The following is a 55,581-nucleotide window of genomic DNA, read 5'->3' as shown; positions in this document are numbered from 1 at the left end:
ATGGAGGTATGAATGAGCGATACTGAGGGTGAAGATGTGGAAGGGGCTGTCACACCTGCGTCTGTCGCAATTCTTGTCTCTCCTACTCGCCCCCCCAGTCCAAACCTTGCGCCCTTGGCTGCAGCCTACTCAGCCTATTAGATAATCAGGCCCTGAATCTGCTATTAGATGATGTTGATAGATCTAATAGTATTAGAGTGCAGGGGACACTGGATCCATCTCAGATTAATCTATCTTTCTAAAGGTCAGGGGGAAGGTAAGAAATATGCACACATTCTTTCCTCTTCACTACAGCCATGGAAGCAATATGGAGAACCTCTACCACAGTGTTGGCTAACCTGTGACACTCCAGGTGTTGTGAAACTACAAGTCGCAGCATACCCTTCAGCAATAAGCTGCTATATATTGGCAAAGCATGCTGGGACTTGTAGTTTCACAACAACTGGAGTGTCACAGGTTAGCCAACACTGCTCTACCATATCTATGAAGCCAGTTTTGCTTTAGATACACTTCTACACAATATATTAAGTGTTGCTTCCAACAGTCCAATACATGAATAAACAAATCTAAAAAATACACAGACCCATTCATACCAAGACTCCACTAGAATCACTATGCATTTTCACACCTCAACCAAAGGGCTGATATCCAGGTTGTACAATAATTTAAATAAAATTTATATTCCTGATAAAACCTTACATGAACTCAAATGGGAACGAGAGATGGGGGACACCTTTGACTCAAACATTTTGTTCACCATCAGAGAAGCTGGAGAAATTGTCTACAAATAGGCTTCAATACATCTGGTGGAGCTGCTCCAAACTCACATCATTTTGAACAGATAACAGGATCATAATTCACTCTACCACTGCTATTCCCAACATTCGTGAATATGTCCTCCTTCTGTTACCCATTGTAGGTACTTCCAAATACTTTTTTATACTATTTTATCATATTCTAAGTGCCAAGTGCTGCTACATGCCAAATAGCCACCTCTTGTAAAACCCTAACCTTCATTTTACACATGGGGAACCAGTGTAACAAAGAAGAAATTCCCACCAGAAATTAGACATGCACCTTTAGTCCCCCACACTGTGCAGTAGCAATGCAGCAAGTATTCCCAAAAATCATTTTCTACTAGGAAAGAAATGGCATAGGCCTACTTGCACTAATACTTATAAGAGGGGGTGAACAAAAATAATGTGTTAAACTTACAAACTGACTTCAGACCAGGTTCTGCATTGTATATAATTATATATAATTTGGTGAAAGGTCCCTTTTGTAATGCAGTCTGTCTTTCTCTCATTTCACCATTTAGGGGAGCTTCACCTTTGGAGTAGGGCTATTAAGTGGAGAGCAAATAAGATACATAAACCCCTTCCCTAGTGGAGAAATACATAGGATTTTTATTGGTATGCATTAAAAATGATCAGTGAGGGTATACTCCCAATTAAAACAAGCAAAATATTAAAAAATAGTGTTGAGAAAAATAGAGATTAAAAATAATTGACCCTGTGGTGGAGCCGATTGGAACCTATATAATACTTCCAAAGGCTCTTGAGATCTGTGAATTAGTCCATATTATACTTGTATTGTAGTATCTCTATTGATACAATGTATCATCTGGGATAGAACTGATTATGTATGTTTGACAATATGGACTCTAGATGACAGTATTGCCCTGTCTATTCTTCCACAACATGTATCCTATAAACAATCTTCTTTCAAAAACCATATGTCATAGTAAACAAAGTAAACAAAGAAGGCAAACAGTTGCCAGTGTATGACATTTGGCTTATAACAATGGATGTAGAGTCACTCTATACTAGCATCCAGCATGAAGTAGGCATAGTTAAGTTCTTCTTACAGGCCAGTGATAATCCCACTCTTAGCCTTTTCTTGATTGAACTCCTGGAATTCATACTAAAGAGGAATTTTTTCGTTTTTCATAATCGTTTCTATTTACAAGTACAAGTGACGGCAATATGGGCAGATTGTGCCCCCACTTTTGCCAATCTCTACCTGGGCAGGTGGGAGAGAGAAACTGTCTCCTGCGATCAGTTGAATATATACACGGATAACATAATTATATGGATGCGTTATATCGACGACATCCTTATTATGTGGAATGGTAAACAAGAAACCTTTGTAGAGTTCGTAGAGACTCTCAATGACAATCCAAACAACTTACATCTAACATACGAGATGCATCAGGAATATGTCAACTTTCTTGATTTGACCATTAGGAAGACGCAAGATGGTAGAATAACTACCGACCTATTTCGCAAGAAAACAGCCACTAACAATATACTCCACAGTGAAAGCTCTCATTTCCCACCCGTAATAAACAATATCCCTAAGGGAGAATTCTTGAGATTAAAACAAAACTGTTCCAACATGTCTGATTTTAAGAAGAGATCTGCAGAGTTGAGCACAAGACTTATACAACGAGGGTATAGTAAAAGACTCATTAAAAAAGCTTTTAAATCAGGCAAACTTTAAAGATAGGAGTGAGCTAATATTTAGCAAGCCTAAACCCACAAATGACAAGAAAATCAGAATTGTGGAAAATTTCTGCCATGAATGGAAAGAGATACAAAATATAGTACAAAGATATTGGCCTATTATTCTATCAGATACGGACCTATCAAAGAATTTGGGACCAAGACCTGATTTTAGCTGGCGTAGATCACCCAACTTAGGTGACAAATTGGTGAGAAGCCATTTTTCTACAGGCAACTCAATTCCACCAGTAAAAGGATCTTATAAATGTGGCCACTGTAAGGCATGTCTACACATGGAAAAAACTGTAGACTTCGACAGATATGGGAATAAACACCAAATTGAATAATTTATTAACTGCTCTACCAAATGTGTAATATAGGCTCTTACATGCCCATGTAATATGGTATATGTAGGCATGACAAGCAGAATGCTAAAGAATAGATTGTTAGAACACATTGGTTCAATTATAAATGCGGCCACAGATGAAAGAAAATTTAAACAACTAACATCAGTGGCACGACACTTCCTCTACAAACATGGAGGAAATTCCTATGACATGAAAGCTTTTGGTATTGAACAAATTAAGATGGGGATTAGAGGAGGCGATGTCACTAAACAACTCCTACAAAGAGAGAGCCGATGGATATTTTTATTGAATTCCATAATACCATTTGGCTTGAATGAGAACATGAGCTATACCAGCTTCTTGTAGGAGAACTAATATAAATAAAAAATAAAAATATCATTGGATTTACTCAATCAGCTTCATATATTCGAATTTTATGAGGCTATAGACCTGCCCTATAAAACAATGGAAAATAATGGAGACTCAATTTATTCTATCAATTGAGTTTGTCTTCAAACCTTTAATAGGGGGCAATAGCTTGCCTACTAGGAAACAGGTCGAACTATTAAAATAATCTAATCTAAGATTATAGCACTACCTATATTGACTTTTAATTGTTGATCATTTGATATCACTGGTCTAAACATAATTGATATGAATATTGCTATTTATACACAATATACAACATTTTGCAACATATTTATCATTGGGGCTTTATTTGTGATAGTCCTTATGCAATTTAATCTACCGTTAATTCACATTGATGAACATTTTAATTATAGATATTCATGTATTACCACGTATATCTCACCCTTATTAAACTTTTCCAATTAATACCATATATACTTTTTCCCATCACTTACCTTCATATTTATTTTGGTTTATGGTCTCTCATGCCTTTATTTACTCACTTTTTCTTTTTACCACTTATACTTTAATGACCAATATAGTTGGTCCATAACTAATTTTTGATCACCTATTTCACACTCTTATGATTTTCCACTACCAATAAAACTGGTTTCCAGTTCTTACGATCTCACCCTTACCATTCAAATGGTACCCTATAAAATTAATCAATACTATATTTACACCCTATAATTGTCATATTAATATTCACAATTTCTATTCTACACATTTAATATGGTCAAGTCCTATGTGAGATTTCAATTTGATACATACATAATGAGACATATAATAGACTGGTTACTAAGCCTGTCTAAATATAATTCAAACAATATCTCTTCTCTCTTTCCATTTCCAATGAATCCAATTTTAGCAGTATTTGGGATTAACAAAATACATACAGCTATGTCATTTATTGTTGACTTTTATCTGTTGTTTTTCACCTTTATACTCTTTATAATATACTTACCTAATTATGTAAATTTTCTATGAGTAACACAATATGCACAGTGATACATACCCAATAAATAAAATAAAATATATAAACAATGTAAAAAATAAGGTAAAAAATATGAAAAAATAAATAAAAAATACAATAAAAAATAAATAACAAAATATAAATAACAAAATAAAAAACAAAACAGATAACCAACAAATTAAACAAATAATAAAATATATATAAGGGTGGAAGAAAACACATATACACTATAAATAATAAATTAAAATATTTAAAAAAAATGAAATAAAATTTAATAATAAAATTCACAAAAATAAACAAACAATTACAATAGAGATAGGATAGAGAACAATAAATAAATAATTCACAAATAAATAATAGTATATAAAAAATAAAATGGAGTGAAAATACATAAGTAATAAAATAATAAAAAATTAACAATAATAGTAAAAAAGTAAAAATAAAACAAAAAAATAGATGACAAGTCAATAATAAATACAAAATAAATAATTAATAAAAAATAAGAAACCAAAACAAACAATACATCATATAAAATTATACTAAAATAAGACAATAACAACAATAACTCATAATATGTGCTAGATAAAGAATCATGGATGTGGCAATGATCAGTAAATGTTATAATCAATAATAGAAATGAGGAATATTTTGTTAAACCCAATGATATATTTACATATCACCTTCCTAATAATGTTATACTCTTTACCCCATAATAATTAACTTATGTGTTTGCTCTGCTCACAATTAGATTCTAACAAACATCCAAATACACATTCTGCCAGAACTAACAACCGGACACAATGACATTGATTAGAATACTGTGAGAGAACTACAAACATGTCATGTATTATCACGATAGATCCGATGGTGGACATTACGTAATTTGTAAACATACCGATTGGTTTACAGCAGTATAAAACTAACCCCTCAGGAGTAGCCATGATTAAGCATCATAGCGAAACGTACGTCGGGCCGACATCAGACCCGGAAGTGGGCGGGGCCGAACGCAGCGTTTAGCCGCTGTAGCAAACAAACTTACCGATAGTTAAATTCTTTCCACTAACATACACCAGCGCTTTAACGCTTACTACCCGAATTTAATGTCTTAGTAAGAGACGGTATGGAGGTATACTGCAAGCGATTTTAGCACTATGCAAGGAGACCAATGTTGCCTAAAGGGATCACGCATCATACAATCCCTGTGATATCTTATACCACAAATACCACGCTAACTACTAGTGCAAACAAATACCAATGAGGTGCAACTACTAGTGTAAACAAATATCGAGGAGATGCAAATTAACAATTGCAGATATCTCTATTTAATATCAATATGCATTATGGCATAATATTTGGAGTCATAATTTACTAGTGCAATCCAGCACATATGTGACAATTAGATACAACTATATGCTTGGCATTTCCTATATATAGCATATAAGACTCCAGACACAGGGAATTTTGTCATACACTGGAAACTGTTTGCCTTATTTGTTTACTATGACATATGGTTTTTGAACGAAGATTGTTTATAGGATACATGTTGTGGAAGAATAGACACACAGGGTCAATTATTTTTAATCTCTTTTTCTCAACACTATTTTTTAATATTTCGCTTGTTTTAATTGGGAGTATACCCTCACTGATCATTTTTAATGTATACCAATAAAAATCCTATGTATTTCTCCACTAGGGAAGGGGTTTATGTATCTTATTTGCTCTCCACTTAATAGCGTGACCTAGCACCCCCTCACTCATACTCTATTAATACAAAATATTAGTGAGGTAGGGTACTATCCTGTGTGGAGCGGTTCCTTTTCCCCTTTTTTGCTAGTGGAGAAATAGCAATTAAGATTCTCTCATTTGTAGAGTATTTTTGCACATGAACAATGTATTTAAATAAACTCACCTCACAGCATTCTTCACTTTAATGAAGTAGATCTGGATTTATGGATGAAACACCTTAGAAACCAAGTTTTATTTTTTACAATACCACAGTTATCTAGAACTGCCACCTTATAAAGGATAAGTGACTGACTCCATAAAGTGCACCGCTCCATCAGAAAATCAAACAGCAAAACAAACAAGCCGAGAAGAACAGACACTCCCTGGCGCAAGTCAAAAGTAATAAACTTAGAATGTTGGAATAGCAACATTCCACAGAAAGCTAAGAGAAACGAATCTGCACTCCTACAATACAGAAGAAGTCACATCTTCTTACCTTTTGGATATAAACTACTTATCTCATATTGCAAGTCACTCCAACACACCCAATTACACCTACATCCATCAGCATCTGTCTGCTTCCCATACCCACAATTACAATCCTTGCATACACAATACGCTTCCTATTCTAACACTAAAGTACATATAAGGAATCAAAAGTGATCATCTTCACTCCATGCTGCATCTTTTATGAAGCGAGGAGGATGATTAGAGATGAAAATATGTACTAGAAGGGATGTCATGCACATCCCTCGCGCAGGGAGTTTGAATCCTCTGAGCCCTCTGCTGTGCAATGACAGTATAACACTTGTGTCCGTATCTGTGGGGAGCTGTGCAGTCAATTCATGGTATGTTGGTAACTGTGACGGGTAAAGTAGCTACCACACCCCTCTGTGTGAAATCAGTACATTCATTTTGATGCCCTACCCCAGTGTTAGAGAACTAGCCCTGGCATCCACCCAAGAGCAGCAGGAGAGACAGGCGGAGTTGGCTGTGCCAGATAAGGCTTGTGTGGAGGACATGCCATATTCAGTGTTATAGAAGGTCTCCAGTTTGATGTAGTACTGCAGCTTGTTTCGGAAGAAGAACTGCTAGCCCACATTCCTTGTCAGAGAGTTCCAGCACACTGACTGCTTCTTGTCCTCATACAGCCCATCTTCCACCCCACTAGGGTGAATGTTCCTATGGTGCCTGGGTCTGCCGTCCCTATCTACATATTACAGCACTCCTCCTGGGGTTGTGCGGGGGTGGACGAGCTATGAACACACTCTCTCCAGATCCTGCAGGTAGTCCATGAGTCGCTGCAGCCTAGTGCACTCCTCTGCCATTTCGCCCAGCATCCTGTTAGCAGCACACATTGTTTTGCCATGACGTTCCACATCCTGCTAGCAGCATGTTATAAATATAATGGAATTTGGATGAATTCAAGTAATAAATATATAGGCGTTTATATTTTAAATAGTTATACAAGTTAATATTCTGCAGGGAAGAATAGTCTGCTCAATTGAGGCCTTACAAAGAGTGAGATCAGACACATTCTTCGTGTTTGTTTGTACCAAGGTACCAGAAGACTAGATTAAACTAGATGTGTAGTGGGCCCCTACAAAGACAAATTCTGTATAAGGGGGTAGTGCTAAACACACCCTGTGTTTCTAAAACTCTGTCCAGCAAAAGTAAAGGTATAAAAGATTGCTCAAATGCATTGTTTCTTGTTTCATGTGCATGGAATAAAGAAAACTAACACTTGGATCTTGTGAAATGTCTGACTTCATATTGATTGCTAAAAACCAAGCTATAAACAAGCACAAATTGCTTTGCTATGACATCACACATCCTGCTAGCAACACACATTGATTTGCCATGACACTCCGCGTCCTGCTAGTAACACACATTGCTTAACAGCCTGGGGTAACCATAATCATCAGCTATTTATATAGCGCCACTAATTCCGCAGCTCTGCACAGAGAGCTAACTCACATCAGTCCCTGCCCCAATAAAGCGTACAGTCTAAATTCCCTAACACATACACAGACAGACTATGGTCAATTTAATAGTAGCCAATTAACCTACTAGTATGTTTTGTATTGTGGAAGGAAACCAGAGTGCCCGGAGGAAACCCACGCAGACTCAGGGAGAACATACAAACTCCACCACAGCAGGCTCCAGCCAGCCGTTGTCCACGTCACTTGCCTGTCACATGTCAGACTGTGGGGTTGGGTCTGGAGCCACTGCTTGTTAGCAGAGAAAGTAGGTGTCGTGGGCGATTACGAGACGGACAGTGACTCAAGTGGATGGTCTTGTGTGTGCCATGGTATGAATCCACGGAGGTAACACTCATTTATTAAACAATATTACCTTTGGGGAAAATTAACTAATGAAAACAAATACCTGCCAACAGAATTTGTTGATAGTTTGTTTCTGCTTTTCCTACTATTTTTCCAATTTGAAATATGTATAGACATGCATGGCATGAGCAAGTTTTATTATGGATAGTAAAAAGTTGCTAATCTGTGAAGATATACCCTAATACAGTGGTTCGCAAAATATTGCAGTTCGCGGCACCCTTAGAGTCTCCAAATTTTTTCAAGGCACCCCTCCAAAATAATTATTGAGCAGTCCTGTTTTAGAAGTAGTTGGGTCAAAAAATTATACTAAGTATTTAGGTCAGGACAGAACTACTTATTTAGTTGTATGCAAAAATGCCCGCTCTGCATCCAGACACTCTGCCCCCTCTGCATCCACACACTCTGCCCCCTCTGCATCCACACACTCTGCCCCCTCTGCATCCACACACTCTGCCCCCTCTGCATCCACACACTCTGCCCCCTCTGCATCCAGACACACTGCCCCGTCACCCTGTCCCCCCTCCTCTGCCCTCTCTCACGATGTCCCCCTCCTCTACCCTCTCTCACGATGTCCCCCTCCTCTGTCCTCTCTCACGATGTCCCCCCTCCTCTGCCGCCTCACGCTGTCCCCTCCTCTGCCCCCTCACGCTGTCCCCTCCTCTGCCCCCTCACGCTGTCCCCTCCTCTGCCCTCTGTCACGCTGTGTCCCCCCTTCACTGCCCCTCTCACGCTGTGTCCCCCCTCCACTGCCCCTCTCACGCTGTGTCCCCCCTCCACTGCCCCTCTCACGCTGTGTCCTCCTCCACTGCCCCTCTCACGCTGTGTCCCCCCTCCACTGCCCCTCTCACGCTGTGTCCCCCCTCCACTGCCCCTCTCACGCTGTGTCCTCCTCCACTGCCCCTCTCACGCTGTGTCCCCCCTCCACTGCCCCTCTCACGCTGTGTCCTCCTCCACTGCCCCCTCTGTCACTCTCCTGTGCCCCTCTGTCACTCTCCTGTGCCCCTCTCTTCTGTCACTCTCCTGTGCCCCTCTCTTCTGTCACTCTCCTGAGCCACTCTCTTCTGTCACTCTCTCCTGTGCCCCGCTGTCACTCTCCTGTGCCCCGCTGTCACTCTCTCCTGTGCCCCGCTGTCACTCTCTCCTGTGCCCCGCTGTCACTCTCTCCTGTGCCCCGCTGTCACTCTCTCCTGTGCCCCGCTGTCACTCTCTCCTGTGCCCCGCGCCAGACATAAAAAAAAAAAACAAAGAACACAAACTTACCAATCCGTCGGGCGCCGGGACCCAGCAGCCTCCTCTCTCCCGCAGCTGTCACTGAATATCGACGTCAGTAACAAGCTGCTGCGGGGGAGAGGAGGCTGCTGGGTCACGGCGCCCGGCGGATTGGTAATTTTATGTGTTCTTTGGTTTGTTTTTTTTTATGTCTGGCTCGCGGCACCCCAGTGACAGCGGTCGCGGCACCCCTGGGAGCCGCGGCGCACAGTTTGGGAACCTAGGGCCCAATATAGTGTATGCATTATCCTCTGAGCAGCGCATTGTTATTACAAATTATTTTGCTTTCTACAGAAACTATATTGTACTCCCCCTTTTCTTACTTGCATAATCTAGCCCATTCCCTGGTCCGATTCTCTACATCCCCAGGATACTGATACTGCTGATCTGGGTCCATGTATTACAGAACTACGAGTGTCTCCTTCCTTACTTACATAGTCTGACCCTTTCCCTAAACCCAGAGTTTCTCCATAGTGATACTGCCGATACGAGTCCAGGTACTACATTACTACCAGTTTCTCCTCCTTCCTTACTTATATAGTCTGCCCTTTATCATGAGCCCAGGGACTTTCCATCTTCATACAAGACATCATAGTGATATTTTTGTCCATGTACTACAGTACAACCTGACTGGTGCACCCACACACCCTGTGCCCTCCCAGGACATGTGCACCCACACTCCTGTGCCTTCCCAGGACATGTGCACCCACACTCCTGTGCCCTCCCAGGACATGTGCACCCACACTCCTGTGCCCTCCCAGGACATGTGCACCCACACTCCTGTGCCTTCCCAGGACATGTGCACCCACACTCCTGTGCCCTCCCAGGACATGTGCACCCACACTCCTGTGCCCTCCCAGGACATGTGCACCCACACTCCTGTGCCCTCCCAGGACATGTGCACCCACACTCCTGTGCCCTCCCAGGACATGTGCACCCACACTCCTGTGCCCTCCCAGGACTTCTGTAAGAAAATGCAAAGATGTTTCACTTGCATACTTAGCACGGCACACACTCATTTTTTTTAATTTTTTTTCAGGATGACAATCCACAGGGTATTAAAATGTCTTCCACCACCGGCAAGCAGTCACCAGTTGAGTTAATTTCATGTGGAAGAATTTCATTGCATGCCTCCTGCACAATTCCAGACATTCTAACACTATGGTAATATAGAGAAGCAAAACACTGCTATTGAAATGTTCAGTGTTCTACTTGGCTCTTGGAGCAAACCAGAATCCTATTATAATAGAATAAACCATTGTTTCTCCTTTTAGAAAAGGCACTATGGGGCACATTTATCAATATCCGCAAAAAATTTAAAATAGTTTTTAATCCTTATCGCATTGATAAGGATTGAACTATTTCTCAAATTTATTTTAAAAAACCAGCACCAGCACAGGAACAGCAGTTCCAATAAACTGCTGTTTCTGTGATAATAAAAAATACTCACCACGCCTTCTTCGTAATGCGCTCGTCTTCGGATTTCCTCATTTCTTCTTCACCGAGCATGTGCAGAACGAAAATCTCCAGTAGGAATTAGATCATGTGACAGGAAGGGATCACATGATCCCTCCGCACAGACACTGTCCAGCTCTGCTCTTCGGAGCAGAGCTGGACATAAATGAAAAATGAAGTGAAGACTTAATTTACGATGATGTACGCAAGCTGGCTGGTTTCCGAAAAAAATCTCTTTTTCGGAACTTCTTAGATTGTGATAGGGAGCAGTCACCATACTATTTTATAGTGACTGCTCCAAAAAACAAAACAGAATACAAAGCAGTAGATAACATGATAAATTTGCGCAGCACTCCAACTTGCGTCGGAATGATGGTAAGTATACTTCACTTCAATAACACTACTTAATAAATAGGCCCCTATGTGAGTAATACAGCCAGCAGTGTGTGTTAGACCACTGTCTGACCAGTCCTGGCAAGTGTGGGCAATAACCTCCAACATTTTACAATATTATTTCAAAGAATTACAACTGCCCCCACCAGGCTACTTTTCAATGCTACCTGGATGGCAACATTTTCTGGGGAGAACACTGCTTCAGAACATGTACCTCATGACTCTTCGAATTCTAGTGCATAAAGAAACGCAAAAGACGGATGTTAAAAGTTATTTTAACCACTATATTAACAAACACCTAGAGTGTAAATAAGAAAAAATGTTCAGCAAGAAACAGCCACAATAATTTTAAACAACATTTTGTTGCATTTGGAAAAAGCAAGACCATGAACACGACACGAACCAGTTCACTTGGATGCACCTCGGTACTTCCGAAGATATCTAAAATACGATTGGAACTCCTATCCATTCAGAAAGGTAGTAACTAAAGAATACTGCAATACTCTATACAATAACTCAGACTTTATACTATGCTGAGGACTGATCCTGTGACGTTTAATACAACGTTCTGCTGCTACATTTCCACATAGTTGCTAACAAATGCAAGTTTGAATTTTAAGTTTTTCGTGATTCTATCCTCGCAAACTAAATAACTAGCTATGTTACAAATCATATTTTTCTTACTTGGTGACAAAACTGGGGAAAGCTGCGATTCTACCCACGCTGTCTTCAATAGTTTTATATTTAAAAAAAAAAATGTATATTTTTCCACCTTCCCCTTATATCAGCCATTTGCCTAGATAACAAAGGATCATGGTCTCCGACAATATGGCCGACACCCGTAACCCCAGTCGCCTGTGGCGCTAACATACAGACATTTTTATTACAATAAAATAGTCTGGTAAAAAAATCCCTCCCATAACCCTGATTGGACCTTACTTTGTGGTCTCGGAAGTTCAGTGTATGTGATGTAAATTCTAGCGCGCTAAATGTGTTCTCTGTTTACATTATGCGGGAACACATCAGTGACAGTGCACATGTGTGTGTGATACTTATGTGAACACAATGGTGTGTAGCAGGAAGTGCCGCCACTGACAGCTATCATGCCGCTTACTGCTGGGGTGATCCGCCGGCTGGATGACACCGTGGTGAACCGAATCGCAGCTGGGGAAGTGATCCAGAGACCAGCCAATGCCATTAAGGAAATGATGGAGAACTGGTAAGTATTGGTTGTTCATAGTCATATCACGTTATATACACATTTCTATAGAGGCATTGCCGTTTTATTCTAATACATCAACAGTGATAATATACATGTTCATAAAGGTCGTGTCATGACATGTTACATGTACACATTTATATACATGCTGTGAAGTATGCTCTTCTTGATGTATTAGTTTATTGTATATGTACTAATCTACATAAAGCAGTATTTGTTAAACATTGACAGACATAAGATATGTATGACAAATGTTTACAGAAAGAATAAAATGAGACACCTTGGAGATTTGTTTAAAGTAGTGATTGACAAATCATCATCAACATTTATTTATATAGTGCAGGTACATTCTGTAGCTCTCTACAACAAATGCAGGATTATCATATCTGTAAACTGGCTAGGTTATAGTAAGGTTATAGAGCCTATTTATCAAGCTTAAAACCATACAGAAATGACGAGGCTGAAGTTAGCTTCTTATTCGTTTCTATTTCGTGCTCCAGCTTCTTATTCAGAAAAGCTTATTTTTAAGGGATTAAATCAATTTGGATCACTGATTTCACATCAAATTAACACTACAGGGGGTCCCTTATACAAAATGCATTAGTATTTTGCCTGACCCAACATGGTTATGGGCATGAAATCAGGGAGCAAAGTGGGTAAAGTCACCATATTTTATCATTTTGAATAAGTAGCTGCAGATTTGCAAGTGTTAAATGCCGTTGGGCCAGCAATTTGACAGTGGCAATCAACACAGGGTGGTACAAACGCATGATTGTACCCAGTGTTGTAGTGTTTTTGGGGTGATAATTCCAAATAATACATTGTAAGTTTTTAAAGTGGAGGTGTATTTTATTTTTTTATTAGTTCAATGTAGTTATTGAACGTATCTTTAAAATTCAACAGGCAGTGCATGTTGTAAATTTCATGAAATGATGATGATTAAGCACTGACCTGCCAGTAAAAATTGTGGGTGTGCATAATTACATTATTTGGAACGTAAAATGAAATTTTTATACTAAGGGGCAGATTCAGTTCCCCGCTTTGTTCTTTAGAACAACGCGGGCCGTGCACTATTACCGTTACTACGGTAATTTTAACGTAGATCATTGCTTGCGGCTCACAGAGCTGCAAGCAAAAATCAGCATTAAAAAATTGCCATAGTAATGGTAATAATGCGCAGCTCAACGCTGAGGGGCGTATTCAATTGTCAGCGTTAACGCTGAAAAACGAGCGCTCAAAAATATTACAGTTTATACGGTAATATTGCGCGTGAAAACCGTTAATACGGTAGTTTACTCGCTGAAATTCCGCGAGTAATTACCGTATTAACGGTAAGATTTTTTGAGCGCTCGTTTTTCAGCGTTCACGCTGACAATTGAATACGCCCCTGAGAATTTAATCTGCCTCTAAGTACATTGTACCACACTGTTAGTGCTCATGTATTTGTATCTGCGATTTATTACATAGAGCTAATTTATTTTACATTTTTCTTCTATAACAGTTTAGATGCTAAATCAACAAGCATTCAAGTGACCATTAAAGAAGGAGGGATGAAATTAATTCAAATTCAGGACAATGGTTGTGGAATTAGGGTAAGGTTACACAATTTTTTTTAAGGTTTTCCTGGTATTTAGAGCATATCTATGGTAAAGGATGTTGGTTGCAGGAGTATTTTTTTCTCCAATATAACCTATATCTAAATTGTGTGTGTGTGTGTGTGTGTGTGTGTGTATTTTGCGGCTTGTCATTGAATTAACCTGAGTTACATTCCTGTTTTGATCTGTAATACAAGCTTTCTTCTGCGTTCCTGCCAGCGGAAAAAGTAGTAAGATTCATCCAGCCTGATTTTGGTCAGTTTGTATGTTATGCATGTGTTTTGCCTGTAGTGTTTGTTTGTGTGGAAAAAAATTTCGACTGAGCTCCACTGGGACAAGGACTGATGGGAATAATAAAACATTCTCGGCTATCCACTGTAAAACATGTTGAGTATTATAAATAAACGATGATAATATCACATTGCCAGCTACATTATTTATTTTTAACCACACTACAGTTAGAGAAGTGAATTGCTGCTTTAAAAAGTGACCAGCAGCTCCTGATATAGATCTTACCTCAGGGGCAGACCTAGACTTTATGTTTAGGGGGATGATTTTGCATAATCACGCCCCTCCTTTGCCCTGATTGGCTGGCCCGCGTTTAGCCCCGCCTTCCGCTCGCGATTGGCACCACCCCCTCTCGTTTTGATCGGCGGCTGGGTCCTATTTTAAAGGTAAGCTTTCTGCTGCTGGGGGGGGGGGGGGGGGGCGAATGCCCCGCTCGCCTACCCCCACCCCCCTCCCCCCCCTGGATCCGCCACCGTCTTACCTGCACATCTCCCAAACTATCTCCAAAATCTTGCTTTGTCTTATGTCCACTGAACCGGTATAATTTACTGAGCTGCATAGTCATGAGCAAAAATATTTCTACCATTACACTTTTTGTACTAATGGAAGTTATTTACGAGAATATTGGTGATAATATAGAGTCATTGTGGAAATAAACAGCAAAGGGAAAAGTTCAGGGAAGTTGCTGATGGGGATATGCTACCAGATATTAGTATGAGTCAGGAAAACCAACTTATACAGCAAATTGAAAAGGCTACACAACTAGGTCAAGTTTTAATTATGGGGATTTTAATTATCCGGACATTGATTGGAGTACTGAGACCTGTGGTACAGCTAGGGGAAATAGATTTCTGAGCATGCTAAAACACTATTACATGTCCCAATTAGTAGAGGATCCAACTAGGAACCAGACTATACTGGACCTAGTAATAACAGATAATGTATACGTAATATCAAATATTCAAGTAAGGGAACACTTGGGAAACAGTGATCATAATATGTTCTCATTTGAAATTAGTTTCCAGAACCAACAGTATAAGGGATCAACTAGGACTTTAAACTTTAGAAAGGCAAATTGTAATATGCTAAAGGAGTCTATAAAGTGCATAGACTGGGACAACGTTTTTGAAGGAAAAAAATACGGAAGAAAAGTGGGGTGTCTTTAAAAATGTTGTTGGAAACATACACGTATAAGTTCATTCCTATGGTAAATAAATGTAAAAGAATTAAGTTTAAACCAATGTAGCTAAATGAAAAGGTAAGGGAAGAAATGCAAAGAAAGAAGTGTGCATTTAAATTGTTTAAGTCTGAAGTGTCTTAGGAGTCCTTCCGTAGGTACAAGGAATGTAATAAAACATGCGAAAAGGAAATTAGATTGGCTAAATTAGAAAATGAAAAGCAAGTTGCAAAAGAAAGTAAGACAAACCCCAAAAAGTTTTTTAAGTATATAAATGGCAAAAGGATTAAAAAAGATAATATAGGACCCCTAAAAAGTGAGATGGGTGAATTGATAAATGATACTAAGGAAAAAGCAGAGGTATTAAACACTTTCTTTTCTTCAGTATTTTATATTTACTGGAGAGGAACAAATGGTAGGAGTAATACATAAAAATGGAAATTAAACTGTACCATTAATTAATACTTGGCTGACAGAAGAAGTCCAACGGCGACTGAAGAGTATTAAGATAAATAAAGCTTCAGGTCCACATGGCATAGACCCATTTGGAGCTAAACTCAGAAATAGCTAGACCGCTATTCTTAATTTTCATAGATTCACTCTCATCAGGCTCAGTACCAAGGGATTGGCGAACAGCAGATGTGGTGCCGGGTTTAAAAAGGGGACGAGATCACAACCTGGGAATTATAGACCTGTAAGCCTGACATCAATAGTGGGGAAACTACTGGTAGGTATATTAAGGGATAGTATTCAGGATTACTTGGTGCACAATAAGATTATTAGTGGGAATCGGCATGGATTTGTGAGGGATAGGTCATGTCAAACTAATCAAATTAGTTTCTATGAGGAATTTAGTGGGAACTTAGACCAGTGCAGCACAGTAGTGGTCTACTAAGATTTTGCAATAGCCCTTGGTACAGTGCCACACAAGAGGTTGGCTTACAAAATAAGGGAACTGGGTCTAGGAAACAACATTTGTATTGGTTAGAGAATAGGGAACAGATAAATGTGATAAATGGAATATTTTCTAATTGGTCAAAAGGTTTAAGTGGAGTACCTCAAGGTTCCGTGCTGGGGCCACTCCTTTTTAATATATTTATTAATGACTTTGGTGATGTTTTAGAGAGTAAAGTTTCTATTTTTGCTGATGACACTAAACTTTGTAAGGTAATAAAATCAGAGCAAGATGTAGCTTCTCCACAGAGGGACTTAAATAAACTGGAGGATTAGGCAGCCAAATGGAATATGAGGTTTAACATAGATAAATGTAAGGTTATGCATTTAGGGATCAAGAACGCAATCTATAAATTAAATGGAATTAATTTAGGAGAATCTATAATGGGAAAAGGTTTTGGGAGTGCTCGTATATATTAGACTTAGCAATAGTGCTCAATGTCAAGCAGCAGCTGCAAGGGCAAATAAGGTATTGGCATGCTTGAAAAGGGGCATAGATGCAAGGGAAGACAATGTAATTTTGCCATTGTATAAATCGTTGGTAAGACCTCATCTTGAATATGCAGTACAGTTCTGGGCACCACTCTATAAAAAAGATAATTTGGAACTAGAAAGGGTTCAGAGAAGGGCGACAAAATTGATAAAGGGTATGGAGTCACTAAGTTATGAGGAAAGGTTAGCCAGTTTAGGCATGTTTACTTTAGAAAAGAGGCGTCTAAGGGGAGATATGATTACTATGTACAAATACATTAAGGGTCAATACAGAGAACTTTCATGGGAACTTTTTACCCCAAGGACCATACACAGGACATGTGGTCACCCCCTAAGGCTTGAGGAGAGGAAATTTCACAACCAGCAAAGGAAGGGGTTCTTTACAGTAAGGGCTGTCAAGATATGGAATTCATTGCAAGGGAAGGTTGTAATGGCAGATTCAATAGATATGTTTGAGAAAGGGTTAGACAATTTTTTAAGCGGGAAAGGTGTATCCATGGATACGACCGTTAATTAAAATGAAGGATAGTAGTGGATATAGGGTAAAAATAGGACTGCAATATTGGGTCTGCGGGGATTGTCACAATTGAAAAAGATTGGCGGTTGCTTACTCTGGATAAATCTCAAATATAAGAGGGATCGCAGGAGATCCAAAATAGGTTGAACTTGATGGACTGGTGTCTTTTTTTTTTTTTTTTTTTTTTTTTGACCTCATGAACTATGTTCCAATTTCTTGCAGAATCTTCGGTTTGCAGTGGAATAAAACACAAATGGGGGAGTTCTGCCGAAAGTAACGCGGCCTGCATTCTATTATTGTTGATTCAGTAATTTTAACCCGGATTTCTGCTTGCGTCTCCCAGAGTCGCGAGCAGAAATCGGCGTCAAACATTATCATACTAACGGTAATAGTGCGCAGGTCACAATACTTTCGTCAGTGACACAGTCAATGAATTCCCCCAAGGAGAGGAAAAAATTGCTAAGTTGTAGATTATTCCAACAGAAATTCTGAAATGGACCAGACAAAATTATTGGCACATTTTTAGAAATAGTTAGAAGTAAATTGAAGTTGATGATGAGTTTTTGTTTAAAACTGTCTCAACCTTATACCATCCCACAAGGTTTCCTGGAATCTGCTATACGCTGAGGGCTACATAGCTTTAGGCTGTTCACAGACTGTGGCTTGCTGAAATGTCCGATGACTTGGTCTGTGAGCAGTTGGATAGATCCTGTTGTTAAAGGGGGTGAACGTGTAGATGGCAAAGTTACCTTCCAAATTCTTACTTTTTCTGCTTATAACATTACAGATATGCTAGAGTAGGTCACCACCCTATCAAATTTTCTGTTGAATCAAATCCATTTTAATGGGATAAGGTTTTGATTATTCAGAACTGGGTTTTTTTTCGGCCCTAATATTCATACATTTTTTGTTTTTATTTTTTAGTGTAAGAGATTGATTTTCCAATGTTTTAATAGTAAAATATCCCATGCCAATTTCAGAAAGAAGACATGGAGATAGTATGTGAGCGGTTCACCACAAGTAAACTTCAGTCATTCGAGGACTTGTCTAATATTTCTACTTATGGGTTCCGTGGGGAAGTAAGTAATGATAAATTAATACTCATACAGTTCTAAATTTGTTCTAATTTCAGAAATGGTGATAAACTTTCCAAAAACAAATACAAATAAGCACTCCTTAATTGCTTGTAACTTATGTACTTCTTCTGTTCAAGTTTTTAAGTGCAATTGTCTAAGAGTAATAGTTGTAAAGTACTATGCATGTTTTGGTTTTGTTTTTTACCTACAATGTAAATAGCCTTATAATTAATGTATGATTATATAAGGTATAGCAAGTTTATCTTTTTTTTTTGTTTGTTTTTGTTTTGTGGTTAGCATTTTACACATGTCTCATTGTCAATGTTTTCTTACACACCACTTAGTCTAGTCTGCTTGTGGTGTACTGCACTGCAGCGTAAACATTTTCACAAATATCAATTGATCAATGACCAGTGCTGTTATACTATAGTTTAAATAAATACCATATAGATGTTAATGAAGCTTATTAGATTTCTAGTCTGTCTGGCATTTCTTTAAACTCTAAATTTATGAGTATTTAACAGTGTTCATTACAGTGATCTAAATTAAGCAAGCAAACTGACTTTAAGGGGTATATTTACTAAAGTGCCGGTTTGAAGAAGTGGAAATGTTGCCTATAGCATTCAATCAGATTCTAGCTGTCATTTATTTAGTACATTCTACAAAATGACAGCTAGAATCTGATTGGTTGCTATAGGCAAGATCTCCTCATTTTCAAACCCGCAGTTTAGTAAATATAGCCCCATGTCTGTTCAAGCTGCATTTATTTTACCTTGTATGCTGTAAGCAATGCACCACAGTATGTGAGCCTGTCCATTTAAGTAATTTTGTGTTTTAATAGATGCATTGCATTGTGAAATATAAATTTTAATAATTTTCATATGTTGCTTTGCTGAAAAATATTGCCAATTTGCTGGTGTTTATATTAGGTATCTTGGCCTAATTGGGTAAAAAGAGATATAAACAAATATAACCTACTGTACAGAAGACCTGTGCAATCCGATTCCAAAACTATAAAATATAGAAGATACCAACTTTATTTTTTTACCTTGATTATGAGACCTATTTTGTTGAAGTATAAAATATGCATTTCTCATTCATCCAATCTGGGGGACACTGCTACCATGTAGTTGTATGAGGAGTTGGCACTTAACTAGTTAACTTTTGTTAAATGTATCAAGCTGACATATTTCTTTATTTCCTGTTTTTTTTTCTTTTGGGAATGCAGGTAGTGTGCTTTATGAGAAAGGGCACCCTTCCTGGAAATACAGCTGCTCTATAGAGTTTTTTTAAGTGAGAGCCAGATGACTCACTAACAACATCTGCAGGCGTTCAGTGCCGACAGGCGGCTTGAGAAGCTGCTGTGACACTTAGAGTTTTCTGGTATACCGGCGCTGCCATCAGAGCCAGGGAGTGGCGGTAATCGAATCAGTGGTGGCTGACATCTTGGAACATACCAAGTTCCCCCCCAAGAATAGGAGGGGGGAGACTTGCTTAGTCTTATTAACCACCACAAAATCAGAAGCAGAATTATATATATATATATATATATATATATATATATATATATATATATATATATATATATATATATATATATATTCCATTATTATTAAGGGCTACATTAGTGGTTGTGCATTGGCGTATATTATTATATTCTGCTTATACTCGTTTATGTTACTACAAGATACTACTTTTGACTAGGGTCAGAGATTACGTGTATCATTGTATCTATACCTTGACTTGTTTCCTGTGTGACTGTCTGCATTGCATTCTGTTTTCTTTTTGAGGCGACACTATTCCCATTCAGAAACATGTCTGACAAGGGAAAGGCACCTTGTGTAAAATACTTGTTCAAAGTGTAAAGCTAAGTTATCTATTGGTCAACAGGACCCGGGGGTGTTCTGCATTGACTGTGATGCGGGGTCAGCCTGCGAAGGCCCAGGTTGGTGTACCACCTCTGTCGGAGGAACCGCTGTGGGCATCTTCTCTTGTGCAATCTGTTGCAGCATTGGTTCAGCTGCTTGCTACACCAGCGGAAATACCAGCGGTTGCTGGGCTTCTCCCATCTACATCAGTAGCTATTGCCCTCTCCTGTGTGTCATCTTACCAGGGATGGCTGGGGCAGTGGATTTTAGGCGTGCTGACACATCATCTTCACTCACTATCCAAGATCCTCCTCCTGTAGAAGTGGCTTGGTCCTCATCTCTGGTCAGTGGCCTAGATCGGTCAAACCGTTTCTTGGACTCGCCAAGACCTATTCTGTCAAGAAGCAAACGACAACGGTCCACCCATCCTCTTCTGTCCCTCTCGGTTTGAGAAGGATCATCAGAGGAGGAGGGAGAACTCGTGCATGATTCTGATTCCGCACAAGTAACAGACCTGGAGGAGTCCCACAGATATCGGGGTATTGACGACCTGGTGTTGGCAGTACGTCAAGCTCTAGACTTTTTGGATCTAGAAGAACCAAAGGCTTCTGATCATGGTCTTTTTAAAAAGATTAGAAGACATTCAATCCATTTCCCTCCGTCAGCAGAGTTAGCTGAGATCACGGAACCAGCTTGGAAACAGCCGGACCGTATATTTACTATCCCATGGAGATTTCTTTCCCTATTTCCATTACAGGAAGAAGATCTGTTCCATTGGGAACAGATTCAAAGGGTGGATAATCCGGTGGCATGCTTAGCTCGCCACACTGCCTTATCAGTGCCAGGCACAGCCGCGCTGCATGATGCCTTCGACCGCAAAGTAGAGGGTTTTTTTTTTAAATCCCTCTGTAGGGGCAGGCACCTCCTTCAGACCCATATTTTCACCGGCATAGGTCGCTAAGGCCATGGAGGCATGGGCTGACTAGTTGGCTGCTGGACTGCAGGACTCAGAATTGCTCCCTCTTACCCTGCACCTCAAGGAGGCCTCAGGATACTTATGAGGTGGACCTGAACGCAGCCTCCATTTCATCTTTTATATCTGTAGCTTCTAGAAGAACATTCTGGTTGAGGTCCTGAGATGTAGATACTGCGTCAAAGAAGTCATTAGAAACTTTGCCTTACTCAGATACAGTTTTATATTTGGTCCTGAATTGGACAATATTATTTGCCAGGCCACTGGTGGCAATCGCACCTGCCTTCCGGTAAATGTACCTAATTCTAGAACTCCAAGATTTGGTTTAATTTCAGCAGCCCTTTCGGGGGAGCCTCTCTGGGATTGGCCAGGCCTCCAGGGACAGACCGCTCAAAAACGGGTCATTCACATAGAGGTAGGTCTTCCTACTCTGCGAGACGTCCCTCTCCCAAGCTTCCAGAGAAGCTGACAGCCTGACTGTCGTCCATCTCTTCTCGCGGGAGTGGGAGGACGTCTGCTTCTGTTCAAGGACCAGTGCATGGCGTCCTCCAAAGAGGGTTGGATTCGTGGCACCATGACAAGGGGCTACATAATAGATCTTGCAGGTCCAGACCCTCGTCTGTTCTTTTCAACCAACCTGCCCCGTGATCCGGAAAGAAGACAGGCAATGCTTCATTGTGTCGCCTCTTCTTTCTGCCAGAGTCACCACTCCGGAGAGGACATGGGTTTTACTCCAACCTCTTTCTGGTACCAAAGCCGGATGTTTTTTTTCATCCCTTTCTAAGTTTAAAGATGCTAAATCTTCACATGCGGATGGACAGGTTTCGCATGGCGTCCCTCCGATCGGTAATAAATGGGTTGGAAGCAGGCGAATACTTAGCGTTGATAGACATCAAAGACGCCTATCTGTATGTCCCCATCTGGGAGAGACACCAGGCCCTGCTTCGCTTTACTGTAGGTGCTTTACACTACCAATTCAGGGCACTACCCTTTGGCCTCTCATCGGCACCAAGGGTTTTTACAAAAATAATGTTGGTCATGGCAACCTGTATTCACTCCATGAGACTGAGGATGGTTCCATACCGAGACTACCTGCTCATCAAGGCTTCCTCAGCCCAGCTGATACTTCAGCACCTGGCTCTTACCATCAGCACCCTGGAGCGCCACGGCTGGATAATTAACTGCCACAAATCCTAGTTGGTTCCCTGCCAAAGGATGACATTTTTGGGGCCCATAATGGCTACCAGCGTTCAAAAAGTATTTCTCCCAGAGGACAAGATCAAATCAGTTCAGGACACGGCATCACGAGTTCTGGCCTGCAACAGACCATCAGTGCGCCTCCTAGGCAAGATGGTGGTCACCATCTCCGACTTCAGGGTCATTGGTCGCGTCGGGAGACCTCTCTTCCTATCAACATCTTAGATTTGAGGGCCATGTGGATGGCCCTGCAAGGGGCCCAGGCCATCCTTCGGGGTCCCCACTCCGTCTGCAATCCGACAATGCCACGGCAGTGGCTTATGTCCACAGACAGGGCTGGACAAGAAGTTCTGCAGCAAAGAGGGATTCTAGAATTGGCAGAACGTCAGGTTCTCTCAATCTCTGCAGTATTCATACCAGGCATCCAGAACTGGAAGGCAGATTATCTAAACAGTCATGCGATAATGCCGGGGGAATGGTCGCTTCATCTGGAAGTCTTACAGTCGCTGGTCCTGAGGTGGGGTCTTCCAGACCTGGACCTCATGGTGTTGAAACACAACCGGCAGGTCTCCAGAATCTGCTCAAGAGCCAGGGAACCGTTGACGGTGGCCGTCGACATTCTGACCATGCCCTGGAGCTTTGGGTTGTGGTACTTGTCCCATAAAAGGGGTTGGCCAGCTTCAAAACAAACTATTGCCATATGGCTCACCTGGTCCTCAGTCCTTACATTTACAAAATGTTACCATTTCAATGTCTTTGCGTCTTCGGATGCTAATTTTGCCTGTAGTGCTCAACAGGCAGGACTGTCAGAGAGGTCCCTCCCTTAGAATGTCCCCATGGTAGCAGTGTCCCCCAGGTTGGATAAATGAGAAAAGTTGATTTTTATACTTCCGTTTCTCTGATTCCATCTGGGGGACACTGCGTTCCCTCCCTTTATGCTGTTCTGTGTGTTCTCAGATTGTTTGACTTCCCTTCCTTTATAACTAAACTGAGGAGCCAAGTGGTTGCAGAGGGAGGGGTCTGTCAGCTTGATACATTTAACAAAAGTTAACTAATTAAGTGCCAACTCCACGCTCCCCTCATACAACCCCATGGTAACAGTGTCCCCCAGATGGAATCAGAGAAACGGATTTATCGGAAGTATAAAAATCCTCTTTTCATTCACAAGTCTTTTGAGCTTTTAAAGAATCACTGCCAAAAAAATATTGAAGGAGCTTTATCTTATTAGATGAACATCTATTTTAGTAGTGGAGGGACTGTTCAATTGCAATTAATGCATTTAAATGTGACCGTAAAGTTTACAATTATTTAAGATGGCAGATAACTTTTTATGTGTTGTATCGGTATACAGCTTTAGTTGATAAAGGCAAACTGGTTGCTGCAATTTACAATAACACTCCATAACACTCCAGTCTATACATAGCCATATATGACTTTATAAAGCGACTTGTCATTGCTGCTGTGACTAATCCTAACATTAATCAAACAATAATCGTGTCCATAGGGCTCTGCTGTGTGATTGAGCATTTATTTTTCCCAAGGCTAAACAAAGTTCTAATGCTTCAACATTGTCCATCCAAAGATATGTTTTGATGTTTTGTAGGAATACAATTAAGCTAATTTACAATGTCACAATATTGCTTTTTTTTTTGTGCTTTCCAGGCATTGGCAAGTATAAGCCATGTGGCACATGTTACCATAACCACAAAGACGGCAGATGGGAAATGTGCATACAGGTAAGACTAAATGTATGCTGTATGACATCTTTAACAACATTTAAAGACTAATGTCCTTAAAAACAACAAATAAAAAAACCATTAATATGCAGTATAATGGCTGAAATGTGACAGCATGCCAATAATCACAGTGTTGAGGGACTGAACAACAATTCCCTTTCTAACATACACATCTCATAATCATGCCTGTGTGTTCAGGTGTCAGCAGAGGATTTAGGAAATGCTTTCTTTGTGTCATGATCCCACAGTCCACTCAATACTTTTTACCTTTGTATTCTAGCTGGTCCAATATGCAATATGATGTAACACATGCCCTTGTGTTTCAAACTTCCATTGTCCCATAGATTGTAAGCTTGCGAGCAGGGCCCTCTTACCCCTCTGTCTGTATGTATTACCCAGTATTGTCTTATTAATGCTTGTTCCCAATTGTAAAGCGCTACGGAATTTGCTGGCGCTATATAAATTGATGAATTTTAGAATCTCTTTGTGTTGTAATCTCTGAATGTTATATTTCTTGACGCAAAGATGACAGTTTTTGCAAATTGTGCTCCGTAAGCAGAACAAACAGACTGTTTGTCAAGTTTGTGTTACATTTCATTTTGGAAATGCTCGTCTCATACATTAACTCATTTGGGAGGAAATGTATAAATTCCACATCAGATCACTAAAAAAAAAAAATTGAAATGTCCACCACCCATCTCAGATTTGAACTAAAAATTTTTAGTTAAGAAAGCATGTCCAAAAAATTCTTTCTGCCAAATTTCTCGACTGTCTGACCATTGGTTTCCAAAATATTGATTTTTCAATGTATTAAGCTATTTACTAATCGCAGCTTATTTATTCCAGTTTATTTGAAGTATCACGTGTGTTTATTAAGGAATCACCATACAATTTAGACCCCTGAGGTAACTTTTCCTCCCGAATCTAAACTAAATTACTGTATCTGCCTACGATTTCAAGATACAGCAAAAATACAAGCTTTTGAACAGAATTAAAAACGCTAGGTTAGTGTATGTTCTTCTACTGTAGCCTAAGCTCTACTCTCCATTTGGTGGTGGAAAATTGTAATCATTCGTATGTATGGTATGTATGTATGTATGTGAGTTGTACATGTTTCTTTTTGCAGAGCTAGTTATGCAGATGGGAAACTTAAAACTCCATTAAAACCTTGTGCTGGCAATCAGGGGACCCAGATAACGGTATGTACAATACTTACATTTAATACTTATTTTTATGAAATGTAAACTAGTAGTCTGAATTTGGTGCCTGGGGACTTGATGGGCAAAATGTTTGTACTTAGTTTTGGGAATAAAAATGATAAAATTTCATTGCTTTTGTTGAAAGCAATCAGCTGTTTCTCTATTATTCCTATTAACATTTCTTCAGCATAATTTGCAGTGCTTTAAAATTGGGACCAAACACTGTGATAAAACAAGACTAGGTTACCTTACTCCGGAGCGGCTACACAAGTTCTGGCCAAGTCAATAAAAATTTTGCTGGCGCCAATGTGACCAAATAGTCAATATTTTTCATGTCTTTTGGACATGTCCGGTGCTTCGGCCATTGTGGAGCGAGCTATTTGCCTTGATATCTACTGTCTTAAACACCCCTGTTGCCCCAGACCCAGCCCTGGCTCTTCTTCATGGTTACCCAACCTCTATTCCAAAACAAGATTGCTATCTTCTGGGCCATATATTAATAGCCGCTAGAGCGACAATAGCACAAAATTGGAAGTCCCATGCTTCCCCTACCATCACCCGAATCCTTTCTAAGATACAATACAGCTTTGAGATGGAAACAATAGATGTGCCCTATCCCTCATCTGCATCAGCACCTATCATGAGATGGTTTAGATGGCATAGATACATCACAGAGGGTCCTGGGTTCCCCCAGGATACCTTAGATTATCCACTAATTCATTCTCCAGCGGCCCTTATTGAGTCCCCTCAGCCCACTGAACAGCTCTCATCTCCTGGCATCCCTCCCATGTTGGAAGCGTGTCCAGACAATCTAAATATAAGCGAAAATGTTTTGTGGTATTTCTACATTTTTTAATATACACTGTTGATACTGTGTGCCTTATTTCTATTTCAATTTCAACTGAGTGATTCCCTTCCCCCTGCGTGGGGATTCCCTATGTGCTTCCCTTGTATGTCCCTTGCCCCCCCTTTTTTTTCTGTACCCCATATACTTTTGAAAATGTTGAATACAAATATTGATGCAAAAAAACAAAACAAGACTAGGTATTTACAAACTGTCAAAGGTAAAAGATCACTTATTGGTCATGGCAGGTAATATCAGAGTGGGTGCAGCAAGAAAAAGTCCTGTAAACGACAATGGGGGCAAGTAATAAGTGAAGACAGAGGCACAGGTCTTGGGCATTGTAGATGGGTTGAGAGAGATTTCATATTGGATCTTGTCAGTTTTGTCCTTGAAGCAGGATCTTGAGTAGTTATGGCAGCTTGCGTGGTTGGTTTGTGAGGTGTGGAAGCATAAGAAATGAGGGAGCAGGCTTGAGGAGAAATGTTTGACACATAAAGCAGGGAGGTGGAAAATACTGACAGTATGTACTTCAAAAGAAAGTAACATGAGTGAAATACCAGGTGGGAGAACTTTGTGCAACATTGGGTAAGGAGGATTTCAACCCTATCTCCTTGTCTTGTTCCATACCTGGAAGTGCAGTTAAGACCAATGTGTTAAAGGGCTGCAGGTGATGCAGTCTGATTGTGTAAGCCATGTTTCTATAAGAAAGTTGAGGTTGTTTTAGAGGAAGGTGTCGTGGATGGAGGTTAGTGTGTTGCAGACAGAGCATACTTTTCATGGAGCACATTTATAGACTCTTAAGAGTGACGGAAGACAGGAAATATGTTTGAGATTTTCTTAATTCTATAGAGTACCGAATCATAATGACACAGATGGGGGATCACTGGCAGCTTTTCTGCTGACGGGTTAAGGGAAAAAAAATTAATGACGTTCATTAGATAATTAGAGGAGCATGTAATATGGGTGAAATGGGTAGAGGGGATGGCAGCATATTGTCATATTGTGCCATGGAGGGAATGGGATAGTAAGTTTGGTTCAATAATCATTGTGAGATATGATACAGGTGCGAGAATGAGTGGCAAAGAATCGAGTTGCATAAAAAAAAAAAAGGAAGCACTGTGAAATAGTCAGCACGTTACATTATCCAGAGCAGTGAGCGAGTAAATGCAGATTGTGGATTTAGCAGATAAAGATTGTTGCTTGTAGTCATAAGATGCACAATGTGAAATTCGATCACTTTGTAAGTTAATCACTTGCAAAGGGAATCTCAACAGCATCCAGCTTAGAATGACTTTCAAAATATAAGGCCTTTATAAAGAGTACATCCAACTAAAAGCTGTAATTTTTCATATTAACAAAACTATTTTGTGCTGCAGGCTGGTGGTGGGCAAATTTAAAATGTGCAGTCAGGGAGGGGGACACTGTACAAATACAAATAAAGTTGCCCAGTTTTTGTGTACTACTACATGCAAATCGGGCAGAATTTTTAAGAATGCATGGTCACCCTTTGAATTACAACATGGCCAATAGTGCAGCTTATTAAAGGCATACGTGTGCTAAGAGGTAGCATCAATCAAGCTTTGAGTCATTTCCAAGAGTTAACAGAGGAATAAGGAATAATGGCAAGACATACTAGAAATAGCGGTAAGATGGTCTAGGATTGCAGAAAGCAACAGGGATTAATGACAAGACCTACATGAACATGGTGTGCTAATCGATAGCGCAGTTTGTAACTATCAAATTTTATGATGTGTTTTGCAGGTTGAAGATCTGTTTTATAATGTATCCACTAGGCGGAAAGCACTGAAGAGTCCAAGCGAGGAACATGCGAGAATAGTGGAAGTAGTAAGCAGGTAATGGTATTTCATAGTATGTACAAAATGTAGTATAGTTTACCTCCATTTTCCTTTCCCTTTCATACATTTAAAAAAAAAAAAACCCATGTAAAGGACGTGTATTCATCATGATAGTATAGTGATTATCAACAATAAAATTACTCAATTTTTTTTTTTGCTTTGTTTACAAAGGTATGCCATTCACAACTCTGGCATCGGCTTCTCTGTTAAGAAGGTCAGTGGTCACATCCTTCCATAAAATATTTTACGGTCTATGGTAAATCGAGCTTCACTGAGAACATGAACCTGAATGTGACAAATTGATACATGGGTTTTCAGCATTATTAGGCCATAATCACACTTTCAGGTACAATGTTTTGTACATACATTACATGCATTCACCAGTGGATGCACATGTGTAAAATTGTTTCCTTTTGTCTACTGCATCAGATACACATAGTACATTTTATGCAGTTGTTGCTGTATGCACTGCTGGTTAAGCGCACCATTGCCAAGCATATTTTGAGTGTGTGGTGTAACTGCAGCATAGAATGGTACAGGGTATATAGGAACACCATTTAGTGATATGTAGTTCTTGGTACTGAAAGTTGGTTAAGCCTTCTTGCATGTTTCTGTACCTGTTGTTGAGGGCAGAGTGGACGCAATATAACTGCCCCCTACAGGCTTAATGGAAGTCATTTATGAAGTGCAGCATAAAATATAAAGCCTTTACACTGAGCGTCTCGGTGGTCCACCCAGTGCACATCATAGTGCACACTGTCTCTCTAGGAACAGCCTCTACAAAGTGCACCACGTTGTGCACAGAATAGGAAAATCTTAGGAGATACACTGTGCAAAAGTGTAAATGTCCCATCAATATCCAATTTCCAACCCCTTTAGCTCCACTCCTTTTCAAGTCTACAAACCTTTCCACTTTTAATCCTGAAATGCAGCACAGTTTGGCCTTTATATATTCATTAGATCGTGTGTGAGGAGACATTAGGACTGTTTTTTGTTACTTTGTATGTGTGTGAAGCTTTTTATTATATCGGTTGGGGTGAAACTAGAAATAGACTGCACAACTCAGCTGCCCTATGCTTTTAATGGGATCCTTATTTGGAAAAGCACCTTTCTAGGCACATTCACCCCTGTCAATTATTCCAAAAAAGGAGGAGAAAAAAACATGCACAAATTTTTAAACTTATTTGAATAAAATACTACACGGAACCCTTGTTCACTAATTTCATCAAATAAATAAAACAAAATATTCTTTCTTGATCCATTGTAGTACAAATAGAGAAGGAAACAAAAAATGCATACTTCATAGGGGATTTCCTTGTGGACTGCAACAGATCAAGAAAAATTAAATATATGTTTGTTATTTAAGAGGTGAGTGAGGGTTCTGTTTCATCTTTTATTTCATTAAAGTTTATTGTAAAAACAAAATTTAATATCTTGGGATAATGCGCAGCAGGGCACAATCTCGTTAATTACTGTGGCCCCTAAGAGGCTGGGGTAATTAACAAGATTGGGCCTTGCTCAGAGCTGGCGCGGAATACAAATCCTGTTGCAGAGAGGGAATGCGTGTGCATTGCACAAAAAGTCACTTAAAAAAATGCACCCTCTCCACCTCATTATCTTATTACAGTAATCTTGCTCTGCAAAAATAAATCTAGTTTATGCGCTGCTCCACAAAATGAGGTGCACTGATGTGCCTTCTTTACTTCAATTACTTTACATCTTGACTGTGCCCAAATCCTCACTTCTGCAAATTGCTTCTCTGCAAATCCATACATATTGCTCCATTAAGCTATGCATCCTGCTTAAATTTAGGTGCCTTCGTATAAATCAAGGTACACAGCGGGTCAAAGACTGTATATGCTATGGTTTGCGAATTTTATGCTTCATAATTGGCCTTCACTTACTTTAATATTATTAGAATTTTGTAGTTGATTGAAGAAGAATTGATGCAGCATCAGCTAAGCATCTGATTTTGGAGGTGATTTTCCTTTCTTGCTACATATTTTTTTATTTATTGTTTGTTCCCCTTAGTTCCAAATTACATTTGGAATATGAAACACATGGGATGTTCCTATTGAAAATACATAGGACAAATGTGCTTTTGGGTGTATCATCCACAAGATTAGTATGTCCAATTTCTATCGCTTAAAAATGTCACCTACTCCAATAACTTCCTTTTTTTTTCTTTTCCTTTTTTTTTTTTTTTAATTCTCAGCAAGGTGAGACCATGGCTGATGTGAGAACATTGTCAAATGCATCAACAGTAGACAATATACGAACTATATTTGGAAACTCTGTAAGCAGGTACATTGAAATTAGTTTAATTCAACTAAGAATGACTCATTAAACATTTCACCCATTTTATTTAATGATCCTCCAACTCAAAATTGGATTGTAAGTCACAAAGATAAAAACCATAATTGACAGGTACAGGAAATGGCAAAATGAGTCTACCAATCAGGTGACTGAGACCTATGGATATTAACAGTGTTATGTTCATCAAACTATTGGGTGAAACCATGTTGGGACAAAAATGCTACAATATGGGGTGAAAATGATCACTCTGTGTAACGAAGTAGAAATTAGCATTGCTATTGTCTTCTAAGGGATTGATTGCACCGAAAAATAATCCCCACGACCTTATGGAAGCACCAGAACCCTTCACTATTGGAAACAAACCAAGAGGGCTGTGGAATTCTATAGGTTGGTGTGACACATGCACTCATCAGTTTGTTGAAAACATGGTGAAGGAATTCTTTGACCATGTTACTGTCCCCAATTGACTACGCTCTTTGTACCACTCAACTTGTAATTGTACACTTTTAGGTCTTATGATTGGTTAATGTCCTGCAGCCAAACTCAACAGCCACAGTTGGAAAATTGCAGTCAATTAATCTGCAGATGCTAGCCTGTTTTGCACTTCAGATTAATGTACTATTGGCCTTTGTGAAAACTTTTGTTTTCCATGTGTTTGGTGTCCCTCATTTAAGTGTTTCCATTTTTTATTTTTATTTTTGTCATCATGTATCCCTTTCAGTTGTTGAGATTGGATCTACAGTATTTGACCAATGTAGCAACTTAATCATTTCTTATTTTGGAATTTCAAGAACTACCTTTTTATTGGAATTGTTGGTATTTATTTGTTTAGTAATGTTTGCTTGGTGAATATTTATATTTGTACAGAATGTATGCTGTAAAGTCTTTGTGTAGGTATTTATTTATTTTTCTTTTGTTCAAGGGAGTTAATTGAAGTAGGCTGTGAAGATGCCAAGCTAGCATTTAAAATGAAAGGTTATGTCACTAATGCAAACTATTCAATGAAGAAATGCATTTTCCTTCTGTTTATAAATGGCAAGTATAAATTATTGACCTCCTCAAAATAACCATGTTCTGCTAAGTTATTCTTTTCATACTGTACGCTATTTGTATATAATATAATTTGTCTTTCTCTGTGTCACACTTCACCATTAACAAAACATCCACTTTTACAATTTGTCCATGCGAACGTCTATCACATCCCTCCAGTTGGCACTTGTTCAATCTAAGCCAATGTGCACAGATACTATACTTTCATGGTTGACCAGCACTCATTGTTTGCTTTATGTCATTAGTTGCCTGTATTTAAACCTTTCACTTTAATTCTGCATATTTTTTTCTGCAGCAAGACTTGTAGAATCCACTGCTTTGAAGAAAGCCATAGAAACGGTTTATTCTGCCTATTTGCCAAAGAACACTCATCCTTTCTTGTATCTGAGGTGAGCGTTTTAGTTAAGTCTTCCATATAGCAGCCTATAGTATACAGTGTGTGTGTGTGTGTGTGTGTGTGTGTGTGTGTGTATATATATATATATATATATATATATATATATATATATATATATATATATATATATATATATATATATATATAATGTGTGTGTATATGTATCTTTTTACAATACAACTTTTGAAATATCCCAATTGCAGTTTGGGGCTCAATAAGAGTTTTATGTACATCAATCTTTGTGGTGTAAATATACGCATTTCCATATTACGCATGCATACCAGATTGTGTCCATACTTAGATTTTTTTTTTTTGCACATTTAGAATAGCAGAAAAGGGCAGGCAAGCATTGGTTAATTACAGTAAAGTCGTGCACACACCCTGGAGGTAGGACTTAATGAGATTTGGAAGCATCCTCATATACACTTAGTAGGCATATCTTTTGCAGGTAGCAAAGGCCTGGTGTTAAGATATGTGATGATGATACCAGCAGCACTATGTAGCAGCTTCTTTCCAGAAGTACATTCTCCAGCACAGGAGTGGTTTATTTACTGGCAGAAGCATGCTCTGTGTGCGCGCCTGACAAACGTACTGCTACTTAATAAAACTAGAAAGTAATCCAGCTTTTAAGAGAGATTCTTAATTGGCTATTGAGAAACTAATTTAAATAATGTTAAAAGCATTGTAGCCGAAAATACCAGACAAAGGACCAAGAGAACAGTTTTATAGCTTGGTTTTAATGAAATGTGTGATTGATTGTGCCTAGGCTTTTATTTAGTCTGTATTATTATTATTATTATTATGTTTTGTAAACTTAAAACATGTACAATCGAGACACCTTTTTTAATGTAATTAGTTTTTTTTGTGATTTACTGTTACTCATCGCTGCATTGATTATTCTAGCTTGGACATCGCTCCTCAAAATGTTGATGTAAATGTTCATCCGACAAAGCATGAAGTTCATTTCCTGCATGAAGAAAGCATAATTGAAAGAGTCCAGCAACACATAGAGAGCAAACTGCTGGGGTCAAACTGCTCTAGGATGTACTTTACACAGGTGATAGTTATTGGGTCTTTAGTTTTGGGTATATGGATATTATACGTAAATGTATAGCTCTTCTTTTAGTTCAGTTAAAAAGTCTTGAGATTTTGTTTATTCAAATTGTTGCTTAACATAATTTCACACAATTTATGGAAACGTCCTCTGCACACTTGTAAAAGAACACTGATGTCTCATTATACTGTTTATCCCCCTTCCATTTTTAAAACCCCATACTTGCTTATCACAAAGAGGTCTTGCACAGCTAAGACCTCAAACTTTTTTCCATCAATCCCTATTTGTTTTGTTCTTTTACAACTGCCTCCAGTTTTCCATAGGTTGACATTATGGCGTCTTGGCTGAACCAAAAGGTAGATCGATTTTGTTTAAGAACCACATATCCACAGGTGGTTTTAGTGGACTCCACGATTGTACCATGGGATTATCACTTGATTAACATTTTTCCTCCATAGCCATGTTACTTAGCATACTCAAAAGCCAAGAGAAACAGAGCTTTAGTTGCTCTGGATTGGCCAAAAAGATCATAGTAAGCCGACATGCTAAAGATGACAGCAGGTCCAGGATATCGGCTTCAAGTAAAGGCAGACCTTCTAACTCTGGGTTCTTTTCTATAACAGGTTCTATCATGTCCTGCTTTAACTGCAGAAATCTGAGCGCAAAAGGTCTCTTTAAAAAGTTGTCCAGACTATGTTAAAAGCCAGAAACCTGTTTCGGCAAAAAAATTTTTTAAAGAGTATGGGAGACTCGTATACCTTGGTGGTTCCAAACTTTTTCAGGGGATCATGCTTTCTTTTTTTTTTTTTTCTCCCCCTTCTCTCCATTGTACAGAGTGGTCTTGATGGCAATCTAAGACTCCATTCCCTTAAAGTCCACGTCTTGGCCCCTTTTCCCTTTGCTATTAATTCAACCAGGAGAGTGCATTTTCCTGCAAGTTTCTAATATTTCATAACTGGGCAGTGTTAAGCACCAATCCATCCTTCCAGCCCAAGCTGGTGTTGGATTTCCACCTTAACCAGGATACTGCTATACCTTAAGTCAGTCAGGATCATTGGATGGCCAGACCTGTTGTTCTTGTTTCATGTGGTCAAATTGATCTACCCTGACAGGATTTCTGATTTACAGAAGGCATATTGTCTTCTAGTCCTTTATTATATGCAGAAGAGAGTTGGATAGCAGCAAAGCAAAACATTGCCAGATGGATTAGAGCAGTTATTCATCAGGCTTACAGGCAGTTCATACTATTACCAACTTTTATTGGTTTAATGTTTTTGCGTCCAAGAATGCTAGCTTTGGAAGAAAGATTTGCACCTAGCTGTGTCTGAGCGTCCCCTCCCCTAGGAGCTGCTTTGGGACATCCCGATGGTAGCAATGTCCCCTAGATTGGATGAAAGAGAGAGGATGATTTTTGTACTTGTGTCAAAGTCCCTTCTATGGTGTTGCCATCCTTTACGCTCATTATGAAGAATGTGTTTTTTGTTTTTTTTTGTTTTTGTTATTTCATCTTCATATGGTTTCTATGTAGTTAGCTCCTAAGTGTCCGACTTCTGCATCTCCTTCCACACCCATGGTAGCAAGGCCCCCCAAATGGAATCTGAGAAATGGCGCAAATACAAAAATCCTTTTTGTTTTGTGTTTTACTTGGTTTTTAACCGGTCTTCTGTCGTTGAGCTTCACATTGTCAGTTTGTGTTAATTGGTATGCTGCTTGAGGAGAGAGGTTTTATTGGGAATTAAAAGTTCACTTTTAGTCTAATGTACAGCATTATACACCAACCATAATCCTATTTCAATATATTCATTTTTGTTTAGTTTTTCACCATTTTATAATGACACTTTTTTTTAAAAAAAAAAACATTTTTCAAGGAGGTGTGATAGACCGAGGTTGTCAATATCGTGTCACAGGACACAATTATTTACCAGTTTGTCAAGTGATTTAAGTGAGGTCCAACTGAATTTATAATAAATAATATATAGAACTTTATATGTATATTTTTAATTTATTTTTTATAGGAATTATTGCTATCTGACACGTAATTTGTCTCGTCATAGCCTATAATATTTATTAACCTGACATTTCTTGTTTAAAGCAGTATATTGTTATCAGTTTTGTACAAGTGTCTTTAATAGCTCTGTTATGTGTTTTTTTAAATAGACATTGTTGCCAGGTGCATCGATCTGTGCTAGTGAAGTTGTAAAGCCCATGCCAAGTACATCTGCTGCATCTCAGAAGTCAGGTGACAAGGTGTATGCTCATCAAATGGTGCGTACCGACTCCAGGGAGCAAAAGTTGGATGCTTTTCTTCAGCCTTTGTCCAAACAAAGGCTGTCTAGTGTTTCAGAAACCCATATATCCAAAGTTGTTGAAGATCAGAAGGATGATGCAGGACAGTTACAGCATGCCACTATTGAAGAACTGAGTGATCTTGAGATGCTTGATGCTTCTGAGGTCACGGCTAGTATTGGTGAATGTGAAATACCATCAGACAATGCTGTAGCAAGCACTTCTTCAGACATTGTGCCACCCAGGTAATGCGAAAGCTGATGCCACTTGCACTTCACCAGTTCATCTCCTTTTGTAACTCTCCTCACTTGTCACTGGTTATAGACTTGTCAGAGTTGTGCTACTTGTAAATAACTTTTATGTATGGTTTCCATGCACCATGGATCTGTAATGGTTAATGTTTTGTTTTTAATAGATTAGCTGCCATATCTACACACACAGGTGTGTGCTCCACAATTGCCAATAATTTTAAAAAGTTTCATCAGCTAATTACACTAACTTGCTGCACAATGTACAAAACAAAAGTGGAGTTTATTTATATCAAACCTCAAGTTATTTTGGTACAATTAATGTTGGTTTTTCTTAATTAAATAAAACCTATATTTTAGTTAACCGTTCAGTCATGAAGTTGTGCATATGCTCATGTAGGAAGAAGAGGCCACGCACAGAGTCTGATGTTGAAATGGTTGAAGATGAGGCTGATAGGACAATGACAGCAGCCTCCACACCAAGGAGGAGGATTATCAACTTAACCAGTATAATAAGCTTGCAGAAAGAAATTGAGGACAAAGCTCACAAAAGTCAGTATCTCTCTGATTGTTATACTTTTAATTCTTGTACTCCTCAACACCTTCATGCGAACTGCTATTATAATTCCACACCGTGACTAGTGATAACTGCTATTATTTTCAGTGATGGGTCCATGAATGGTTTTGTTCTGTTGCTGGCCCCATGATCTTTACAAAAGTCATTCAAAAATGAGTGCTGTTTAGTGCGATCGCATTGTAGAAAGTATTGTTGCATTGATTTGGTTTTTTGTTTTTTTTTATTTTTGTTTTGTTTTTGAAAGGTCAAACAGGTGTATATAAGGAACATGACAGTGAAGCCATGGTACAAACATGCAGAAACCGTACAATAAGATTATCAGAAAGCCCCTAACGATCAGTGATACCGTCATCACCAGCTTATTACTAAACTACTGAGGCTTTATTTTTATTTTTTTATTATTTTTATTTTTATTATATTCCCCCCCGCCCATCGGGGTCGGCATATTCTAAAGCTGCACCAGTCCTAGGAATCATAAATAAATTCATGCTATGGAGATTCTCTCCAATTTTAGCGACTGGAAAACTGAAAATTCAAGATTTTGTTACGTGTCATTGAGAGACTGATACTACGACACATTGGGTATAGTAGGTGGAATTGGAGCTAGGGCACTTTAAATCTTAAATTTTTGAGGGACAGCTCCTCCCCTTCTTGACCCTCCCATGGTATCCATCTTCAGGTTTTAGTAACGTGCCTTTGAGAATAGAGCACTTTTCTTTAGGGCACTGTGTCCTTTTTATTTTTACAATGTATTTATTTTCAATCTATTTTTTTACGTATTGGCATTGCTCAGGGATGCCACCCAAGAAGTGGATAGCCTGTGGGCTTACTCCACTGTGGGTTCCTGAGCTGAGGTGAGTAGCCTGCAGGGTTCCCTCACCTTTGCCAGCGCAGCAGCCCTGTCCTTTCTACACTCGGATGATGCTTCTGACAGGATGTCAGCCAGACCTACCAGAGGGGAGCTCTGGTAGGTCTGTGCAACACTATACTTGGACCACATGTAAGACACAACTTAACTTGTGGCCTCTCATCCGGTACCAATGTCACAGAGGCTGTCAATTCAATTGTGTGCCCTTATCACCTGTTTTTGTATTCACTGTAGTAGGTGCTATTTTGTTTTTGGGAACCAAATTGTACTGTACTTAGTATTGGGATTACCCAGAGTTTGATACACCACTATATCTATATATTGTGTGTGTGTGTGTGTGTGTGTAATATATTCCATGGTGCGCCGGTCCCTTTGATTCCCTTGCCTGGGAGATTGTTCTTCCATCATTCTGTCTTGGTCTGACCTCTCAGATTCTTTGTGGACTGTGTGGCTTTGTTTTGTTCTGCCACTTACCCTTTTCTTTTGGTATGGTGTGCATAAGTGTAGGTGGCTGGTACATGCGCACTCTATGTTGTTGAATCTATTATTGTTCATTTGGCTTCCTTTTGTGGGTCTTGAACTGTGCTGGTTGGATTCTATCATCCTTTACACAAAGCAGGTGGTACTTCCTGGGTGGCGTGGGTAGTTTTTTTCAGCCAACTCTGTTCCGGGTCTCTGCGTGTTCTTCTTTCCATGCTCTTTCATGTTTCGCTGGTTGCAAAGTTTTGTATCCAGGACACATGCTTCGGGTGCTTGCTCTTATCTGCAGTTGCTTTAGAGCAATGCCTCCCTTAAAGGCAGCTTTGGAATGTCCTCAATGTGTCGTACAGTAGCACAGAAGAGGGGGGAAAAAAGGATTATTTTTCTCCTTCATCCGGTCTGGGGGACACTGCTTACCATGGGGTTGTGGAGGGGAGCTTGGGAGTTGGCACCTAACTAGTTAATTTAGTACTGCTGGCAAACCCCTCCCCTCTACAAACCCCCTGCCTCTTCCTGTCCAGTTTTTTTTAGGTGCCCTGGAGTTGGGCTGCCTTATTTTTTACTACTTAGTTTAATGTTTAAAAATTTGTTTTTTTCCTTTACTTTTTACTTTTTTAGGTGGCAGCGCTGGAGTGTGTTCTAAGATAGAGAACACACTCACAGCTTGGCAGCGCAGGCATTCCCCTGTCAGCTGAGAGCCAGCGGTTCTCACTGACAGGGGCTGAAGACAAGGTGCCTGATTGAAGGGAGTGACAAGCGGTCTCATGGACCGCTGCACTCCCATAGCCTCCCCGATAACCGGCGCTGCCATTACAGGCATAGAGCGCTGGTTATCGGGTAATGAAGATGGCGGCGGCCATCTTGGATTTCGGCAGAAGCGCCGAGGAGAAGGGGCTAAACCAAGATTCCCCCCTCAGCATAGGAGGGGGGCGTCGGATACCTTCCGCTGCGGAGACCTCTGTCCTAGAGGTCTCCACCACTCTGCCACTATTATGATAGTTCTTTTAGAAGAAAGAAGAAGAAGACATGAGAAAAAGAACTACAGGAAGGGGGAGCTAATACATAGAGTTCCCCCCTTCCTTCAGAGAGAGAGATGGTCCTTCCCAGGTCTTTTGGTGCCAGCACAAGCCCGGGAAAAGGAACAGAGCTGAGGAGAAAGCACAGACTGCTGTCAGATCTGCTCCCCAGGGTGACCTTTGGCTAAGTATCACCTTTATTTACACACATATCTGATGTGGTTATACTGGGCTAGCAGGTTTACTATTATAGCCTCCTACTAGCCTTTGATATTTATGGTGTTTACTATTTCAAGTACAACTTTTAGAATATATCAGTTGTTTACTTGGTATTGCTCTGTTTTTCATTGCTTATTTTACTCTCTCTACATTAACTATCTATCTGTATATTCAGCTAGATTTTTTATTACTCTGTGTGCTTGGTGTGCCTTCCTTTATAAATATGACAGATAAGGGAAAGGGCCCTATGCCAAAATATTTCACATGTTCAAAATGTAATGTTAAATTACCTAGTGCTCAGAGGGACCCGTTGGCGCTCTGCACGACATGCGAAGCAGAGGCTTCCACTGCACAGATACCGCAGGTTTCAGTCCCACCGTCGGTGGAACCGGCCTGGGTTACCTCCCTTACGCAGTCGGTTAGCTCTTTAGCTCAAATGGTCCTTCAGTCTAACCAGTTGCTGACTACTGTGGCAACTTCTGTGGCAACTTCTGTGGCTAGTAATGCAAGTTTACAGTCAGACCCCCCGGCTTCCTCAGGTTCTAGTGCTTTGAGTGTGCCGGGACCATCCTCATTACAGACTGACCCAGCCCTGGTTGCTACAGAACCGGAATGGTCCACAGCTTTTATCAGAGGGCTGAATAAGCTTAACCAGCTACTTGACCCCTCTAGTACCCCGCCTGCTAAAAGAAAGCGGCCTAGATATGTTAATCCCCTATTGACCCTCTCAGATTCTGAGGAGGAGTCTGAAGAAGAAGGGGAAATTTATTCGGACACTGACCAAGGTCATTCCTCTGAGCAGGGAGAAGTGTCTAAGGGCCAATTTGTAAACGATTTGGTTTTAGCGGTAAGACAGGCGTTGGATCTCCCGGAACCGGAAGATGTAACCCCCAGAGACAGAAGTCTCTTTAAAAAGGCCAAGAGAAAGGCCAGCCGTTTTCCTCCCTCCGCGGAACTTAGAGATATCGCTGAAGGGGCATGGAAACATCCCGATAAAAGATTTTCTATCCCCAAGAGGTTCTCTTCCCTGTATCCCTTACAGGAAGAAGTGGCTCGCTGGGAAAGTATTCCCAAGGTGGACATTCCCATTGCTCGCTTAGCAAAACATACTTTACTCTCAGCCCCGGGTTCAGCGTCCCTGCCGGACGCCAATGACCGCAAGGTTGAATCACAGCTCAAATCCATATTTGCGGCTGCGGGTTCTGCCTTTAGACCCACATTTGCCTCGGCCTGGGTGGCTAGAGCCATGGAGGCATGGGCAGACCAGCTAGCTGAGGCCTTACAGGACTCCGAATTTCTTCCCCTAGCCTTACACCTAAAGGAGGCTTCGTGGTATATTTATGAAGCAGCCCAGAACTCAGCGGCAGTCTCCTCTTCCATTCAGGCGGCCTCCATTTCAGCCAGAAGGACGCTTTGGTTGAAATCCTGGGCAGGTGATGCGGAATCTAAAAGGTCCGTTGAAATTATCCCCTTCTCGGCTGCAGGTTTGTTCGGCCCGGAATTAGATACCCTTATTTCCCAGGCCACGGGGGGCAAGAGCACGTCCTTGCCCGTTTATGCTAGCAGGAGCCGCGCCCCGAGGGGTAGCTCCTTTCGTCAGCCCTTTCGTGGGGCCTCTCCCCATAGGGGACAGCCCTTTAGAGGCAGGCAATCCAATTCCAGAGGCTCCTCTACCAGAGGGAGGTCCTCGTTTGCATCCAAACGCCAGGCCCCTAAATCTCAGGAGAAGCCTGCGTCCTGACGACCACCCTGTATTGCAGGGGGTGCCTGTGGGGGGACGTCTGTCTCTGTTTTACGAACAGTGGGCAGCGTCTTCCCAAGATCCTTGGATTCGGGGAATTATTTCAGAGGGGTACAAAATAGACCTTTCAGGCCCGGCTCCACGCCGTTACTTCCAGGCCCCTCTTTCCCGAAATCCAGTAAAAAGACAGGCTATACAGGATTGTGTAGCTTCTCTTCTAGCTCAGAGGGTCATCGCCAAGGTTCCAGATTGCCAGATAGGAACAGGGTTTTATTCCAACCTATTCCTAGTCCCGAAGCCGGACGGCTCCTTTCGCCCTATTTTAAATCTAAAGGGCCTCAATGTTCACTTAAGGGTGGACAAGTTTCGGATGGAATCTCTAAGGTCAGTGATAAACGGCCTAGAGAAAGATCAGTTCATAGCGTCCATAGATATAAGGGACGTGTATCTCCATATTCCCATTTGGATCCACCATCAGTCCCTTCTCAGATTTTCGGTGGGATCAGTTCACTATCAGTTTCGGGCCCTCCCCATTGGCCTATCAACAGCGCCAAGGGTCTTCACAAAGATTATGTCAGTGATGGCAGCATGTCTTCACCTGCAGGGTGTTCAGGTCGTTCCTTATTTGGATGACCTGCTAATCAAGGCTTCCTCAGAGAGTTGCCTAAGCTATCACCTATCCCTCACCCAAGCGGTTCTCGAGGGCCACGGATGGCTGATAAATTTAAGGAAATCCCAGTTGGTTCCGTGTCAGCGCATGGTGTTCCTGGGACTCATCATGGACACCAGCAAACAAAGGATATTTCTCCCAGTAGAGAAGATCACCTCTATTCAGAAGGTAACCTCCCAGGTTCTGTCTTCTCCCAGACCCTCAATGCTCTTGTGCATGAGGCTACTGGGAAAGATGGTGGCCTCCTTCGAGACCATTCCCTTCGGTCGAGCTCATTCTCGATGTTTCCAGTGGGACCTATTGTCGAAGTGGTCAGGTTCACACCTACGCCTAGATCTTCAAAAGATTTCTCTATCCAAGAGGGCGAGAACATCTCTTCAGTGGTGGATGTGCCAGGATCACTTGAATGTGGGCAGATCCTTCGCACCTTGGTCGTGGATCATAGCCACGACGGACGCCAGCCTCAAAGGTTGGGGAGCGGTGGTCCTGCACCTCCGGCTCCAGGGATGTTGGTCGGTTCAGGAGTCGGCTCTCCCAATAAATGTATTGGAATTGAAGGCCATTCTTCTAGCCCTTCAGGGAGCACAATCCCTTCTTCAGGGCCACCCAGTCCGTATCCAGTCCGACAATGCCACGGCCGTGGCATATGTCAACAGACAAGGAGGAACCAGGAGCGCAGCGGCGATGGATATCGCAGCCCAAATATTGGTTTGGGTAGAGCTATATGTTCCGGCAATATCAGCAGTTTTCATTCCAGGAATAGAAAACTGGGAGGCGGACTATCTAAGTCGAAACCAGATGATGCCGGGGGAGTGGTCACTTCACCCGGAAGTCTTCCAATCTCTGGTTCACAGGTGGGGTCTTCCAGACATAGACCTCATGGCTTCCAGACACAACAAAAAGGTCCACAGGTTCTGCGCAAGGGTAAGAGATCTTCTAGCGGCGGCAGTGGACGTCCTGACGATGTCATGGGAATTCAGGATGGGATATCTGTTTCCTCCGATCCCCATGCTTCCTCGCGTCCTCAGACGAGTTCGACAGGGTTCCCTACCAGTAATTCTGGTAGCCCCCTTCTGGCCACGGCGTGTGTGTTTCGCAGAAATAATATCTATGGCGGAAGGTCCGGGATTCCACCTTCCGTATCATCACGACCTTCTTCTTCAGGGTCCATTACATCACCAGAATTTACATCAGCTCAATTTAACGGCATGGCTGTTAAAGCCAGCCTTTGGAGGGCTAGAGGGTTTTCTTCCAGTGTAATTTAAATGTTGATGCGAGCTAGGAAACCAGTGTCATCTCGCATCTATCACCGGATTTGGAAGGCATATATTAGATGGTGTGAAAGTAGGACATACCACTCGTCCTCCTTTCGCCTCCCTCGCTTGTTAGCTTTCCTTCAGCATGGCTTAGAAGCAGGCCTTAGATTAGGCTCCTTAAAGGTTCAGGTTTCAGCCCTTTCGATATTTTTCCATACGAAGTTGGCTGACTTACCAGACATTAGGACTTCTTTCCAAGGAGTTCTCCATATACAGCCTCCTTATGTCCCTCCTACAGCTCCACTGGATCTCAATCTGGTTCTGGACATGCTCAAGGGACTCCCCTTCGAGCCTTTGAACAAGGCGGATTTGAAGTGTTTGACCTGGAAGGTCCTTTTTCTTCTGGCTATTGCCTCTGCTCGCAGAGTTTCTGAATTAGGAGCCCTGTCCTGTCGGGAACCTTATTTGGTGTTCCACAAGGACAGAGCGGTGTTAAGAACCCTTCCTTCCTTTGTGCCAAAGGTAGTTTCGGCTTTTCATCTAAACCAGGAAATAATTGTTCCGGTTTCCTCATCCACTTCTCATACGGATCAGCAATCGATGAAAAAGTTGGATGTGGTTAGAGCTCTCTGCATTTATGTTAAAAGAACTTCCCAGATTAGACGAACTGACTCACTGTTTGTTCTTTATGACGCTAATAAGAGAGGCTGGCCAGCCTCAAAACAATCCATCGCCAGATGGATTACGTCTACCATCAGGCAAGCTTCGGTGGGGGCCTCGTGGGCAGCAAGAAATGGAGCTTCTGCGGACCAGCTTTGCAGGGCAGCCACCTGGTCCTCTGTCCACACCTTTACCAAATTTTACCAGTTTAATATATTTGCCTCTGCAGATGCAAATTTTGCTCGTAGTGCTTTACGAGCAGGGCTTTCAGAGTAGTCCCACCCTTAGGGGGCTGCTTTAGAACGTCCCCATGGTAAGCAGTGTCCCCCAGACCGGATGAAGGAGAAAAGAGGATTTATGTACTTACGTTAAATCCGTTTCTCTGATTCCGTCTGGGGGACACTGCGATCCCTCCCTTCTGTTTTCTTCTGTGTGTTCTTGTGTGACTGCCCTTTTTTATCTTGGGCTTGTTAAAACTAACTGGACAGGAAGAGGCAGGGGGTTTGTAGAGGGGAGGGGTTTGCCAGCAGTACTAAATTAACTAGTTAGGTGCCAACTCCCAGGCTCCCCTCCACAACCCCATGGTAAGCAGTGTCCCCCAGACGGAATCAGAGAAACGGATTTAACGTAAGTACATAAATCCTCTTTTACTCGCCATAAAATCCATTTTTGCTCTGAATGTTACTTATTTATGTCCTTGGCATGTTGTTGTTATGCCAGGTTAGGCCCTCTCTTCTCGACTTTGTTATAAAACTGTAGATGGTTCACATGGGAGGGGCATAGTAGGGGAGAAGCTGTACCTCAACAGTTTGATTTAAAATGCCCTAGCTCCAATTCCACTTTCTGTACCTAATGTGTCAATGTCCCCCAATGGACTTGGAGAAATGGATTTTATGGTGAGTGAAAAAATCCACATAACGCTAGAGATGCTTTTTTTTGTTTTGTTTTTTTCCACTAGTTTGCTAAAATGTTTCTTGTTCTTTCAGTTAAAATTCATTGTTAAATCTGCCAGTTCCTTCTGTGTTTTGAGATCAATGCTGACCGTGTGACAACATAGATGATAGGATTGTTCTTTGTTCTTGTGCACCAGTGTGTGTAGCAACCCAGTCTCTATTTTCAATAATTTTGTCATTTATTGCAGGCCTCCAGGATGTGCTACGCAATCACTCTTTTGTAGGCTGTGTCAGCCCACAATGGGCTCTGGCTCAGTATCAAACAAAACTCTATCTTTTAAATACCACAAAGTTGAGGTAAGGACAACTGTGATCAGTGGCAAATACAGCTCTTCATGCACTTGCAAGCTCTAAGGAACTAAACCATGTTGTCTGATTATTTTTCATTTAACTTTTAATTGAACTGCGCTATAACATTACAAATTGTCAAAAGGGTATCCCTTTACTACTTTCTGCTAATTTTCTCATTTGAGTTCAACTGCAGAGGAAATAAGATTTGTTTCTAATTTATTTTAATTTTTTTATATATATTCTTTATTTTGCAAAACTGTAAGAATATATTGGGAGAGATTTATCCAACAGTACAGAGTTCATACAAGCAAATATTTAAACAAAATTTGGTTCACAAGAAAAGCTAACAAGACCAAAAAATAACAAATATCTACAAAACGAAACCTAAAAACAGTAAAGTGTTGTGGAAGGTAATAGAGGGGAGCGAGGGCAGTGGGGTGTAGAGGGTGAGAGGAGAGGGGGGCGGATCTTCCCTGCCAGTGTCAAATGGAGGGGTCACTTTTTATCCATTCTTGGGTGGGCAGAAGTTACAAGGTAGCGTATGCGTTAAATGAAGGTGAATCTTTAAACAGAAGCCATTGAGACCATGTGGTACAAAACTTGGGTATCTATCGCTGCCAAAGTTCAGTCTGTAGACGCAAACCATTCCTTAATTGTGGGATTTGAGAAAGATCTCCAATTCCCCAGGGTTAATGTTTTATCAGCATTTTTAGGTGTTTAAATAGGGATATCTTGTACCTCCTCACAATAATTTCTCTAGATGGTTGAATAGTCCAGTTGCCATTATCGGCTTAGGTCATTACCCAGCACTCGCCTATCCTCGTGACTACTGTTTTTTAATAAGCGACACACACACACATCTGGTCAGTTTAAAAATGATTAAAATTCCTCTTGTCCATCTAACAATACTGTTTTCCTCATCAACCAAGCCACCAACAAAGTTTTTTGAAGAGCCGACACTCTTACTCAGGAAGACTTCTGTTCTCCCTTCATCTAAACTAATGTTTCAAAACTTATTTTAACCAGAGATATCGAAAATAAAGCAAACGATGTCCCCTGACCCAGAGATATCATACACCAAATAATGCCCACTGTTTCAGCTGTGTGGCTTTCGAATACCGAATGAATTTGTAAGAACACAGAGATATGAATTTATTAGGTGTTTAATATGGAGAATAAAACCACAATGCTTAAAATACAAAAAACAATTCTTAAAATTTGCATACAAAGATATTTTTGATGATCGTTTCTTATAAGGTCAAAAGGATTAAACAATAGAAAATAATACTAATGATCAGATTTCTGTTTCCTGGGACAGAATGAGTCTGCTGGAACACTTTTCAATATGAAATCGACTCCCAAAAGTGAACAAAACATTTAGCTTTACAGGACGTTTTCAGCTTCTGGTACCAACAACCAATCTTCCACTGTGATGTCGACACCAAAATTCTTGTGTAAATTCAAATGAGTTTTTATGACCTTTTCAAAACACATTTGTAGTCAAGAATTATTCATACCAGAATGTCATACAAAGATATTACCTGCACAAAACAGGTAATAAGTTAACCATCATTTGTATATGGGTCATGAATTATGTAAATATTTAAGAAAATATGACCATTTCCTGTTTTCTTATTTACCGTCATTCATATTTAACCCACCGGTTCAGCCGCGTGTCACCCAGTTGAGATTTTCTGAGATATTGCAAAACCACAAAAATTGTGAGGGGTCTGTTGTTGTATTAATGGATATTGATATAAGCTTAAAGAGAGAATGCAAGAAATCTAGCATTTTTGGCCTGTGCCATAATTTGGTATTGGGGATACTCATCTGCAGCTAAGAACAAACAGCTGCATCTGTCCATACATAAATACATCATGGGTAGAACAGAGTAATGTTGTACCTATGTAAAGCGTAAAGGGAGAAAGGGAGTTTCTCTCCTCTTCTCTCCCGATAATTTTGTCATTGAGTTCCTATTGAGCTTAATTAAGTGGCTTGTAGTTGAGTGTTGACAAGAAGAGCATTTATTTACGCTTGTCTGCTTGTACAAATTACATATCATTCATTTTGAAAATGTCCTAAATGGTTATTATCTGTACAGATAATGTTATATTTGTTAAGCATATTGAAACAATTGTAACAAATATTTTTAATTTAATAGAAACTATTTTTCCTTCTGCAGCCAGGAACTCTTCTATCAAATACTTATTTATGATTTTGGGAACTTTGGCGTAATGAGATTATCCGTAAGTTATCATTACAGATATTTTAAAAATGAAAAGTGCCAGCAAAGCTTATATTGTATTCAATGTTTGCAAACACATCCAATTTTCAGTAATCATGATTTTTGTTAAGAGCCCTCTCCCTCGCTAAGTTGTTTTTGTGTTTGTTTATTTAATACATTTTCAGTAAAGCATACAAAAGAGTAATTTTACAAGGCTACAAAAATGCAGATCCTCAACGCAGATGAACGTTTTATGACATGGGCCTGATTCATTAAGGCACGCAAAGTGAACATAAATTATTATTTTTTATATTTGTAAAAAAAAATTTTAAAGGCACGCAATTCGGCATACGCACGTATATATTCAACTAGGAGCAGCTCTGATGAAATGTCTCTTGTTGAATATGGGTCGGCCCTGTAGCTGGTGCAATCTAATACAACAGAAAAACACGTACCTTAAAGATGCCCAAACGTTGAATCTGGCATTGCTGTGTGTACTCAAACTTGACATGCCGTTACTGTACATTGACTCCGTGCAGATTCCACCTCCCCTCCCTGTTCCGTGCATGAAATTGTAGGCTCTTATAAGTGTCCTTTGCGTTTGAAGATGAATTGGATGTACTTGTGTTTACTGGGATATATTTATTTTCTGAGCATAACTTTACTATTTGGGTGTATACCATATGTATATGTGTACATAGAAGTATTTTGGTTAAATGCAGAATATAAGGATTAAACCTACTATAAATATATGCAGAATAACTTTGGAAAGGACAAGTCAAAGTGGTCTAATGTTTTCACATCTGTTAGGAATCTGCTCCAATATATGACTTGGCAATGCTGGCTTTGGACATTCCTGAGAGCGGGTGGACAGAAGAAGATGGCCCTAAAGAAAGTCTTGCGGAATATATTGTTCAGTTCCTGCAGAAAAAGTCAGAAATGTTGAAGGATTACTTCTCTCTTGAAATCGATGAGGTGAGCTGGAGCAGCTATAGAGTGTGAAAAACTTCTACCTGGCTTCTGTCAAGAGTGCCTGAAAAACTTATAAAGTATCTATGCACTTGGATGTCTTTTCCAGTAGTAGTTGTCAAACCTATTGTTGGCCTTCAACAGGACTGCATTATTTGTGGATCTCCCCTTCCCCTACCCCAATGGACAATTGGATAACTTATTACCATAGCAGGATACAGTATGATGGGTTAAACTAGTGATGTCTGCTAGAGCTTCTGTGGGAAAAATGCACAGTTGAAGATGCCTGAGAGCAGATTTGATAGCTTAAAACCCTCTAATCTACATGGTTGTAAAGATATAGAGTGTGCCATCACGCTCATACTTGCCAACTTTATTAAGTTGGCTTCCGGGAGCCTGCGGGGGGAGGTGGGCGTGATGGGGACGGAGCTACAAAATTTGCATCATTTTGGCCCTGCCCCTGTGACGTAATGACGCAACTGCGTCATTTGACAGTAGGGCGTTTTGGACCTAAGTCTGCCCACTTCACTAGGAAGTGGGCAGAATTCTGCCACATGCGGGAGATTGCCACACTCTTCCGGGAGTCCGTGAAACTCTCCACAGAATGCGGGAGTCTCCTGGACATTCCGGGAGAGTTGGCAAGTATGATCGCGCTGCTGGTGGTAAATGATGGTTCTCTAGCCATTCTCCATATCCGTATTCCTCTAGTAGTGATGTTATTTTAAAATATGTACATTTTTATGAAATGAAGTGATGAAGTCATTATCGGACCACACAGGCAAAATATTGGAATTCCATTAAAATAACTTAATACATTTCTGCATTGGTCACTGTTGATCAGTGCTACCACCTAGTTAATAAAAAGAATGTTAAGATTTAACTTGCCATTTCTAACCACAAACTCTTTATTTAATTCATATATTCTGTTATGAAAATACAGTTAAAAAATGTCCAGAAATTATTGACATTTTACACAAATCTCTTGAGTTCTTCACAAAACAAGATTTAAGAGATTTCTCTCAAAATATAGACTACACTAACAATGATCTAAAATCTGTAGACAATACTTAAAAAGTATAAATATAAACTGGTTTGTTCACAGGAAGGAAACCTTACAGGACTGCCACTCTTAATAGATAACTACATCCCACCTCTGGAAGGATTGCCACTGTTCATTTTGCGGTTAGCAACTGAGGTAATGCAGAGGTTTCTTGTCTGTTTTTTTTTTGGGGGGGGGTTTGAGGGGGCAGGGGTTTCTCCTAGCAGCAAAGTTGCTAAGTTTGGTTTGCTAAATAAATGTAAAAATCACAGAGTTGGATAGCCTAATTAAAATGACCACCTCTTGCTTTTTTTTTTTTTTTTTCAAAATATTCAAGGCAAGATTCATATTGAATTTTTTATTATTTTTAATATTTAGAAAATAGTTGATGTATTTCACAAGTCCCGATTAGAAAGTCTTGCAAAACACTTCAGGGGTAGAGTGATTTATTGTACAGCTTTTCATTTCAGCATCCTGCCTATACCTCAGAGTGTTGAAAAACAGGTTCAATGTTTAGTATAAATGTCATATTGATATTAACTTTGCAATGTTAATTTTGTTTCCCCATAAATTGTTCAAATTTCATTTGTGGCTGTTAATATCCATTATGTGTTCAATTTAACACTACATTTTAAAGTGCACATTACCTTTTGCATTTGTCTAGTTTTAGTATTAAGAGGAGAATGTATGGTTTTTTTTTTTACATTTTAGTGCACCATTTTTGCAAGCTTCCATAAAGTCTCAAGGCAAACTAAATGTTAAGAGAGCCATTATTTCTGCCTGCCCCATCACCTTCTCTCCTGCTACAGTCCTCTCACCATTCTTATTCTTGTTTGCTACTAGTCCCCCACTATAACAACTTGCAGACATGGTCTAGTTCCTAGGTTCGCAACTTATGCTATGTGTAACCACAAGGTATACCACAGGTTCTTCAGTCTGTTTAAGTATAGCTCGAACCTGTATTACATTTTAATAGTAAGAAAATATACAAAACTCCAAAAATATACAATACTAATCATAGGTATTTTAAATTATTTAAATGCACAAGTAGTATGTAAAGCAAAGGTGGGCCTGAAGTTCCTTGCCTTATGGCTCTAGAGGTCAGGGAATAGAGGGCGCTTCCTAGTTTCGGCAAAGAGGGGGCCAGATTGCTTATGGCTCTGCGGATTTAGAGATTGAAGGGATCCTTCTTTTAAAGAGGGCACAAATATCCATACCCCCCAATGCACCGGGTTTATCATTTCTAATGGGTGACAGGCACATAGACCTCGAGTGTCAAAAAAAAAAAAAGGGATGAAGAGTAGGGTATAAATGTATTCTATACAGTCAGGGAGCAGGCAAACTGGGAAAACCAACCTCCTAAGTTTGCTTTTGCATTGAACAGGAGGTTAGAAAGAAACAATGTCTAGCTAATGTACTTTTCCCTGTTCTATGCACAATCAAGCAAGAACATGTTTTATTTCATATATTTTTTTTATTTTATTTTTTTAGGCTACAGTGTCTTTTGGGTCAGATTTTTCACAATTTCTCATTTTCTCTTTTATGCAGGTGAACTGGGATGATGAGGGAGAATGTTTTCAAAGCTTTAGCAAAGAATGTTCTATGTTTTACTCTCTAAGAAAGCAGTACATAGAACAGGAGTCTGCCAGTACGGAGGTATGTGGGTCGATTTTTTTTTAGAGGACAAAACCATTCAGTAGTTCAAAGATTTTTACCTGACAATAGATCTATTTTTTACCATACTGAAGTTTGTCTAAATTTCGGGCCGTGTATAGTAGCAGGCATCAGCAAGATGTTTGTGTGGCTTAGAGATATGTATGTGCCAACTGTTTTATTTAACGCTTGTTTTGTGTATAGAATAGAGAGGAGTGAAATCATGGCAAGATTTCGCTCATAATGATCTTGATGATGATGATGATGATGATGATTGGCATTTTAATTTATAATTAAAATAAAAAGAAGTAATTTACAAACATGTGCCCCACTTCCCCAAAAGTCAATACATGAACACATACATAAACGCACACCTTTCTATACCCGTAATTAAAATCGGTGGTAATCGCTTCCGCAACGATGAAAAATCCAACAGCGAGAAGACCTGCAAGAAAAGAACGATTTCATGAAAAAAACTACATCAATATTGGCAGACTTGCCTCCAAAACGATTCTGCAGATATCCGATGGAGGCAGAAAGATGACAGCACCTCCTTCCGACTGGCTAGCTCTCCGGCACCACTGTCAATGCGACCTGATTGAATTCAAATTTAAAGCCGCAATTTCGGGACCAGGCAGGTTAACTGTTAGTTAACCTGCGTGGTCCCGACATTGCCGACAAGCAGAGTTGAAGGCTCGAAAGGCCACAAACGACCCTAGGGCCACCTGTTGCCCATCACTGGTGTAGGTAGTGTTACATTATTATTCTGGGGAACAAGCAATATAACTGCCCCATGTCATAATAATTAATGCAGAGAATAGTTTTGGGAACATTTTATAGAAAAGTGAAAGGAGTCATAGGTTGGGAATATTATCAATTCAAATCTATCTATATTGTTTCCTAGATCAACTTTAATGTGGTTCCTCAGTTCTCCGTTTGTCGAAGTTCACAATTGACAATGTAGATATGATTTTTTATTTTATATTTATACATTGCTCTCTTGTAAATGCACACATTATTCTCATGGTATACAGACAGGACTCCTTGTGACCTTAATGCAAGTATAAAAGAACCTAGATTATTATTTTGTTTTGTTTAAGCATACTACCAATTTCTATCTCAAATGCATGCAATGTGATTTAGTGAAGCAAAAAATATATATGACTGCTTTAAACTTGTAAATTGTGTTCATACACAATTCATGACATTATCTTTATTATCTGTAGGACAAGGACCCAGGACTAAATCCTACTTCCTGGCGATGGACAACCGAACACATTTTGTATAAATTCTTCAGGACACACTTGTTGCCTCCCAAACCGTTTGCAGAAGATGGAAGTATCTTGCAGCTGGCAAACCTCCCAGACCTGTATAAAGTGTTTGAAAGATGTTAGCACTGACAGCAGTGATTTTGAAAGTGTTGAACTCTATTTTGCAGTGTTTTCTCTCTTCATTTTTGCATTAGAATTCAGTTTGTGGATTTAAGATTTTATGCTATCAAATAAGTCCTGGAAAATAATGACATTCCTTAGGCACTGAATGAAGGCGATTCTTTACATCCCCACTCCATTATAGACACCTGAAGCCCTCCATATAATTAGGACATGTTGCCATGGGTAGAAGGTTAAGACTATTGCTGCAGTCTGTTATGCTCACATCACTGGTCCCATCCCTGTGCATGATTGCACTAATCCACACAGTGCATTTCTGCATAGCAAGTCTGCTGTGCTGTCAATCACACTCTGCTGCAGAGAAGTGGAAGTGTGGAACTATAAACACTTCAGTTTTGTCAGATATATTATTCAGTTCAGTAATACACAGCATTTGATATATAATATCAATGTCAATTTATTACTTTACTTGTTCTTTAGATCAATTACTCACAAGCCTATGGAAGGAGACCAGTATACTGTCCACTTGTTGTTTCTCCTTGTAGACTGTTAATAGTTTCTTCCCACTTTCCTACTTGTTGGACATAAATTACAGTGTTTTGGGGGTGGGTTCCCTGCTTTCTGTAGACACTATGAAACACAATGGCAGATTATTGCATCCCCCTCTAGTTTGTAAATAATGCATTCATCAGTAACTATAGACAAATATGGTTGTCATCTACTTATTATATTTAATGCAGGTGTACTAGCACAAATCCGAACTGTGCATTTTACGTTTCCTTGTGTCACTTGTGCTCATGGGAAGCTATCAGAAATGTATACACTTTTTCATACTTTTATTAATACTATTGTAATGGGTTGAAATGGAAGGTGAATTGTGTTTGCTTAACTTTTCCTGAATTACAGAATTACTTGTTGCTCACTCAATGCTGCTATACTTCTTTGGCAGTCCATCGAATATCCTTAGTCACTTACTTTCATCCACAAATAAACTGTAGCTCTGAATCCTGAAGAATGTTCCATTTCTTTTCTATTTATAATCTAAGTAATACTCAAAGGGAGAGATTCAATTAGTAGCAACATTTCCTTTATTTACGACCATGCACATTGCACGCTATTACAGTAAGGAATCGCTGCTAATTTTCCTGCACACCCCTATGGGGCACAACTAAAAATGAGGGGTTGATGTGTCTTCGTGGACTGTTCCGGTAATATAGTGCTGAATTTAATCTCCTTAGAGTGAAGCATTTCATTGTTCAACAGTTCCATCAACGCTTAGTGTATACAGCACAGTACTGGGTTTGAGAATGGCAGTCAGCAGTCCAGAACCCCAATTTATTTTATTTTCACTTTTTTTATTTCAGATATAAACACAGCTACAGGACATATTCTAAACATATCAATTATACATTAATGCAGATTTAAATTAACACAAAACTTAAGCATAATGAACAAACTGCACCATCTAGGGAAGGTCCAGGTAATCGTTCTCCAATCTGCAAAGTAAGCGCTTTTGAGAATAGCATAAAACATGTAACAATTAAACTGTACATAGTTACTCAAACTTCTTGGCACAGACAATAGTGAAGGTAGAGGGAGACTTATTGCATGGATTACTCATGTACTTTAGCCAATTCATTTACAAGCCTGAAAACAACCTGAAGGTGTAAATGATCTCAACTGCCACAGCTAGGGCTGGCCCAGGCTCATTTTGAAATAAATTAAAATGGCCATTTAGAATCAAACAGTGTTCCTCCTTTCATCAATAAATGTTATGCCTTAGCCTGATGGTTAAGGCCAGGGGTGTCCAACCTTTTAGCTTCCCTGGGCTACATTGGAAGACGACAAGTTGGTTTGGCCCGCACATAAAATACACTAACACTAACGATAGCTGATCATCAAAAAAAACCATAGAAAACATAGTTAACATATTAAACTTACTTGGAAATGAAGTTAGTAAGAGTTAGGAAACCTGTTGCAGAATCATGATTAAAGCAGTAGTCCCATAACCAGCTACAATTTAACTTACCTGCATCTACCCCTTAGTGGGGTTCGGGGAATTAAATGCCAAAAACGTTTTTTTCCTCGCTTTCTGCACCCATGAATCATTTTTTTTATTGACCAGTTTGAAATGGTCACCGATATAGGTAGTATTAGGAGGACTAATAGAAATCTACAGAGATTTAAAGATAGGGTGGCGGGAAAAATGGCTCATAGAGCAGCCTCCGATGAGGGTAGCAGTGGGTGATATTTTCACCCTACTCAGCACTGCACATATAAAATGGTTTAAAATATATAAAATACATCTATTTCTTAATATTTATATTAGATACATACAGAGAACACAGCTAGTTCATATTTGCATGGTGCAGAAAGTCCAAATTCAAAATAACAATAATAAGATACTGGATAATCTTTCACTGCTGCTGATAGTTCGCGCGGGTGACTCCTCTGTGCTGCGCTACACAATGGATGTCGGGTGTGATGACCTCACCCCCGACATTCACTGCGAGCGCCACACTGAGGAGGAGACCAGGGAGAGAGCCGGAGCGCCAGCTGACGTGACCGCAAGGTAAGTTTTTTATTTATTTATTTTTTGCAGGATTTTTTTTTTCAGCGCTGCCCCCTTGCCACAACCAAAACTCCTGCTGGGCCACATTTACAGGCAGGCTGGGCCGCATGCGGCCCGCGGGTTGGACAACCATGGTTAAGGCCATTTAGGCAATACAAATAAGACTTGGGATGGGATACCGTTGACTTGGTGCCCTAGCTAAGGATTAATGCGTTACAAAATGTGCTATTTACATATATATTCGTAATGGTAGCAGCAATAAAGTACTTTGACCTATCTGGAATGTGTATCATCAGCAAAACTGTTATGGGTTTTTACCCACAACAGTATAATGGAATGAGTGGGTCGGTCATGATCAAAATAACCTACAACCAAATGAAATTAAAAGTCCATGGATCATTCCACCAGCTGTCACAGATGCAGGCTTTAAGCTGGGCACACATTACAGGGTTTTTGTCCAAAAATCGGCTCAACCAGCCGACATACAACCGCTCGTTCGAAAGTCGGGTCAGTGTGTGTAGTGACACCATGGTCGAAAGTCTGCCCAAATAGACGGTTATCGTCTCATTTGGTTGGTCGTACCGTTCATTTTTTTCCGATCAATCGCCTAACTATCATGTAGTGTGTATGCACGCACGCTGACGATCTCCATAGAGTTTACAGAGTCGGGCTCTTTTCAGCCGATGTTGGCACTAAATGTCAAAGTGAATAAATGTAGAGAGTGCTCTAGAAGGAATAATTCATTTGTTTGTTCTGAGACAGAATATTTTATTTCAGAGTCACAGAAGCTAACGAAATTTGTTAGGACATGTGGATAGCTATAGCTATAACTTTTAACCAGTGTGACAATGTGACATTAGTGAATGAATGAATATTGTGCTGTCATTCTCTGGACTAGAGGACCAGATGAAGAGCACAGATCTGAAGGTAAATCGTGTGTAGTGTGTATGCATGAATCGTCAGACTGATCGGACCTTCAGTTGTAGGTACAATCGTTTGAGATAACACGTCGGTCTGAACAATTCTTCAATGTGTGCCCAGCTTTTGTGATCGTGCAAGAGCATGGGAGTATTTGCACACAACGAGGTCCTTGATAGAAGTAGAGAACATTTGACAAGCTATTTAAATGTCATTGATTATTATAGCAGCAGTGTATTTATCTTCAAATGGGTTTTGTTTGTTTTTTCTCAAAGATAAATTCCAGGAATGGTTCTAAGAATATGACAGTAAATTTATCTTTA

The 55,581-nt window shown here is 40.0% G+C and overlaps 1 protein-coding gene across 1 annotated transcript; it reads left to right on the top strand.

The window, feature by feature from the left end:
• Positions 1-12,346: 12,346 nt before the first annotated feature.
• On the top strand, positions 12,347-52,783 carry MLH1 (mutL homolog 1). Its single transcript, XM_075212627.1, has 19 exons — positions 12,347-12,638; positions 14,140-14,230; positions 18,642-18,740; positions 24,438-24,511; positions 25,638-25,710; positions 28,316-28,407; positions 28,582-28,624; positions 30,626-30,714; positions 31,649-31,761; positions 32,072-32,165; positions 33,077-33,230; positions 35,385-35,758; positions 36,162-36,313; positions 44,390-44,498; positions 46,675-46,738; positions 47,527-47,691; positions 48,788-48,880; positions 50,273-50,380; positions 51,604-52,783. Exons 1-19 carry the CDS (start codon positions 12,523-12,525, stop codon positions 51,769-51,771), a joined length of 2,271 nt encoding a protein of 756 aa, XP_075068728.1. The 5' UTR covers positions 12,347-12,522; the 3' UTR covers positions 51,772-52,783.
• Positions 52,784-55,581: the final 2,798 nt, after the last annotated feature.

The sequence above is a fragment of the Mixophyes fleayi genome, chromosome 5 (genome assembly GCF_038048845.1).
Source record: "Mixophyes fleayi isolate aMixFle1 chromosome 5, aMixFle1.hap1, whole genome shotgun sequence".
NCBI classification, from domain to species: domain Eukaryota; kingdom Metazoa; phylum Chordata; class Amphibia; order Anura; family Limnodynastidae; genus Mixophyes; species Mixophyes fleayi.
The sequence above is the reverse complement of the archived record's forward strand: the minus strand, read 5'-3'. Positions and strand labels throughout refer to the sequence as shown.

Excerpts from the sequence above, each read along its gene's own strand:
- MLH1 (XM_075212627.1), top strand. The coding sequence starts at position 12,523 with ATGCCGCTTACTGCTGGGGTGATCCGCCGGCTGGATGACACCGTGGTG. Across the intron at positions 24,512-25,637 it reads GATGGGAAATGTGCATACAG|AGCTAGTTATGCAGATGGGA; the intron begins GTAAGACTAAAT and ends TTCTTTTTGCAG. Across the intron at positions 25,711-28,315 it reads ATCAGGGGACCCAGATAACG|GTTGAAGATCTGTTTTATAA; the intron begins GTATGTACAATA and ends TGTGTTTTGCAG.